The sequence below is a fragment of the Vitis vinifera genome, chromosome 6, assembly GCF_030704535.1.
Source record: "Vitis vinifera cultivar Pinot Noir 40024 chromosome 6, ASM3070453v1".
Lineage (NCBI taxonomy): Eukaryota > Viridiplantae > Streptophyta > Magnoliopsida > Vitales > Vitaceae > Vitis > Vitis vinifera.
The window spans coordinates 6,060,535-6,128,705 of NC_081810.1; the positions used below are offsets into that span (position 1 = coordinate 6,060,535).

The 68,171-nt window shown below is 37.2% G+C and overlaps 8 protein-coding genes across 11 annotated transcripts in view; 4 read left to right on the forward strand and 4 right to left on the reverse strand.

Annotated features, from left to right (window-relative positions):
* LOC100243338 (pumilio homolog 2) overlaps positions 1-13,511 on the forward strand; it is a 16,755-nt gene extending 3,244 nt beyond the window's left edge. Inside the window, exons 2-9 of one of the 2 annotated variants that reach the window (XM_002283155.4) lie at positions 1,839-3,430; positions 3,517-3,658; positions 3,789-3,896; positions 8,940-9,152; positions 9,377-9,487; positions 11,490-11,684; positions 12,274-12,448; positions 13,016-13,511. In XM_002283155.4, the coding sequence (XP_002283191.1) occupies positions 1,839-3,430; positions 3,517-3,658; positions 3,789-3,896; positions 8,940-9,152; positions 9,377-9,487; positions 11,490-11,684; positions 12,274-12,448; positions 13,016-13,053 (2,574 nt within the window). In that variant the 3' untranslated portion in view covers positions 13,054-13,511. Of the gene's footprint in view, positions 1-1,835; positions 3,431-3,516; positions 3,659-3,788; positions 3,897-8,939; positions 9,153-9,376; positions 9,488-11,489; positions 11,685-12,273; positions 12,449-13,015 lie in introns of both variants that reach the window. The other variant, XM_010652697.2, reaches the window with a different exon arrangement.
* Positions 13,512-14,624: 1,113 nt separating this feature from the next.
* On the reverse strand, positions 14,625-15,619 carry LOC100248460 (uncharacterized). The gene is made up of 2 exons (XM_002283138.5): positions 15,089-15,619; positions 14,625-14,996 (listed from the first exon to the last, which is right to left on the reverse strand). The coding sequence occupies exons 1-2, from the start codon at positions 15,449-15,451 to the stop codon at positions 14,832-14,834; spliced, it is 528 nt and encodes a 175-aa protein (XP_002283174.1). The 5' UTR covers positions 15,452-15,619; the 3' UTR covers positions 14,625-14,831.
* Positions 15,620-32,763: 17,144 nt separating this feature from the next.
* LOC100253567 (transcription factor PCL1) lies at positions 32,764-36,403 on the forward strand. Of its 2 annotated transcripts, none has more exons than XM_010652695.3 (2): positions 32,764-33,985; positions 36,176-36,403. In XM_010652695.3, exon 1 carries the CDS (start codon positions 33,037-33,039, stop codon positions 33,970-33,972), a length of 936 nt encoding a protein of 311 aa, XP_010650997.1. In that variant the 5' UTR covers positions 32,764-33,036; the 3' UTR covers positions 33,973-33,985; positions 36,176-36,403. The 2 variants fall into 2 exon arrangements, with proteins under 2 accessions (XP_010650997.1, XP_059593452.1); XM_059737469.1 differs by lacking the exon at positions 36,176-36,403 and adding an exon at positions 34,628-34,991 and having other exon boundaries at positions 32,778-33,985.
* Positions 36,404-40,637: 4,234 nt separating this feature from the next.
* On the reverse strand, positions 40,638-42,873 carry LOC100253590 (pentatricopeptide repeat-containing protein At5g59600). Its single transcript, XM_002280647.4, has one exon. It carries the CDS (start codon positions 42,871-42,873, stop codon positions 41,236-41,238), a length of 1,638 nt encoding a protein of 545 aa, XP_002280683.1. The 3' UTR covers positions 40,638-41,235.
* A 148-nt stretch (positions 42,874-43,021) lies between these two features.
* On the reverse strand, positions 43,022-45,391 carry LOC104879544 (pentatricopeptide repeat-containing protein At3g24000, mitochondrial). Its single transcript, XM_010652694.2, has one exon. The coding sequence runs from the start codon at positions 45,389-45,391 to the stop codon at positions 43,022-43,024; it is 2,370 nt and encodes a 789-aa protein (XP_010650996.1).
* Positions 45,392-45,581: 190 nt separating this feature from the next.
* On the forward strand, positions 45,582-49,597 carry LOC100258713 (uncharacterized). 2 transcript variants are annotated; one of them, XM_002282875.4, is made up of 5 exons: positions 46,093-46,560; positions 47,740-47,908; positions 48,514-48,546; positions 48,694-48,788; positions 48,930-49,597. In XM_002282875.4, exons 1-5 carry the CDS (start codon positions 46,243-46,245, stop codon positions 49,161-49,163), a joined length of 849 nt encoding a protein of 282 aa, XP_002282911.1. In that variant the 5' UTR covers positions 46,093-46,242; the 3' UTR covers positions 49,164-49,597. The 2 variants fall into 2 exon arrangements, with proteins under 2 accessions (XP_002282790.1, XP_002282911.1); XM_002282754.4 differs by lacking the exon at positions 48,514-48,546 and having other exon boundaries at positions 45,582-46,560.
* A 412-nt stretch (positions 49,598-50,009) lies between these two features.
* Positions 50,010-55,019, reverse strand: LOC100263897 (protein TOC75-3, chloroplastic). The gene is made up of 7 exons (XM_002280625.3): positions 53,641-55,019; positions 52,921-53,142; positions 52,650-52,757; positions 51,956-52,147; positions 51,587-51,835; positions 50,760-51,014; positions 50,010-50,606 (listed from the first exon to the last, which is right to left on the reverse strand). The coding sequence occupies exons 1-7, from the start codon at positions 54,799-54,801 to the stop codon at positions 50,367-50,369; spliced, it is 2,427 nt and encodes an 808-aa protein (XP_002280661.1). The 5' UTR covers positions 54,802-55,019; the 3' UTR covers positions 50,010-50,366.
* A 470-nt stretch (positions 55,020-55,489) lies between these two features.
* LOC100852670 (pentatricopeptide repeat-containing protein At4g13650) lies at positions 55,490-58,070 on the forward strand. The gene is made up of 2 exons (XM_003632098.4): positions 55,490-57,494; positions 57,540-58,070. The coding sequence occupies exon 1, from the start codon at positions 55,534-55,536 to the stop codon at positions 57,418-57,420; it is 1,887 nt and encodes a 628-aa protein (XP_003632146.1). The 5' UTR covers positions 55,490-55,533; the 3' UTR covers positions 57,421-57,494; positions 57,540-58,070.
* The last annotated feature ends 10,101 nt before the right edge of the window (positions 58,071-68,171 follow it).

A 68,171-nucleotide genomic window follows, 5' to 3' on the forward strand; every position in this document is an offset into this window, starting at 1 on the left:
TTTTTAATTCTACTTTATGGTGTTAATTTTTGCTAATCATTTGAGGCATCTACTTCAACATCTTTACTTGGATCGAACAAATGTGCTATGCTTTATCAGCCCCAATTTGTGATGCGTGAAGAATAACTGGTGTATTAGTGATGAAAAATTTGGATTGTCCTATTCACAATTCAGTTTGTCCTTTTGCAGTCCATTTTACTAGTGACATGAGGTTTTTTCAAACATACCAAACAGAGGCCAATAAGGAAAAAGTGGAAAATACCACTATATACTTTTCCTGTATAGTTTATATGAAAATAAATTTATCATGTCACATTCTATATGTACATCTCCAATTTAACATCCTTGTGAGGAACATTTCCCTTGTGAGGAGCATTTCCCTTGTGAGGGGCATTTCCCTTGTTATCTACATAGAACCATGCCCAAAAAATGGTTGTCTTTAAGGTATTTATCGCCATCAATATCACCTCATCTTGATTCTTGGTTTTCCCATAAAGTTTTAGTAAATATTCAAAACTTATTGACCTTTCAACTTCCAACGCTGTGGTGCAGTAATGTCATTTTGGTTTGTGGCGAGATTGCTAAGTCTACAAACTGCAAAGTTCTACTAATGTGATGTCTGAAAGTTGACCTTTATAATTTGTGATGCTGGGTTAAAGCATATCAAAATGGTATCTTTGGTTGTAGCATTTCTCCTTAAGAGGAGCTATTAAGCAACTGGCAGTGTGGGGGGAAAAGTAGGAGCGATATCAGTTGAGTCTATCCTTTCTATCTTATCTATATAAGAAAAGGGAGAACTTATGACCTCGCAGATAGAGAGGTATTCAAACCCCAGTATTTCTATCAATATCTTGGTTGTCAAAACTGACTCTTTCAATTGCTCAGACATCCCTTCCCTTTGTGCTTTGCCTGCCCTATCTATCCGCTCGCTGGCAGGCAGGGCTTATCTAGGTGATTAGCAATGTTTGCTTAGGCCTATAGGTGGATTCTATTACCTGCTGGTTAGTGAAGCGTTTCAGGTAATATGATGGCTAGATGGAGCTGTTTGTGGTTACTTTGAAATATTTGTTCCTTAAGTCCTTGTTCTCTTGGTCTAAGGAATACTATTGGGATGGTAATTTGCCCTTTTTAACCTCATTGTTAGGGTGATTGGGCTGGGCATTGGACTGGGTCCTTGATTCCTGTCTCCTCTTTCATCTCCCTCTAGGAGGTGGAGTATAGATACGTTTCAGGTGCTATGGTTTTCTCCTTTCTGTATTTTTAATACATTACTTTGCTTATGAAAAGGAATTTCAAAATATTAAATAATGTTTCTAACCAATTTTTATTTATTTATTTTTATTTTTATTTTTTTATCAGAACCAACTGAAAATAATATATAATAAAATAAGAAATGTATGCTGAAAACCTATTAGAGAATTGACAAAAAGAATGTGGTGCACAAATGATATTGAACATAAGAAGCAGCCTAACTAAAATCAATAGCCTAAAAGGGTGGGTATATATGTGACATGCCTGTCCAGAGCATGGCTCCAAAAGAATAAAGATTTAGGCAAACTATTTAATATGTATTTGCTTGTTGTTTGAGACAGTTAATCACAACGTCAAGCTGTTAGTTTTGTTCTGAAGGCATGTTCTTTTTAAATGCTTTGTAGAAATTCAAATGTATTGTTAAAATATGCCAACTTTGATGAGTTGTTAGCTTGTTCCTTGTTGTATCATCATTCCTTTGAATCAAGTTTGATTGATAAAACATTATGATGAGGCACCATTCATATTTCTGCTAAATTATTGTCATATGATTGTTTTGGTAAACAATTAGTTTGGTATTGAAGCAGGATGATTTAGGGCGCACCACTCCTGTCTCTGGACACCCTTCTCGTCCAGCAAGCCGCAATGCTTTTGATGAAAATGCTGAACCCTTGGGCTCTGTTGAAGCGGAGTTGGGTCATTTACGCCGTGAATTGAAATCTGCTGATGTTTTACGATCCGGTGCAAGTGTTCAGGGCTCATCAACGGTCCAAAATATTGGTGCACCTACTTCATATACTTATGCCTCTGTGTTGGGTGGTTCCTTATCAAGAAGCACTACTCCTGATCCCCAACTCATTGCTAGGGCTCCTAGCCCCTGTCTTACACCCATTGGAGGAGGGAGAACTGCCATTTCTGAAAAGAGAGGAATTAATGGTTCTAGCTCTTTTAATAGTGTCCCTCCTAGCATGAATGAATCTGCAGATCTGGTGGCTGCTTTGTCTGGTATGGATCTGTCAACAAATGGCGTGATTGATGAAGAAAATCATTTGCCATCACAGATTGAACAGGATGTTGAGAATCATCAAAGCTATCTCTTCAATCTACAAGGTGGTCAGAGCAATATTAAGCAACATTCATACCTGAAGAAATCTGAATCTGGGCATTTACAAATTCCTTCTGCTCCTCAGTCAGGAAAGGCATCATATTCTGATTCAGTTAAGAGCAATGGTGTTGGTTCAGAGCTGAACAACTCCTTGATGGCTGATAGGCAAGCTGAATTACACAAATCTTCTGTTCCCTCCGGTAATTCGTACTTGAAAGGATCATCTATGTCTAGTCATAACGGTGGAGGTGGCTTGCCTTCTCATTATCAGCAGTTTGTAGATAGCACAAATTCATCAATTCCTAACTATGGTTTGGGTGCATATTCCATGAATCCAGCTTTGGCTTCCATGATGGCAAGCCAGCTTGGTGCGGCTAATTTGCCACCATTATTTGAAAATGTCGCTGCAGCATCAGCTATGGGAGTCCCTGGGATTGATTCAAGAGTTTTGGGAGCAGGCTTGGCTTCTGGGCCAAATATAGGGGCTGCTACATCAGAGTCACAGAATCTCAATAGAATTGGGAATCACATGGCAGGGAATGCTCTTCAAGCACCTTTTGTGGATCCAATGTATCTTCAATATTTGAGGACGGCTGAATATGCTGCAGCACAAGTTGCTGCTCTTAATGATCCCTCTGTAGATAGGAACTACTTAGGTAATTCGTATGTTGATTTACTTGGACTCCAGAAAGCTTATCTGGGAGCTCTGCTTTCTCCTCAGAAATCACAGTATGGTGTTCCCTTGGGCAGTAAATCTAGTGGTTCTAATCATCATGGTTACTATGGTAACCCGGCATTTGGTGTTGGCATGTCATACCCTGGAAGTCCCCTAGCAAGTCCTGTTATTCCAAATTCTCCCATTGGACCAGGAAGTCCTATCAGACACAATGATCTCAATATGCGATATCCATCTGGGATGAGAAACTTAGCTGGGGGAGTCATGGCACCCTGGCACTTGGATGCTGGTTGCAACATGGATGAAGGCTTTGCCTCCTCACTACTTGAAGAGTTCAAGAGTAACAAAACCAAATGTTTTGAGCTTTCAGAAATTGCTGGTCATGTTGTTGAGTTTAGGTATATGTTGCTCATAGAGATTTTTGTGCTACGTTATTCTAATAGTATCCTGCAATTGATATGTGATTAACATCTTCTATGAGCAGTGCGGACCAGTATGGAAGCCGATTCATTCAACAAAAACTTGAAACGGCCACAACAGAAGAGAAAAACATGGTTTACCAGGAAATCATTCCCCAAGCTCTCTCTTTGATGACAGATGTGTTTGGTAACTATGTTATACAAAAGGTATGAAATTCTCTTTTCGTTGCATGATTCTTGCATGCGCGCTATATGTGTGTGTATCTGCACACATTATTATTATTATTATTATATAATTTTAAATGGTTTTACATTTGCAACTGTTTCTAATTTTCAGTTTTTTGAGCATGGACTAGTATCCCAGAGAAGAGAACTGGCTGGCAAGCTTTATGGTCATGTACTGACACTTAGCCTTCAAATGTATGGTTGTCGAGTGATCCAAAAGGTACCATTAGTTTTGCCACTAAACCTCAACTTGACTTTTGCTGTGTGATATTGTGTGTTGTTCACATAAAGGTCTCTCTATCTTTCATTATCTGCAGTTGTAGCACCAGTCATTCGCCTTGATTGTCATTTGATTTACAGATGGCTCATTAATGCTGTTAGTATGGTAGGAATGATAATGCTATCATATTAAGCTTCTCTACAATAGAGTGAACTTTCTGGATATCTTAAGAACATTATTCTCCAAAAACATAGAATAGTTCTTAGATTGCTCAATCAAAATCAGGAATTTTGAATTTTGCATCTAGGAAAAGATGTACAGCAAGTACACTTCCCTCGGCCCACCCGGACCTGGCCCGTCCCTTTGGGCCTGGGTTAGGGAAGGCCCATTCCTCAGCCTCTCTGGGAAACACTTATATACCCCTTGGCCCAGCTTCTCCCAGTGACTTAGGGCTTGGAACCCCTACCTGCTCCCTGCGCCGGAGGAGAGGATCCCCCCCTGAGAGCCCCCAGTTGGAAGCGCCGTCCCATTTGGAAGTAACGTCGGCAAATGACCTCCCTCCCACTGTCGAAGGCCGCAATCCTCAAGGTATGCTCTTGCCCCCTCCACCCCCCTTGAGTGGGATGCTTTCTTCTCCTTCTTCTACTCCATTCTTGGTTACGGGATCCGAGAGGGAAAGGGGATGCTCTGGACAGACGGACCCGACGTCAAGAGAGACTGAAGAGACGCCGATTCCTCTGTCCTTGATGCTTAGAGATGGGTCGATAATGGTCCTGAGGCCCGACCCCCCAAACTTTGCGGCGAAGCAGAAGGACCACACAGCTATCTCCCCGCGCGAAGAAGTATGGTCAGAGGAGGAGATTTCCAATCTCTTCCATTTTAGCAAAGTCTTGGGAATGCCTGTCGAAGGACACGAGGTTGAAATTCTGAATTTACTTGAGAAATTGAAGCTGAGGACGGGAAATAGTACCCTTTGCAAGCGACGAAAGAAGAAAAAATCTTGCACCACCCGTTTCGAAAGAGAGTTAAAAAGGTTGGAATGCTCTGTTAGTTACGGGGAGACTTCAGGGATAGCTAAAAAGTCCGGCCACAATTCCTGGGATTTGGTTCCAGTTGACTAATGAGAATTAAAATTCTCTGTTGGAATGTTCGCGCGGGCTTAATGACTCAGAGAAAAGAAAGTTGATCAAGGGCGTGGTAAGGAACCAAAAACCAGATTTGGTTTGCCTCTTGGAGACGAAGGTGAAAGAGATGTCTCAGCAAATGGTCAACAGTGTGGGTATTGGAAGATTTCTTAATTGGGCTTCTGTGGATGCTAGGGGTGCGGCAGGATGTCTATCCGTTTCAGAAACTGTGTCGATGGTTTCACTTGGATTTTTTGTGGGGTATATGGGCCGGTGATTAGCAGTGAAAAGGAGGATTTTTGGGAGGAACTTAGTGCCATCCGTGGTCTCTGGGAGGACCCCTGGTGCTTGAGGGGACTTCAATGCTGTTAGATTCCCAGAGGAAAGAAGGAACTCCCTTAGGCTCACAACTGAAATGAGAAGATTCTCAGAGGTTATAAGGGAACTGGGGCTAAAGGACCTCCCTCTGGCTGGAGGCCCTTTCACTTGGATAGGGGGTTTGAACTTTCAAGCTGCCTCTAGATTGGACCGTTTTCTGTTTTCGGACCAGTGGGAAGACCATTTCTCCGCCATCACCCAAGCTGCTCTCCCTCGTTTGATTTCTGACCATAGTCCTATAGTCCTTCAAGCTGGAGGATTCTCCTCAGGCAAAAGCCCTTTCCGTTTTGAAAATATGTGGCTAAAAATTGATGGTTTCCAAGACCTAGTCCGAAGCTGGTGGAATGGGTATTCTGTTGAAGGTTATAGTAGCCACTGCATTGCCGAGAAGCTCAAAGCGCTCAAGAAGGACTTGAAGAACTGGAACAAGGAGGTGATAGGCAATGTCTCTCTCAATAGAGCAGAAGCCTTCTCTCGCCTGCAGCGATGGAAGACCAGGGAGAATGACAGCCCCCTCACTGCTAGTGAAGTAGAGGCTAAAAATCTGGCTCTTGAGGACTATAAGAAATGGGCTCTGTTGGAAGAAACTTCTTGGAGACAGAAGTCAAGAGAAATTTGGCTAAAAGAAGGCGACAAGAACACCAAATACTTCCACAAAATGGCCAATGCTAGGGCAAGGAAGAACTTCCTGTCTAAAATTAGAATAAATGAGGTCACTCTCTCTTCTAGTGATGACTTAAAAGAAGGCGTTTGTAGGGCTTATAAATCCCTTCTCTCAGAACCAGGGGATTGGAGGCCTAATATCAACGACCTTAACTTCAAGGAGCTGGGAGAAGGCTTGGCCAGCAGCCTGGAAGTTGTGTTTTCTGAGGAGGAAATCTATGCAGCCCTAAGCAGCTGCTGTGGCGACAAAGCTTCAGGCCCGGATGGCTTTACAATGGCCTTTTGGTTGTTTTGCTGGGATGTTGTTAAATCAGAAATTTTGGAGCTCTTCAGAGAGTTTCACCTCCATGGGACCTTCCAGAGAAGTCTGAACTCCACGTTTCTTTTGCTCATTCCCAAAAAGGAAGGGGCTGAAGACCTAAGAGATTTTAGACCAATCAGCCTGGTAGGGAGTGTATACAAATTACTAGCCAAAGTCCTTGCTAATAGGCTGAAATCAGTGATGGGAGAGGTGATTTCTGATTCGCAGCAAGCTTTCGTCCATGGGAGACAGATTCTAGACGCTGTTCTTATTGCCAACGAAGCCCTTGATTCTTGATTAAAAGACAACGCGCCGGGCCTCCTCCTTAAATTGGACATTGAGAAGGCTTTTGACCATGTCAATTGGAACTTCCTCATAGATGTGATGTCTAGAATGGGATTTGGGCACAAATGGATTAATTGGATGAAATGGTGTTGGTCCACGGCCACATTCTCGATCCTCATCAATGGGTGCCCCACGGGCTTCTTCCGTAGTTCTAGGGGATTGAGGCAAGGCGACCCTCTCTCCCCCTACCTCTTTCTTTTTGCCATGGAAGCTCTTAGCCAACTGCTATCACGTGCAAGAAATGAGGGCTTTATTTATGGCTTCAAAGTGGGAGGAAGAGGTAGAGAGGGGCTGATCGTTTCCCATCTCCTGTTCGTCGATGATACCTTAATCTTCTGCGACGCCGATGCAGTCCAGTTGCAATACCTTAGCTGGACCTTCATGTGGTTTGAGGCGATTTCAGGGTCTGAGCAAGTCTGAGGCCATCCCAGTGGGGGAATGTCCCCCCATGGAGCCCCTCGTCTCAATTTTGGGATGTAAGATTGGATGTTTACCTACTTCCTACCTGGGTCTTCCCCTTGGAGCCCCCTACAAATCCACTAGTGCGTGGGATGCAGTGGAAGAAAGATTCAGGAAAAGATTGTCTCTCTAGAAAAGGCAACACCTTTCCAAAGGTGGTCGTCTAACCTTATTAAAGAGCACCCTCTCTAGCCTCCCAACCTACTTCCTCTCTCTCTTTGTGATCCCCAAGAGAGTTTGTGCAAGACTTGAAAAAATCCAAAGGGATTTCTTATGGGTTGGGGGCGCTTTAGAAAACAAACCTCACTTGGTGTGTTGGAAGGTTATTTGTGCCGCTAAAAAGGATGGAGGCTTGGGCATCCACAACCTAGCTATTTTTAATAAGGCCCTTCTTGGTAAGTGGTTGTGGAGATTTGCCAATGAGAACGAGTCCCTTTGGAAGCAAATTATCTCTAGTAAATATGACCTTCAGGATGGGGGATGGTGCTCCAAAGGTGTTAGAGATCGTTATGGGGTGGGTGTTTGGAAGGCCATCAGAAACGGTTGGGAAAACTTTCGATCTCACTCCCGCTTCCTTGTAGGGGATGGCACCAGAGTGAAGTTTTGGAAGGACTTGTGGTGTGAAAATCAATCTCTGGAAGAAGCTTTTCCCATCTTATTTAATCTCTCAGTCAACAAAAAAGGCTTGGTTGTTGAGGCCTGGGAGGAAGATGGAGTTGGGGGTAGCTGGGGACCTCGTTTCAACAGACACCTCAATGATTGGGAGTTGGGGGAAGTGGAAAACTTATTAAGCAAACTTCATCCTTTGGCTATTAGAAGAGGTGTGGATGACTCGCTTAGGTGGAAAGCAAATAAGAATGGGACCTTTTCTGTTAAGTGTTTTTATAGCTCACTCTCAATGGGCATCAACCACCCCTTCCCAGCTAGTATTATCTGGACGTCTTGGGCTCCAACCAGGGCTAGTTTCTTTGGTTGGGAGGCGGCTTGGAACAGACTACTCACCATTGATCGCCTAAAGAGATTTGGTTGGAACATCCCCAACAGGTGCTTCTTGTGTAAAAATGAGGAGGAGTCTATTGATCACCTTCTCCTGTTTTGTGAGAAGGCCAGAATGTTATGGTATCTAACCTTCTCCCTTTTTGGGGTGCAATGGCTGATGCACTCCTCTATGAAAAGGAATCTCCTAGGATGGTATGGATCTTTTGTGGGCAAGAAAAGGGAGAAAGCATGGAAAACTGCCTCCCTTTGCCTAATGTGGACTATTTGGAAAGAAAGGAATAGAAGAGCCTTCGATGATGTGGAAAGAAACGACCAAGATATCAAATCCATTTTTTTGTACACTTTTGTGAATTGGGCTAGGGTATATATTAAGGATCATACTTTATCGTTGTTTGATTTTGTAAACTGGTTAGCCACCAAGTAAGGGTCAGAACCTTTTGTTTCTTGATCCTTTGTATCTTGGTATACTCTCTTTAGCCTTTTGGCTTTTAATGAATTTCCTTTATCTATCAAAATAAAAAAAAAAAAAAAAAAAAGGAATGGGTCTTAAGTCATCCCTATGGCTTCTGTAGTCTTGACTCAAAGGTGGATCTCTTTGCCTTTATATTTATCAGCTGAATTTACTGTGTACTACATGAAAGTCAAAGAGAGGCTAATCTTGATAATTGCTACGTGCCCATGCTTGCAAGTTCATCAAAGTTCTAATCCTAATTGAACTGTGACTGATTTGAGTTCATTGGGGATGGCAATAATAAAATGTTTCTAATCATGCAGGCAATAGAAGTTGTTGATCCAGACCAAAAGATTAAAATGGTTGAGGAGCTTGATGGTCATATCATGCGATGTGTGCGTGATCAGAATGGAAACCATGTCATCCAAAAGTGTATTGAATGTGTTCCTGAAGATGCTATTCAGTTTATCATCTCAACATTCTTTGATCAGGTTGTGACCCTCTCAACCCATCCATATGGGTGTCGTGTGATACAGGTTAGAAACTTTTTATTGCTTATCTTTTACATCTTGAGGGTTCAATTTGAAGACATAAGGAAGAAGTGCTTCCAATATTTTTCATAGGCAAAGATCAAATCTATTAAAAGCATCAGACAAAAGAGTGCACAAAAGTATAGATGGTGTATACAAAGATGCCAATAGGCCATACAAAGCAGAGAAAAAAGAAGTGTGTCTAATATGATGTGTCTTTCATGTGACAGAGAGTTCTGGAGCACTGCAGGGATCCAAAAACCCAGAGTAAAGTGATGGATGAGATTTTAGGATCTGTTAGCATGCTGGCACAAGATCAGTATGGCAATTATGTTGTTCAGGTTTTTAATCTTTTCCAGAACACTACTGGTATTGGCTTACATTTTCTTCTATAACTAGCTGGCAGTGACATAAAGTATCGTTGTCATGTTAAGTGTTGTTTGTGTGATACAGGCCTTCTGAGATGACTAGATGTGGTGATTATGGTTTTCAACTTTTTTCTATTGTTTCTGTATGAACATTGTACTGACAACTTTAAGCTCTTCAAGCCTGGTATTTCCCATTTTACAGCCATTTTGCATTTTTCTGTTCTAGTACTCTTACCACTTATAAAACTTTAGCAGCATAGATTCTTTGCACTTGTCTGTCAACTGCATTGTTTAGTCTTTCTCTGTCTTCTCATTCCAGATGGGTTTTATTTTTTATTTTTTATTAGTAAGTAATGACTTGGTTTTAAATGCCATATTTGCTCTGTTCTGAACCTCATCATATACATAGGGACTGTTTCACACTTATTTTGTGATGTATCGTTGTAATCCAATATCTCTGTGGTAAATAAATTAGATAACAGATCAAGAAATTGCGAAGTAATTGAAGTCACAGCTCAATAGAAGAGCTTCTAGGGTTATAGGTCCTAACAACAAGTTCCCAATTTGACTCTGTTATTAGGTGACAAGAACTGCTAGAAATTCATTAACAAAGATTATATATGATAGACTACGATAGCCTATCAAAAAAATGTGATAAGACTGCAACAACTATTCTTGGTCTTCAATTAGTCACACATTACTACTTCAAGGATTTCTAAATAAAGCACAAGGAGACAACTGAGACAGAAAGACTCAGTAAAAGATGATACTCTGGTGCTCTAGGTTACATTCATGCATTTTGGGCCTTGATAAACCTTTTATGTGCATATGCATCTTGTATGAGTTTGAAGATTCAGAGAATTCCTAGACTTCTTTTAAATGTTTGTTTGATCATTCTATGCATATGCAATGAGTCTTTTTTTCTTAGATGTTTATTGAGTATATCAACCAAGTCATCATTGATTTATCCAGCATTAATGTCTGTATACTTCCTTGGTGTAAGGCTGCTTTTACATTTTCTTTTCATTACATCAAGAGTTCAATGTTTGTTTGCCCATTGTAAGTTACCCAACAGAGAATCACAACTATGGTTGATGGTTTGACTGACAAGATCTCTGTGGCTAGTATTCAAATTTTGATTTAAAGTTACTACTAAAATTTTAACCCAAAAGTCCTTCATGTCTTACTCAAGTGGCAAGGGGTGGGTTTATGAGAGGTTTGAGGTCCAAATCCCAATTGGGATAATAAAAAATAAAAAATAAAAAATAAAACAGTGGCAAGGGGTTGTGGAGAGGATATGGGAAGTTCTAGGTTTGAGTCCCACTAGGGATAAAGAAACTGAAAATATGTTTCTTATCCAGAAAGTAAAAGAACCAAAAGAAAAGAATAGATGAAACATAACTCATATGTGCACACAGTTGTACATGTTTAATACCTCAATCTATTTTACTTAGTCATTTTTGTTGGAATGGCGCAACCAGTGCCAAGACAGGCTTAATCTTTGCACTGACCAACAAGAACTTCCTATAAAGTGTTTAGCTTGAGATGTACACATACCAGTGACACTTGGGGGTGCATAAATTGTACATGTTTAATACCTCAATCTATTTTACTTAGTCATTTTTGTTGGAATGGCGCAACCAGTGCCAAGACAGGCTTAATCTTTGCACTGACCAACAAGAACTTCCTATAAAGTGTTTAGCTTGAGATGTACACATACCAGTGACACTTGGGGGTGCATAAATTGTTGATATTATAAATTACTGTCACTTTCATGCGATCACTAAGTGTGCTGCTTTGATATCTTTCTTGAACTGGCCAAATCTTGCTGGGTGATGCTAGTTTGACTTTTGAGCCCCCTGCTGTTGGTCTAAATTGATATTCAAATGTATGTTCTCCTGGATTACCTGTCATGGCGTTTCTGTGTGTGTACTTCGTTGTTTCTTAGTCAATCTTTTGCTTTTATTTTTAACAGCATGTTCTGGAGCATGGACAACCACACGAGCGCTCTGCTATAATTAAGGAATTAGCTGGAAAGATAGTTCAGATGAGTCAGCAGAAGTTTGCCTCCAATGTTGTGGAGAAGTGTTTAACTTTTGGCGGTCCTGCTGAGCGCCAGATCCTGGTGAATGAGATGCTTGGCACTACTGATGAGAATGAGCCTCTTCAGGTTTGGCCAATCACTATTTACTTTTCTGCCACTAGATGGAATGACCAAGTCAAATGGGGGAGTGTTTCTATATAAGGCCTTTGATTGGTAGTGGAGCCAGATCAGAAACATTTTTCTGGAACCTGTTATTTAATGTCTCTGTCCTGCCATGGTAATGCTGTACTTGGCACCTCTGAATTCTCTTAACCATGAATTTTGCATGGTAAGCCTAAAGTGGAACTGCATCTATTGATGTAGCGGCTTATGGGAAATGAGCTTTCCCCAAGCTTAACCTCTAGCCGGTTTCACAAGATTTATGAACTTGAACTTAATGTTTTATGTCATATTCTAGGTAAATAACATTTTTTTTTTTCCGTATTTTTAACCAGAGTTAAATGTGGTTTGAAATTAGTTCTGCTTGTAGTGTTTTTAGCAATGGTTCTAGTGTTCCTTTCATTTTCCCAGTACAGCTGTCTGTCGAAAAAGAAATTGAGAAAGGAAAAATCCTATGATTCTGATGCTATTAAAATTTTGCTTATTGCTTGATTTCATGGTTACGTCAACATATAGTTATTTCCCACTTTGTTGTTCTTGTTGCTTGTGCATCTAGGCTATGATGAAAGATCAGTTTGCAAACTATGTTGTACAAAAGGTGCTGGAGACTTGTGATGACCAGCAGCGTGAGCTGATCTTGTCCCGAATTAAGGTTCATCTTAATGCACTGAAGAAATACACTTATGGAAAGCATATTGTTGCACGTGTAGAGAAACTCGTTGCTGCTGGGGGTACCTATCCTTTCCCTCATATTTTACTTTAGCATGCATATTAAATAGTCGCTCAGGCTGCATTTTTTAAGAAAGAAAACATGTCTTTGCAGTTGCCTTTTTCTGTGTTTATTCTTCATTCCTTTTAGGATGTGGACGTGCTGCTTTTTTGCTAGATAAACACGACTAACTGACAAATTGGGATTGGTGGATAACACATGGGTTAAACTGCCATAGACATACTTGTTTATATTGGCAGGAGTTTTTTAGTAGTTCACTGATAATGGAATTTGTAAATTTTGGTTGGAGATCTTTTGGTTCAGCCTTGCTATGAAATATGGACTTCTGATGACATTTTACTGATTAGATGGCATGATCACTGCACTCATAGACAAAATGCTAAGGATTGCATACGTTCTTCCAAATGCCTAATGGGAACATTGGATAACCCTTGTGTATGGAAATGATCAATGCCTAGTTCCTCATTCTGATTTTGTTCTTATGTGTTATGAATACCATCTTAACATATGCATGATTCTTCCATGTTCAGATAGCTCTCTAACCCTTTGTACATCAAATTGTTTGCAGAAAGGAGAATTGCTATTCAGTCTCCACACCCTGCTTAGGTGGGCATAGGAAAGAAAGAAGTTGTACAGCTAACTGAGGCTAGTGTGAGCTTCCTTTCTTCTTCTCTTTCTCTGGAATCTAGAGCTATGGTTCTACTATCTCTTTAAGATAGATATGAGCTGATTGGCAATAAAGCTGTTCTTGTACTGGAAAACTGTACATTGTGTAGTTTAAGGTTTATACATATAATCAAGCAAGCTGAGAGGTTCGGGTGTTCAATACACTTGAAGTCCATGCAGAGGAGATAAATGACTATACAAGTTTTTAAGGGTGTAAAAAATGATTAAAATGGTGAGGTAGTTTATATGTTAACGCGACTGTACAAATTTCGCCATGTGGAGAGCTGTTGATGTTTAGGTGAGGCCAGGATATTTTTGTTTAATGTATGCTTATTGACTACTTTCTTTCTTTTAAAGTACAATTTTCTCCTGTGCTCAAAGTATCTTGTTTTGGTCTACTTTTTCTTTGTATTTGTTCTTGGTGGTGTTAATATATGGTTCATTTTATGCAATCTATTCCTCCAATTATACGTAGTTTCTCTGAATGAAGAGATGTCGACCTTTCGGGTAGTTTCATTCTTCCCAATTTCAGCCTGGGATTGCACCCATTGGTTGCACCATACTCATGGCATTGCCTCAACTCTGAATTAGCAGGGACCATTTGAAAACCAAGTATGTCCAATTGTGATTGCTTTTAGGGAGGGTAAGATAATAATGCGAGGATGGTAGAGAGTAGAGTGATTGTAGCTGGATTTGAAAGTGGAATAGAGCACACTATTGAATCAAAAACCTTAACTGTTAAACATGTTTTGGGAATGAATATCTGTGGTTAAATCCAAAGCCCATTTTCCTCCAAAGGGGGGTTAGAAAAAAAAAATGAGAATGCTATTTTGGGGGCAAAATTATTTCTTTGAAATTTCTGGATTTGGGGTTTGTCAAACCTGTTAGAGGTGTCAACTTAGCTTAGGAGTGTGGCTTTGATGGCTCAAAATCTGAATCAACAATTGAAGTCTGTTCTGCAAATTGGAAGAGCCAAGTATTACAGGTATCTTATAGATGCTACATCTTCTTGCTTTCCCTACATCTTTCCATAATAATGTTGAGTCAAATAATGACTGTTGCTAAACACAAGTTTGTAGGGAGGTTAAACCAGTTAGCCAATTTTGATGCATGTCTCGTTTAAATTAACTTGAAAATTCAGGTCTTGCATTCCAGTACTCAAGGTCTCTCAGATGCCACAAACAAATATTGATTTTCAGGATGGTTGGAAAAAGCCATGAATCACAAGTTGATATGAATTTTGTGGGAATGATAGTTTTTCAGATATTTTGTAAATAAAAGTTTGTTTAGGAATTAAAATGTTTTTAATATATATTTTTTTATATTTTTAAAAATAATTTTTACATGTGGTGCTTAATTTTTATTTATTTTTCATATTTATATAATTATTTTTAAAAACAATCATTAAAAAAATGAAGTGAAAACAACTGAATGACTTTATTTGAAAACAGTTACAGCAGGTAGCCTCCCAATCAAATTTGTCTTGCTGCAAAAGTACTAATTCAGATATCTGTGTTCTCAAAGAGGAAGGCCTCAACAGTTCATAACAATTTCATAAAATTCTAATTAATCTCCAAAAATGACCCAAGAATTTGTTTTTTCTTTTGTCGTATGAACTTCACAGAATACATTGCACAATTCTCTACCATTTCTTAAGGATGGCAAAACTAGTGGTACAGAGACATCAAGAAGCTTACACAGAATCTCTCTTTTGAATTCTAATCATCACCACTCTCTTCATCAATCTTCTGCCCAAAACCCCTTGGCCCAGCTCTAGCTCTCACCTTCCTCTTCTTCCCATTCTTCTTCTTGGCTGACTCTTCTTTCTCAAACTTCTCCTTCTCCCTCTTCTGCAAGAAATCTGACACAGCTATGTATATAACCTGAAAAACCCCAATCATAATTTCAGCCAAAAACTACAAGAACCCATCAATTCCGACCAAAAACATGAGCAAATTTCAGAAATTTACTTTACCCCTATAGTGAGAATAGTGAGAGCAACAAAAGCAACGAAGAGAAGAGCCGATATAACGGTGGAGACACCCTCATCACTAGTGGACACTATCTGCTGGGAATTCTCAAGTGGGGTCACCTCTGAAGGCAAAGCATCTTCAGATACAGCGGATATTCTCCAAAGTTGGGTGCTTTTCTGAGGAATTGCATGAGGCGGGTGGTGAAAATTGATGGTTTTCTTTCGAGGGGTAGTGGTTCGTAAGGCAAGAAGTGGGATGAATGGCAGAGATGAATTGTGGATGTGAAGCGAATTGGGAGGTTTTGAGTTGAAAATGGAGGGGAAAGGCAGTGGAGATAGAGATCCACATACAGATGCAGAAGCCATGGTTCACCTACTTCCACTTTCTCTCTCTCTCTCTCTATCCCTGCTCAACTTGCAGAAGTGCTGACTCTATAGAAGGGGAATCTTAGGGTACTTTTTGAATGTACAGTAATTTCTGTATAAGCTTGTGATTATTGATTGCCATAACCATCAGAACCTCATGATGACCCCATAATAAAATAAAATAAATTAAAATAAAAAAACCTCTTTATTTAATCCTTTAACTCTAGGGGGTTGCAGGTTTAGTGATTGTGCTCCACAAGAATGTGACCAAGCCTAGATGAGGCCCATGACAGTTTTCAAATGAGAACAACAGCCCAAGTCCTGGTAACATGGCACCTTGCAACATTAGATTGGGCCTTTAAAGGCCCAAAAATGAACAAAATGTGTTCGGCTCCCTTCTCGGTAAGCGTTGAAAACGCACCATCAATTAAGTGACGTCACATATGCACTTTCAATGTCTTGGTTTTGGTACCGTATCTCATTTCCTTAATCTCATTGATACTAAATGGTCGGATATTTTACTACCTTAAATAATTTAGTGTATATCTCGTAGCAGTGTATGCCAGTTGGCTTTCATGCCACTTGGTCCCTCCTCACATGGCGCCTCTTCATCATTGGACCCTACTTACTAAAAATTATGCCCTTTATTCTCCATCGTCCCATATGCCATGCCAACTACAAACACCCTAAATCAAACAAAATATCAACATAACCCCCACCCAAGCTTACATGCTCATGCCTAACTAATGTATATTACTAACGAAAAATGTCTTTTAATAAAAATTTGAATGTTTAATAAAATTAAAAAATATATTTATTTTTAAAATTTTATTAAAATGACATAGAATAGACATATAGAAATTTTTGAAGACAGATCGTTATACCCGGATATCTTCATTAAAATCTAGATTGTTATAAATGAATAAAAATAATGAAAAATCATGTAATCATACATCAACTAACAAAAATATGATATTTTAGAATTTTGTTTTTTGTATTTTAATTTTAGTGTAAAATGGAAAAAAATATTGTCTATTTATGCACTCCAATAATGCTTTCAAATTCGTTCTATAATTACCCTCAAAAGTAAAAGACAAAGTACACATCAATTTAATATCATATTGACAAGTACATGTATAATTTATTTTTATTATTTCTCTTATATCAATATATCTCACTTACCACTTACCTCCTTCTCCATTTTTTTTCCTCTCTTCCCATCATAATATGTTGTCACCTATTATAGTTTTTATTATTAGTTTTCTCTTTTTCCTTTATATTCTTTTTAATATGCTCATATATTTTCTCATAAAACTTCTTTAATTTTTTTATTTTTTTACTCTCTAATTTCTCCATATTTATTGATTTTAATTATTTTTTGACATATTAAAATTAAAATGATAATATATAATAAATAGTTAATATAACAAATTAAATAAAAAACAAAAATATATAATGAACAAAAATGAAAATATTATTCCACAAATAACATACTTGATGATTTTAAATATTAATTATAATAATACATTTGATAAATTAGGGTTTAAATTTAAATATTTTATTTTATTATTTAGAGGTTTATGATATAAGTTTTTTTATATTAATACTAAACAAAAAATTTATTTATTTGTAAATTCTTTCACATGTAAAAGTAAAAATATATTTGTAATACTATTTTATTATTTACATAATTTTTCTTTTAATTTTCATTTTAAATTTATCATATCAAAATCACAATAAGTGATGGTGTTTTTATCATTTTTCCTATGATTTTAATTTGATTATGAATCTAACATTTTGTTTGGTTAAAATCTTTAATTTTTAACTATAAAATATAAAAGAAAATATAATTTTCATAAAAAAATTGAATATAACCTTTTATATTAATTTCATAAAAAATAGGTACATCCTTAAAAAAAAAAAAAAAAAAGAAGGTAAATTCATGCTTAGAGGAATCAGAACCATTATCATACTTATCATGGTGTATATTTTCCTTTGGAATCCTCAACAAGTAATTGGAAGTCCTCACCCAACCCAAAACGAACTTTGGAATCCTAGGTATAGCCATTCTTAGAAGAACCAAGACCCTTATCTCCATTCTCATGACTCATATATATCTTTAGGAACCTTCGAGAAGGAATTGGAGGTTGTTTCCCACCCTATAATAGACATTGGAACCCAAGATACATATAAAGATAATTTGGTACATTATTTACAAAATTTGGTACATCTTTTACAAAATTTAACACATTCTTAAAACAATTTGGTACATCCAATCCATGAGCTACTAGGACCTCTATATTTATTATCCATGGCTCATTTATTTCTTTAAAGATCTTTAGAGGTTGTTCTTTACTTTGAAATGAACTTTTGAACTCAAGGTACATCCTTAAGGAAAGTTGGTACATCGTTAAGAAATTTTGGTACATCTAATCCTTGGGCTATCGAGATCTCTATCTATCTTCCCATGGTCCAATTATCCTTTAAGGACCCTCAAGTAGCAATTGAAGGTCATTCCCCACCTCGGAACAAACTTTGGCACTCTTGTTACATTTTTTACAAAATTTGATATATCATTTACAAAATTTGGTACATCATTCACAAAATTTGATGCATCCTTAAAAATATTTGGCACATCCAATCCTTGAACTATCGAAACCTCTATTTAATTACTCATGATTCGTTTATTCCCTTAGGGATCTTTGGAAAGTGATTGGAGGTTATTTGCTACTTCGAAACGAACTTTGGAACCTTAGGTACATCCTTGAGAAAATTTGATACATCCAATCCTTGAGCTAATGAGACACCTATCTCATTTTCCATGGTCCATTTCTTCATTTGGAGACCCTCAAGAAGTGATTGGAGGTAGTTCCTCACCTCGGAAAGCACTTTGGCAACTTTGGTACATCCTCCACAAAATTTGGTACATCCTTAAAAAAATTTGATACATCCAATCCTTGAGCTACCGAGACCTCTATCTTATTACCCATGGTCTGTTTATTCCTTTAAGGATCTTTGGAAAGTGATTGGAAGTCATTCCCTACTTTGAAACAAACTTTGCAGCCCTAGGTACATCCTTAAGAAAATTTGATACATCTAGTCCTTAAACTATCGAGACACCTATTTTCCATCACAAGGCCCATTTATTTATCTGGACAACCTTAGGAAGTGATTGGAGGTAGTTCCCTACTTCAGAACAGACTTTGACCCTCTTGGTACATCCTTTATAAAATTTGGTACATCTTTCACAAAATTTGTTATATCCTTAAAAATATTTGGTACATCCAATTCTTGAGTTAATGACACCCCTATCTTATTACCCATAGTCTGTTTATTCTTTTAGCGATTTTTGGAAAGTGATTGGAGGTTGTTCCCTATTTCGAAACGGACTTTGGAACCCCAAGTACATCCTTGAGAAAATTTGATACAACCAATCCTTAAGCTAACGAGACACCTATCTCCCTTTCCATGGTCTATTTCTTCATTTGGAGACCCTTGGGAAGTGATTGGTGGTCATTCCCCACCTCAAAATGGACTTTGGCACCCTTCATACATCACTTTCAAAATTTGGTACATTCAATCTTAAACTACTGGAACCCTTATCTTATTACCCATGGTTCGTTCATTCCTTTAGGGATATTTGAAAAGTGATTGGAGGTCGTCCCCTACTCCAAAATATACTTTGGAACCCTATGTACATCCTTAAGAAAATTTGATACATCCAATCTTTGAGCTAACAGGACACCTGTCTTCCTTCCTACGGTTCATTTATCCATTTGGATAGCCTTAGGAAGTGATTGGAGGTTGTTCCCCACTTTAGAACGGACTTTGGCCCCCTTGATACATTCTTTACAAAATTTGGTACACCCTTTATAGAATTTGAAACATCTTTCATAAAATTTGGTATATTCTTAAAAAAATTTGATACATCTAATCTTTGAGCTACTGGAACCCCTATCTTATTACCCATGCTACGTTTATTCCTTAGGGATCTTTGGAAAGTGATTGGAGGTCTTTCCCTACTCCGAAACATACTTTGGAACCCTAGGTACATCCTTGAGAAAATTTGATACATTCAATCCTTGAGCCCACAAGACACCTATCTCCATTTCCATGGTCTATTTCTTCATTTGAAGACCCTCAGGAAGTGATTGGAGGCCATTCACCACCTCGGAACGGACTTTGGAACCCTTCATATATATTTTTCAAAATTTGGTATATCCTTCACAAAATTTGATACATCCTTAAAAAAATTTGGTACATACAATCCTTGAGCTATCGAGACCCTTATCTTATTACCCATGATCCGTTCATTCCTTTAGGGATCTTTGGAAAATGATTGGAGGTCGTCCTCTACTCCAAAATACTCCAAAATAGACTTTGGAACCCGAGATACATCCTTAAGAAAATTTGATACATCCAATCTTTGAGCTAATGAGATACCTATCTTCCTTCCTTCTCATGGTCCATTTATCCATTTGGATAGACTAAGAAAATGATTGGAGGTCATTCCCCATTTCAAAACGGACTTTGGCCTTTTTGGTACATCATTTATAAAATTTGGTACATCCTTAAAAAAATTTGATACAACCGATCTTTGAGCTATCGAGACCCCTATCTTATTTCTCATGCTCCGTTTATTCCTTTAGGGATCTTTGAAAAGTGATTGAAGGTTGTTTCCTACTCCGAAATGGACTTTGGAACCCTATGTACATCCTTAAGAAATTTAATACATCCAATCCTTGAGTTAACGAGACACCTATCTCCCTTTTCATGGTCCATTTCTTCATTTGAAGACCCTCAAGAAGTGTGATTAGAGGTCATTCCCTACTTCAGAATGGACTTTGGCACTTTTGATACATCCTTTACAAAATTTGGTACATTCATAAAAAAATTTAGTACATCTAATCCTTGAGCTACTAAGACTCTTATCTTATTACCCATGGATCATTTATTTCTTTAGGGATCTTTGGAAAGTAATTGGATATCGTTCCTTACTCTGAAACAAATTTTAGAACCCTACGTACATTTTTAAAAAAATTTGGTACATCCAATCATTGAGCTAACGAGACACATATTTTTTCCCATCGTGCATTTATTCATTTGGACAACCTTAGGAAGTGATTGGAGGTCGCTTCCCACTTTAAAACGAACTTTGACCCCCTTGGCACATCCTGTACAAAATTTGGTACATTCTTTATAAAATTTGGTACATCCTTTTGTAGACTCTCAATTTTGTCCATTGACACTTGCATGTATCTTGGGGGTGTCGCCCGCACCCGACCTTTGTATGTCACGACCATGGGGCCCTTGTTGGGCTTAATCGGTTTTCAGACCTCACTTGAGTTCACCTATTGTTCAATTTAGTGCAAGCGATTGGTTCATTATGAAATGATATCATGGTCAATTCTTTGGTTTGTATCATACTACAGGTTAAAGGTTAAGGTCTCCACACAAACTTCAGTTCAATTGGAGCTTGTTGAAGCCTGTCCAAATCTTGAGCACTCTGGCTTGTTTTAGTCATTTCTCCCTCATCCGAGCTTGGAATTGCGCACCATTTTTTTTTTGTTGGATTCCCTATTCTTCGACAAACATTTATCAAAATTTGAGAATTTTTCTCAACTGGAATGACCGGTTTGTTTTGGCATTCTTGGCACCTTAGGCCCATTTAGATACACCTGACCCGGTAGGTACACTCCTAGGACACTTATACACATGTCCTTAATTTAATTCCCACCTAATTCACCTTGGCACTTGCCACTTAGGTCACCTAGGTAATTTAGATGTTTTTTTGGGCTTAATTCCCTAAAACTAATTTTTTAATTGATTTATTTTTTAGATTAGGAGAGTATTTAACGAGATTTTTTTTGTTTGGATTGCTTGAGATGAATTTTCAATATTAATTGTGTCAATTTGATATTTTGCTTTTTTTATTTTTTTTATTTGTGTATTAGTTTAATATTTAGATTATTGTTACGTGCATGTGATATTTATTTCTTTTTCCTGCTTTATTTATTTATTCATTTACGTATTTATTTTCAGAAAAATGTAGGTGATTAGGAATCTTGCATTATTATTAGTTATTATTATTATTATTATTATTATTACTATGTACTTACTGTATGTTTGGTTTTTATTATTACACTTTTCTTATTTTATTTTTCATTTTTTTATATAGGTTTGTTTACCTTTATTTTATTTTTATTCTTTTAGTTTATTAAAAAAAAGAAAAAAAAATGGGGAACCAGTGGACAGCATGGGAGGAGGGAGAGAGAGAGAGGTTGGATTTTTTGCTGAAAATTAAAAGGCTTTGATGGGAAAAAAAAAGGGTAGATTACAAGAAATGGAAAAAGGGGAGCTGGGTGAGAATCTTATTAGAGAATAAAAGGGAAATCAAAAGGAAAAATTTGAGAGGGAGGTTACCAATGAGCTGCATGGAGAAGAGACATGGGCCATTTTCAAGAGGGAATGAAGAGGTTTTCAAGAGAGTGAAATAAAAATGAGGCTTAGGAGATAAGAAAAGGGAGTTTGAGAAGAGAAGTTAGGAAGGTTTTGAAGAGGAACAGATTCGGGGAGGTGAAGAAAAGAGAAAGAGAACAAAGAACAAAGAGAGAAAAGAACGTTTCAGAGAGTAAGAGAGGAGATTGGAAATAAAAAGAAAAAAAATAGAGAAGATGGGAGAATTTTAGTTAGTTCTTGGGACTTGGAGAAAGAGAACTTACCGGTCTTTGAAGAATGAAATAGGTGTTCTCAGGTATGATCACTGTAACTCTTACATTCATTTCCGTTTATGAATTCTATTGATTATAGACTGATGTTGGATTTGGAATTGTTTTATTTTATATCATGCTCTTGGGATTTCAGTTGAGAATTGATGTCCACTTTTATATTGAAAATGGTTCGTTTATCTGTTTTCTCTTGCGATCATGCTCTATTTTAGGATTTTTTTTTTTTTTTTTCGTTTCTATTGAATATACGATCCTTTTGTGGTTTTGTTGGGATCCTTGCCCAGGTTGAGTCACTACCCGACGTCTGTCAGTTCAATAGCTTTTCCAAGTATTTAACCTACTGTTGGATCAAGCTGGGTGTATGGGTTAACACTGAGGGTCTCCAAAAAGCCCGCGGCCTGCTTTAGGCCTGGCCTGGCCCAAGCCCGCTCTGCCCGAGCCCGTTTCTGGGCGGGCCGACCCGGCCCGTAGGCCCGCCTCTTTAAAAAAAAACTACAAAAATAAAAAGTATTAAAAAAAATATTCATTTCAAAATTTTATTCATTGAATGTATAATTACATTTGAAAATGTGGGAAAAGTTTACATCACTACAAAATAAATACATTCCAACTAGGTTGGCACCTATTTATTTGTCAATCATCTGTATTTTTCAACCACAAAAAATAAAAATAAAAATATAATATACATTTAGTCATTATTTTCTGGCGGTGATGGCGAACTATCATGCATCCATGAAGATCTTGATAATTTTAAAGATTCCAAATCGGCAAGCATCTCTGTTTCTCGAATGGAATCGTACATCCTTTTATTTGCTATTTCCCAATCTTTCACACATATCCCTACTTCAATAACATCTAGCGCTAAGTTGCATCGTTTTTTACTAACTACTCTTCCACATGCACTAAAAGCAGCTTCTGATGCAACTGTACTCACAGGAACTGTTAGTACATCACGAGCAATTATAGAAAGCACAGGATATTTGTATTGATGTGATTTCCACCATATTAAAATATCAAAATCTTCTTGATTTTCAAATGAAATTATATCAGTATTAAGATATTTATCTAAATCAGATGTATTATTTGGAGAACTATTTGTTGTCTTTTTTTGACTTTTCAACATTTCTAGAGCTCCTTTATAAAAAGATGAGGAGTTTGTAGATGTAAGTGGTAATTTAATAGTTTTAATATCATTACCATATTTTTCTTTATAATAGTTATATAAATTATATAATAATGAATTTATTTTATTTTTAATTTCTTCAATTTTTATTTGGTCATTAAAATAAATAATTGTTAACCATTCATCTAAAGCTTCAAATTTCAATCTAGGGTCCACAATTAAAGCAATATAAAAAATTAAAGGTATTTCTCCCCAATATTTTCTAAATTTTTCTATCATTGCAAATATTGTATCATTAAATATTTCAAAACTTAAATATTTTTTAAGTACAATAAAAATATTAGTAATTTGCATAATAACTCGATTTGAAGTTGGATAATATACACCACAAAAAATGTTTGTTGAAGTATCAAAAATTTCAAAAAGATCTCTTAAAAGATCCACAATATGCCAATCATAATCATTTAATGCATAAATATCTGCTTCACAATCATTGTTAATTAATTGTATTTCATATAATTCGACTCCTTTTCTATATTTTGTAATATTTTGTAAAAGTTTATATGTGGAATTCCATCTAATGGCCATATCCAAATTTATATTTTTTCTTTTCATATTTAACATTTTGCAACAATAAAAAAATAAATCATGTTTTGCTTGAGAACTATTAATACTATATGCAATGCCTCTAATTTTTTCTAATGTACTATCAACATTTTTTAATCCATCCTTTACAATTAAATTTAAAATATGTGCACAACAACGCACATGAAATATTTTAGCATGATCTTCTTTTACTTGCCAATATTGTTTTAGTCTATGTATTGCTGCATCATTATTAGCAACATTATCTAATGTTATTATCAATATTTTATCACGAATGCCTAAATCTATAATTTCATCATTTATTAAAGATGCTATATTTTTACCACTATGTAGAGCATTTATTAATTTAAATGAAATTATTCTTTTATTTAATTTCCATTCATTATCAATGTAGTGAGCAGTTATACATAAAAAACCAGTGTGAATTAAAGATGTCCAAATATCAGATGTTAAACAAATATTTCCTTCAAAATTTGCAAAAAAAATTTTTAAAATTTCTTTTTGTGTATAAATTTTTTTTTCATAATATCTATTTTAACTGTATTTCCAGACCAACCTTTAAATTGAGGATTAATACCTCGTTGAATTGTTCCTGCAAAATCATGAGTTTCCATCATGTTGAAAGGTTGTTCTGCTCTTATTATATAATCAATCATTTCTTCACGACAGTTAGATTCATCATAAGAAAATGTTTTTAAATTTCCACTTTCATTTTTACCTTATTGCATATAATTTTAATATCTACATTATTTTTAGTTTTACAATTTTCATGATGTCTTTTTAAATGACTTGTGCCTGCATTTGAGCCACCAGTAAGAAATTTATTACAAATTTTACATTTTGCTTTTATTTCTTTTTTATTATTTTATAAAATTATTTCTATTCTATCAAAAAAATTCCATATATTTGAAGTAATTTTTTTGTTTGATGATATTTTATCACATGGACTAGATGAAGAAGCACTTGTCATATTATAATTATTGATAAAATATTATGCCAAAAATAATAAAGTAATAAATATAAAAAAAATGTAACAAAAAAATAAGTAGTAGGGGTAAAGTATGTTACTCAATTAGAGAACCGATGCAGAAATTCCTAGCAAATTTGAACTTTTGGAGCCACCGATGCTTGTTTTGCACCACCAATAATATTATATAATTTGAGGGAAAAATAAAAAAATTTGAAATATTGTAGAATGTGAGAGAAATAGAGAGAATTTGATGAAAAAAATGAAAAGGAAGAAAATGTATTTATAGGAAGGTTAAAAAAAAATTCAAAATTCAAAATAATTGGTCATGTGACTGTTGGAGGCTTAGCTCCAACGGTCACATGGGCTGGAGCTAGGCTCCAACGATCACATGACCGTTGGAGCCTTTAATTTTTTTTTAAAAAAATAATATACTTTATTTTTATATATATATATATATAACTAACTCAATTAATAAACATAAAAAGAATGTAGTTTAGTTGGTTAGAAGCTTAAAGTTTAAACATGAGGAGAGGGGTTCGAATCCCTCACTCTCCCTTCCCTTGGCTTTTTTGAAAGCTATTTTGGCTTAATTCAAAAAGCCCGTCGGCCAGTCCGCCAGCCCACGGGCTCATAGGTCGGGCCCGCGGCCTAGCATTTTAGCATGACCCAGCCAGAGCTGGGCCGCGGGCCTCCTATTTACGGCCCAACCTGGCCCGACCCGCCCGTTGGAGACCCCTGGTTAACACCATTATATCTCTCAGCACCTACCTATACCGCCAATTGTGTCCTTAGTGTGATGGGTCTTTCTTCTTGTCTAAGTGCACCCCAGTGCACTCACTATGCACAACGTGGAATGTGCAAGTTTGGGCTCACATGCAAATTTGATCACTTAGAAACACAGAGTTATTGTCCATTCGTACCATCTCTAGCTGATATGCCAGTTGCTCTCTGTCCTGTGGAATCTTCTATGGGTACACTTACACCCTCATCTTCATCTTCAGATTTGAGGCTAGAATTTATCTCAGGATCTAGCAAGGAATTTCCTTCAACCAGAATGTCCTCTCTTACGAGCAAACCTAGCGGTTCAGTTGGATCATTTCTTAAAAAAATAATGGGCCTGATCATTCTAGTATCCAACAGCCTGGTTTAGTTGCGTTCTGGCTATTATAGTTTGTTCCTTTGTCACCACCCGAGACCGTCACTCCACCGGTGGCTGCGGTGGCTCCCATTGTTGCCATGGCATAGGTGGCATTCCTTCGCCTCAACCAGAGCTCTCTTCTACCACACACCCAGTTCACCTGCATTCCGGAGCTATTGCGGCTTGTTCCTTTGACCTGGGTTGCAGCCTCGCCGATAGCTGTGGTAGCTTTCTTTACCGCCATGGCATGGACGATGCCCCCCTTTGGTCCTCCTTACCGGAACAATCCTAGGTTTGGGGTAGATTTTTTCCTAGGACGAAAGTCTCGCCGATGGTGGCAATATGACCATCTTCCATGCGTCACATGCAGGAGCATGTTTAGTCCATTTGTTTGGCCCCTCTGTCAAAGTTAAAAAAAAAAAAAAAAAAAACTTATAAACTCATTTACTTTATTCATTCTTCTTCATTTTTTATTCTCAAATAACATTTTTACAATCCTTTTTTTTTTTTTTAATTTTTTTATTCAATCTTTAAATTTCAATCTTCAAATAGATTTTTTTTTTTTTTTTAAACTGAATTTTTAATATGCAACCTTTAAATTTCATATTTAAATTCCAAAAGTCAAAATTCCAAAATTTCATTTTTTTAATACCATTATCAAAGTTTATTTTCCAAAATTCTCAAAATTCTAAAATTCCAAAGTTTCATTTTAAATATTATCTTCGAAGTTTTATTTTCAAAATTCCCAAGTTTCCAAAATTCAGAATTTATTCTTTAACTTTCCATTTCCAAAATTCCTGAATTTCCAAATTTAATTCTTTAAGTTTTGGCTACCAAATTTTCCAAAACTCCACAACTCTTAAAATTCCAAGGTTTCCAAAATGCTCAAAATTCCGGATTTAATTTTTTAAAGTTTCCGTTCCCAAAATTTCCAAAATTCTCAAAATTCTGGATTTTATTTTTTTTAAGCTTCCATTTCCAAAATTCTCAAAATTCCGGATTTAATTTTTTTAAGTTTCCATTTCCAAAGTTCCCAAAATTTCAAAATTCCGGATTTAATTTTTTACGTTTCCATTCCCAAAGTTTCCAAAATTCCCAAAATTCTGGATTTAACTTTTTTAGTTTCCGTTCCCAAAGTTTCCAAAATTTCGAAAACTCCGGATTTAATTCTTTAAGTTTCCATGTATGCGACTTTCATGAATTTGGTGGCCTTTAATTGATCAAATTCATTTGATTTTTTTTTAATGGAAAATTATGGAATTTGTGGCTATTAGTGGATGAAAATTCAAGCGAAAAGGGTGTTAAATTGCCAGCTGGAAATTAATAGAATTGGAGTAGCTAAATGTTAGCCACGTAATAAAGTTTCACAACTGCACTTTGGTGGCCACCGGGTAGGGACTAGAGGTTACATATATAGGGTTGGCCATGGCTGAAAATTTTAGTAGATTTGGGGATTGCAAATGTTGTGTGCTTGTGCTTATTGATTTACCATTTTCCGCAACATATGGCTAGGGACCTCAAGTACATATCATTATTCTGATTGTTGATTTCCTATGAATGCCGAATACCAGCTAGAATTATATGAGTCTTGTCATCTATGTAGCTCGGGGGGAATTGACTGATCTTTGACCCATATGCTCCAATGTATCCAATTCACTAGTAGAGACCGGATCTTGGGCCTAGAAAGGTGCTACCTCGCATGAGGTACCTTCCTAATAGGTAACCTGATCTCCGGACCCAGAAATCTAGTTTTGTGGATTGTTTTTTCCTAACTGGAGTCATTGAGGGGTTTTTGTTCTTACTTAATTTTCCCCATTTTAAAAATAAAAATAAAAAGTAAGTGGTGACTCCAAACAAAAACCGTTCCTCATCCGGGATGAATTTCCCAAAACTCGAAAACCGTTTTTTTCACACATTTATTATTTTCAATGGCGAGTTGCACTGGTCGATGGACCGAGGGAGGGTCCACACCTTCGTAAATTTTGGTACATCCTTAAAAAAAATTGGCACATCCAATCCATGAGCTACCGGGACCTCTATATTATTTTCCATGGTTCATTTATTTCTTTAGGGATCTTTGGTAAGTCATTAGAGGTCATTCTCTACTCCGAAAAGAACTTTGAAACCCTAAGTACATCCTTGAGAAAATTTGATACATCCAATCCTTGAGCTAACGGAACCCCTATCTTCCTTCCCATAGTCTATTTATTCATTTGAACACTCTCAAGAAGTGATTGGAGGTCGGTCCCCATTTCAGAACGGACTTTGGCTCCCTTGGTATACCATTTATAAAATTTGGTAAATCATTTACAAAATTTGGTACATCCTTAAAAAAAAAAATTGGTACATCCAATCCTTAAGCTATCATGACCCTTATCTTATTACCCATGGTCCGTTTATTCTTGTAGGGATCTTTGGGAAGTAATTAGATGTACCAAATTTTCTTAAGAATGTACCTAGGGTTCCAAAGCTCATTTCAGAATAGAGAATGACCTCCAATCACATCCCAAATATCACTAAAGAAATAAACGAACCACGGGTAATAAGATAAGGGTCTTAGTAGATCAAGGATTGGATGTACCAAATTTTTTTAAGGATTTACAAAATTTATTAAATTATGTACCAAATTTTGTAAAAGATGTACCAAGGAGGCCAAAGTCCGTTATGAAGTAAGGAATGACCTCTAATCACTTCCTAAGGTTGTCCAAAGGAATAAATGGACGATAGGAAGGAAGATAGATGTCCCGTTAGCTCAAGGATTGGATATATCAAATTTTCTTAAGGATATACCTAAAGTTCCAAAGTCTATTTCGGAGTAGAGAACGACCTCCAATCAATTTTCAAAGATCCCTAAAGGAATGAACTAACCATGGGTAATAAGCTAGGGGCCTTGGTGCCTTAAGGATTGGATATACCAATTTTTTTTAAGGATATACCAAATTTTGTGAAGGATGTACTAAATTTTGTAAAGAATGTACCAAATTTTGTAAAGTATATACCAAGGTTGCCAAAGTCCTTTCTAAGGTGGGGAACGACCTCCGATCACTTCCCAAGGATCTCCAAAAGAAGAAATGGATTATAGGAATGGACACAGGTGTCCAATTAGCGCAATGATTGGATGTATCAAAATTTTTAAAGGATGTACCTAGGGTTTTAAAGTCCATTTCGAAGTAGGAAACAACCTTCAATCAATTTTCAAAGATCCCTAAAAAAATAAATGAACTATGGGTAAGAAGATAAAGGTTTTGGTAGCTTAATAATTGGATGTACCAAATTTTGTAAAGGGTGTACCAAAGGTGCCAAAGTTCGTTCCGAGGTGGGGAACAACCTCCAATCATTTTCCGAGGGTCTCCAAATGCAGAAATGGACCATGAGAAGGGAGATAGGTGTCATGTTAGCTCAAGGATTGGATGTATCAAATTTCTCAAGGATATACCTAGGGTTCCAAAGTCTATTTTGGAGTAGGGAATCACCTCCAATCAGTTCCCAAAGATCCCCAAAGGAATAAATGAACCATGGGTAATAAGATAGGGGCCCTAGTAGCTCAACAATTGGATGTACCAAATTTAAAAATGTATCAAATTTTTTCAAAGATGTACCAAAATTTGTAAATGATGTACCAAGGGTGCTAAGCTCCATTTTGAGGTGGAGAACAACCTCCATTCACTTCTCGATGGTCTCCAAAGGAAGAAATGAACCATAAGAAGGGAGATAGGTGTCCAATTAGCTTAATGATTGAATGTATCAAATTTTCTCAATGATGTACTTAAGGTTCCAAGGTCCGTTTTAGAGTAGGGAATGACCTCAAATCACTTTCCAAATATCCATAAAGGAATAAACGAACAATAGGTAATAAGATAAGGGTTCTAGTAGTTCAAGGATTGGATGTACCAAATTTTTTTAAGGATGTACCAAATTTTGTGAAGAATGTACCGAATTTTGTAAATGATGTACCAAGGGTGCCAAAGTCCATTCCGAGGTGGGGAATAACCTCCAATCACTTCCCGAGGGTCTCCAAAGGAAGAAATGGAGCATGGAAAGAGAGATATATGTCCCGTTAGCTCAATGATTGGATGTATCAAATTTTGTTATGGATGTGCCTAGGGTTCCAAAGTCCGTTTCAGAGTAGGGAACAACCTTCAATTATTTTCCAAAGATCCCTAAAGGAATAAACAAACCATGGGTAATAAGATAGGGGTCCCGGTTAGGAATGGCAATTTCGCGGGTTTTCCAGGTCACCCGCCCCTATTGGGATGGGTATAGGAACATGGCAATTGGGGATGGGTCGGGTTCATGTTTTTTTTTAAAAACCCGAATTGGGTTCGAGGCGGGGTCGGGTGTAGTTATAATTTGACCCGCCCCGCCTCGCCCCGAATATGAAATTACAACTTTGCCCCCCACTTATAAATATTAGCTTCCTCTCCTCATTTCAGATCTTCTTCTCTCAGTTCTCGTTCCTGTCGACGCTAGGGTTTTTCCTCCCACTTAATGCAAAAATCCATCAGATAATCCATTCGAAAATCCATCAGATATTTGCCTCTTCGTATTCACCATATTTGTGGCCTACCATCCTGGGGTTTTGTGGAGCCATTTGGACAATTTCTTTATTGGGTTTCATCTCAAGGACTACACTATTTTGGAGGCATCGAGGGATTATAAGAGGTTGGTGTATGAGTTTTCAAAGATGGGTTGTTTGAGAAAAAGGGGCATGGGGTGTTCGTCATGCTCTGTGCGATGGCGATGATGTTCTCCGCCTATATTTATGGGGTTCTAGGGTGTGACAGCACATGGGTTCATATCGCTAGTGGCGTGTTGATGGGCCTTTTCTGGATTCAGAGTGGGTGGATTGGGCACGATTCTGGGCACTACCAGTGATGATGAATAGGCGTTTGAAGTTTGAACCGCTTTGTGCAGGTGCTGAGTCGGAATTGTTTTGCGGAATTGGAAGATGCTGCTGATGGTCCCGGCGGCATGGGCCAGCACCCGACCCCACCTCGAGAGGTACGGGGATGGGATCCCATTAACCCACCCCGCCTCGGGTATGGGACGGGGATGGGAAATAGATTTATATAATTGGGACGGGAATGAGGTAGGGGTGGCCCTGCCCAAACCCGCCCCGTTGCCAATCCTAGTCCCGGTAGCTCAAGGATTGAGTGTAACAATTTTTTTTTCTTTTTTTTTAAGGATATACCAAATTTTATAAAAAAAAAATGTACCAAATTTTGTAAATGATGTACCAAGGAGGTCAAAGTTCGTTTCGAAGTAGGGAATGACCTCTAATCACTTTCCATGGTTGTCCAAATGAATAAATGGACCATGGGAAGGAAGATATTTGTTATATTAACTATTTGTTATATATTATCATTTTAAGTTTAATATGTCCAAAAAAAAAATTAAAATCAATAAATATGGAGAAATTAGAGAGTAAAAAAAAAATTAAAATTAAAGAAGTTTTATGAGAAATTACATGAGCATATTAAAAAAATATATAAAGGAAAAAGAGAAAAATAGTAATAAAAACTATAATATGTGACTATGGATTACAGTGGACAAAGAGGCAAAAAAAAAAACATTGTGATTATAATAAATGATAAGTAAGAGATATTGATGTGAGAGAAATAATAAAAACAAATGATGTATATACTTGATATTAAATTGGTATATATTTTGTATTTTTTAATCTTTGAGGATAATTGTGAAATGAATTTGAAATCACTATTGAAACGCATGGTAATATTTTTTATTTATTTTACATTAAAATTAAAAAGCAAAAAGTAAAATTCAATGATCTCATAGTTTTTTAGTTAATATACGGTTGCATGATTTAGGATTATGCTACGTGGATATAAATATAATCCATGTCATCAATGCCGCCGGACCGGCTTCAATGGTACTATCGAAAAGTGCGGTTCAGTACAGTAGTGGGACCCATGGACCCTGAAAATAACACATATATTATGCGATGTGATACAATTTTATGGGTTTGAGAGGAAGGTGAAAAAATGCCACGTGGGCAAAACATTGCTACTTGGAATGAGAATAGCGAGCCGGGCCACGTGAGATTTGGCGGTGTTGTCAGGACCAGACCTGATGAGATTATTTCGGGATGTCCACCGTGGGATGTGTTGTTGTGGGGAATTGTGTAAGGATCCAACGGCAGAGGCATTAGGCAGAGGTACTGCTTTGTTGTGCAGCCATAGATCGACACGTTTCACTGAACCAGCTGTTCACCAACACTCTCACTTCCTATTGGCTGGACGGGATGCCTTTAGACCCTTTCACAAGGGCAAAGGGCGGTGCACCAATACTGGCTCTCCCAAAATTACCTTAATACCCTCTAGTGGGGCCCACTCATCCACTCACACCTACTCCCCGGTACCCAATTTCAAAGCAACTTCTGGTGGCACGACCCTCTAATTATTTACTTATTTTAATGTTTAATTAAAAAAAATTAATTAATTTAAATTTAAAAATGACTGGTGAAAAGAATTTTTAAAAATAAAGTAACCTTAAATTAATTATTTTAAATTTTATAAATAAATATAAATTATTAAAATGGGGGTTTTAGTTTATTTTTTGGGGTGGGAGATTAAAAGTTGTAAAAATGCATGGAGTAGGGGTGTTAGGATGGCAACAGGTGGAGAGACAAGGAGGCGAGTAACTAGTGTAGTGTAGACGAGGGATTCGACCAATGATGATAGCAAGATAGATATTTAGAGGATCAAAAATATCTGGCTAAGTCGTCCACGTTGGCACCTGGACAGGACCGATCTGGAATCAGATATTGCACTTTTTCTCTTCTTTTCCTCTCTAAAGGGAAATTGAAAATTATTTTCCTTTTCTTTTTCTCCTTTTCCAAACAGCCTTCGAATCTTACGAAATATCTAAAACAAAAGCCTCCTCCACATTCAACCCTCCTAACAATCTCCGTGATGCAAAACCTAATTCCCTAATTCGGATCATAATATATCTGTGTTCATGATTGACCTGGGAAAGCCCTAGCTCAGTTCAACCAATTCGATGGGCGAAGAAGTGAGGATGAGTGATATTAACGGAGGTGATGGCGGCGATGACGAGCGAGTGCTCGAGTGGGAGGCGGGGCTGCCCGCTGCCGATGATCTGACTCCCCTATCTCAGCCGTTGATCCCTCCGGAGCTGGCGTCGGCGTTCAGCATAACGCCGGAGCCGTGCCGTACGCTGCTGGAGGTGAATCGTGCGTCGCAGAGTACGTTTTCGACCATTCGAGGGCAGTCTCATTCGTTCTCGTCGAACAATTTCAAGTCTTTCAACGAGGAGCGAAACCGCGAGCCAGCGGTGGTGGAGCCGGAGGAGACCGGGGATAGGGACGGGTCCGGGTCTGAGTCAAGGAAGGTGAGGAAAGTCGATTGCGCCGAGGAGGCCGATTCAGCGATGAGGACGGAGAATTCGAACGATGATCCCTCTGCTCGGACGCTGAAACGACCCCGTTTGGTTTGGACTCCGCAGCTCCACAAGCGATTCGTGGATGTGGTGGGGCATCTGGGCATCAAGAACGCGGTTCCGAAGACGATTATGCAATTGATGAACGTAGAGGGCTTGACTCGGGAGAACGTCGCCAGTCATCTACAGAAGTATCGACTTTACCTGAAACGGATGCAGGGGCTGTCTAACGAGGGTCCATCTTCGTCCGACCATCTTTTCGCGTCCACGCCGGTGCCGCAGAGCTTGCACGAGTCTGGCGGAAGTGTGCATGGGAACGGTCATGGAAATGGTCACATGTCTGTTCCAATTCCCATGCCTTATGGGCAGACGATGATGCACATGCCCGTTCTTGGAGTGTCACATGGCCATGGCCAAATGGGAATGTCAGGTCCAGGTGGATATCATGGCTACGAGTCTCATCATCCTTATAATATGTTGCAGCAGAGAGATTGGTCAGTTGTGTCGTACCCAAATGTCGGTCCTAATGATCAATAAGATGATACCCGAGGTGGCTTTCTTGATCTTATTAAATTCTGTATGCTCTGTTGTTATTCTTTCTGATGTTGAGTTATTTGACGGTAATAAAGAAATGATATTGGTATACACGGATTGGAATTGTGTCTGGGCGTGTCAAACTAGGACTTGCTTATTCCAGACTGCTAATTTGTGGCTAGGTTCGAATGGTGTCCTCTATGTTGCATAATCGTGTTAAATTTTCCTGTTGTTAATCTAGATTATGGAAGGTGCCATTGCTTGGTGTGGTGGCAACTTCTTGGGGTTTCAAGTCTGTGAATGCTGGATGGTTTTGTATTTTGGTCTAACACCAATGTCATCACCATCCTCCCCCACAACCTGGAGATGGTACGCCATTAAAATTTGATAATGAAACTGACTTTGCAGAAAAGGAAAATTTTGTTGAGCTAGGAGTTGAGTATTCTTAACTGTTGCTTTGGTTTGAAGTACAAGATTTTCCAGGTAGACAGTGGAGGTAGTAAGCAAATGCTCTTTATATGAGCTGATTATTTCTTTTGTGATAGGTGCCTTTGTTTTCTTTCTAAATATACTTAACTTTCTTATGGTTTTATAATTCTGGATGATTCTGAGTTTGTTTCTATGGAGTTTTGACCGGTAATGGATTATGATGGCACAGAAATGTTAATGGAAACAATGCACTGGGTTGAGAGGTGGGTGGCTTAGAGGTTATTGATGGAGGCACGCATTTCATGTTGCTCGATTTCATGTTCCTCTTCCTACAGCAAGTTATCTAGCTTTATGGGTTTTGTTGCTTTATAAGAAAGTGTGTTATAAAAGAGGACAGAGATCAAGGATTGGATCAAGTAGATGATTGAGATTTCTGTAGCTTCTTGGATTTGTTTCTACTTTTAACTTATTAAATATCATTTGCAAGTTGTATGTGTCAATCTAGGATATGGTTTGATATTTACTGTTATATTATGCACAATAAGCACCTCCATCAACTTTCTATTTTGCCTTATATAGACTTTCATTGATAAGTTTTTACTGTGCTCTTAGTTCTTCTCTTTCTGAACGCTCTTAGTTCTTCTCTTTCTGAACTAATCCATGCTCACTCCACTCCTGCTGTTGACCCAAACACAAGGATACTATTCAATTATCTATCATTTCTGTTGCAGATAGAGTGGCTTTTTAATGCTTAGTTTTGCAGGTAATTTCTTCTGCAAATATTTTCTTCCAATCCAGTTTTGTTGATTCAATAAATACATTCTGAATCTCTGATTCAAGAAAAACTGCACACCTGTGTGTAGAATTAGTCATATATTTATATGGATTATTTCATGTTACTTCATTAATTATCCTCTTCAGTTTGGTTTACAAGTCTGTTCTTTTTTCTACTTACTGAAGACTAAGGTTTTATACTGCAGCCATATTTCATGATGACAGATTGATGCAATTATTACCTTCTTTGGAGTGTTGTTTCACTAACTTCTCTCTCTCTCTTGCTTTGTCCCCCTCTTTTTGAGTTATGGAAACTCTATATTTGCCTTGCCTATTCTTGGTCAATCATGCTTTAACTAATAGGTGTTAGTATGTTACATGCCATTTGAGGACGTGGCATCGTATCTCGTGTAAGTTTCTCATCCACTTTGTTCATCATTGCCATTGTTGTGAAAATAATGACTTATAATTTCTAATTATAGTATAAGAGAGCCTCTGCATGTTTAAAACTGAATGCATAATAAGGCTCATATAGTGCAAACTTAAGCAAGAATGAGTTAATAACGGAAAATTTTGAAGTTTCTAGTGATTGAAAATCCTATCAATTACTGAAATGATTTGTACAAACTGATGTCTTTGACCCTTACACATAGTCAATTGTATCCTTCTGTGGTTTCTACTTAAATGGCTGGATAAGCATTTCAGGTTATATGTTATATCTTTTGTCATTCAACTTTCATGGTTGCTTGATTTGTATTCTTGGACATGATAGATGCAGATAGGTTATATTTGGATTATGTATGAATCAGGCCAAATATCAATCTTTCTCTTGGGTGTGTGTGTGTGGGTGTCTGTTCTTAGTTGCATGATAGCAGGAGGCTCCTGGTGTATTATCTCCAGCCTAGATGATGGCAATCCATAAATACATTCTTAACCTGTTTATTAACTGATAAATGTTATTCTCTCTCATGTATTAATGGGTGTGTTGAACCTTCCTTTTCAGCAATAAAGCAAAAGTAAGTTAGCAGGCTTTGCCTGCTGGATATTCAATGCCTTCATCACCTATCTTTATAAAGATTCTTATTCTGTTTCAGAAGCTTTGAAGTCAATTGATCGTCTGATTTTTGTAACCTACTTTTCTTAACCCCTTCCAAGTTTCTGAGATAATTCCTTGTAAAGATTTTGGTGTTTTATCTTGATAAAGCTCCTTGATTTGTGGAAGTTAGACATATCTACTCTTTTATGTTCTCTGTTCTTTTTCAGGGATCTCCAAGGATAAAAAATATTAGCTCTCCTTTAACAATTACTGCAGGAGCCACATCCGAGCTGTTGATGTTAGCTCTGTGTGTGTTCGGCAATTTTATCTTTGAAGACTGATTGCTCACTTATTGTAACTGTAGCGATGATTTTGAGGTGGTTTTTATGTGTTGTCTCTGTAATATTCTTATTTCTTTCAATGCTCTTCTAAAGAGCTAAAATGGAAAATGGGTTGGGTTATCTTTGTTTTCTAGTTTGAAAAGTCATCTAGGTGATTAGGGTTTGGGGTAAGTGAAATGAGTAATGGATTATGCAAAACCTTTTCTTCTTCCTAATATTTTAGGGTCTGTTTGGAAAGTGTTCTTGGAAATAGTTTTTTGTTCTTTAAATATAAAACAGTTTTCCAACTTCAAAAATACGTTTGACAAACTGTAGATTGTTTTTTGAGAATTTGTTATGAAAATAAAGTAGAACAAATCTGAAGTGTTCTTAGGTTTTTTTTTTTTTTTTTTGTAGATTGTTCTAAAGAGACAATTGGAAATACAAAGAATAGGTTGGGAATTTTTGCATTATATATAAGTACAAAATGCCTTCATGGAAAATGGCTCGAGAAAATTATTTTTCATATTTGAGTTTCTAAACAATTTATTCCTCAAAACAATTAAGGATTGCTTTGAAGAATTGTTCTCAAAAATTGATTTTTGAATGTTGTTTTAGAAATGTTGCCCTCTTTTCCTATTTTCTGTTTCGCTCTTTCCAATATTCTGTTCCCATGGTCTCCACTCCTCACAGCTCCTGCATATCCCACTGCATGATGCTGCCAGATTTTGAGGAAAGTGACGGTTCATAAATTTTATGTTGGTTGACTTGGCCAAAGCTGTGGAGTTCTGGTACAAAATTCTACTTGTCGTCTTTTGATGTAACAAAGGAAATGACCTTCAGATTACGTAGATGTGGCTATGCTTCCTTTAGTTTGAATAGTGGGGTAAAATGTCTCTGCCTTTATAATCTAGTCCTATACCATGCGAATAGTGGTGTCATTTATTGCAGTTGATAGGGGAATTCTGAATGGAACTGGATAGGCATGTTCTCATGAGTGCTTTGTTTTGCCCATTGGATTTTGAAGTCGTGTTTGTTTTAATGCCTAGGTGCTTCAAGTAAATCTACAATGGATGGCACATGATTATTGATCCAGTTAGTTGCACGGAAGGAGAGATTTTTTCCCTTTACTTCTAACTTTGAGAAGCCCTAGGTTTTACTCTTACTCTTAGAAATTCTACAAAATTTTCATTTGTGATAGGCGTCCTTTTTCTAGTTGGAAAGTAGGAGGGAAAAATATTTGGTCTATTTTGGCTTCCCTCCAACAATGGATTTAAGAGTGTTGTGGGAAGGACTAAGAGAAAGAGGCCTGGATGTTGGGTGAACTAAAAAAGCTCTTAGCCAAGATGAAGAAAGGAAGCATTTTGCACCCAAGAATAGTTTTGTAAGTGTTAGTGGGTCTGAAAATGACAGGGAAATATGACTATTTGCTAGGCAGATTAGATTGTTCGATATAATAAAAAACAAGGAAAGCTGCAGATTATGGGAGAAGGACTTTATAAATCAGTGGTTATTTATCCCCACTTTGGGGTAGGTAGCCACAATCCTAATGGGGTTACACACTGAGTGTTGCTGGTGAATAATACTTCAAATGTGCCAACAGTATTCCACTATTTTATTTTGTAGCATCCATGAGCAATGGATAGGGATGACCGTACCCTGCAAGTGGCTACTTTTTTAATTTCTTTTGGGTGGACAAGTTGATCCTTATTACATCCAACAAGGTCTTGGCAACAGGTAAAGTGATGTTTTGTCCATTAATTAAATAGTGAACTTTTGTTGCTTGTCTAGTAGAGTGAATTTTAGCACCCTATTTTGTCAGTTTGTATGGGGCGTGTTCTATGCTTTGGGATATCTAAAGCAGTATTTTACAAATGGTTGCATCACCTAGCAGAGCTACAAGAAGGTGTACATGATGTTCTTAGCTCCTCCTAGGTTTGCCTCTTAACCGACTGAGAATCACATCATCACAGCTAAATGTAAATTCTTTAGCATGTGTCTCCCATCCTATCAGGAATGTATTAAAATAGATTTAGGATTTGCCAAGATTGAAAGATAAGCTTTTAGGACCTGAATTGTATATTGCTGAAGAAGAAGAAGAAATTTTGTTCCTGAAACTAGATGGGACACAGTAAGATGAGACAGTGTAAAGTTTTTACTATCCAGAGTAAGAAACTTGGAAGAGCTAGCATGGATTTTACTGGCTATCTTAAGGACTAGGAACAGCCAACCTTTTTTAATTTACTAGAGAATAGCCAGAAAGACTAAAACTTGGAAGAGCTTCTAGTAGAATCTTTAGATTTTGAGGCATGAAAATTTCAGATTCTGGTACACATCTCTGTGCGTTTATTAGACCCAACCCTCACTCTTTGGGTGAATGCTGGATGCAGAACTGCAATTGCCATCTTGAAATGCAAATTAATATTCACATTCTGCCTGTTTTAGTTATGGTTGTGGAAACTTCTAGATCCTTGGTTATGACTCTTATGAGAGATTTAATATAAAGCTTAATCAAAGTTCAATGGCTGAGGCAAGGGGAACCTCTTCTCTCTATTTATTTGTTTTGCTGATGGAAACTCTCAGTTGTCTTCTAAAAAGAGCTAGGGAAGGGGTTTCATCCCGGGTGTCATTGTTTGCCAATGATACTTGTATCTTTTGAGGGACATGCAAAGATGAAATGTTCTATCTCAATTGGACTTTAATGTGGTTTGAAGCAATTTTTAGCTGAAAATTAAGTTAGAAAGAGTGAGTTAATTTCAATTGGGGCTGTTACTAATGTGGAGGAGCTGGTGGTTGTCTTGGGGTGTAGAGTAGCTAGTGGAGCTTCCTTCCAAGAATGTGGGTCTGCCTTTAGGAGCTCCCTACAAATTGTTGGTCATTTAGAATGTGGTGGAAGATTTAGAGAAGGTTTGCAATGTGGAGCAACAAGGGCGGGGGGGTGGGTGGGGGGTTTATTCTGGGTTGGCTCTTGGTGAAATTCTTGACCGATTGTTTGTGTAAAAGAGAGGAGGGTTGGGTATTCATAATCTAACTGTTCCCAAAAGACGGAATTGGAGGTTTGTGTCAGAAAGGAACCTCTATGGAAGTAGGGTATTATTGATAAATTTGGAGAAGAAGGGGATGGTGTTCTTTAGAGGTGAGGGGATGGATTTGGGGTAGAGTAATGGAATGCAATTATAGGAGGGTGGGGAGTTTTTGAGAGTAAAATCAGTTTTAGTGCGGACAATGGAAGGGAATGAAATTTTGAAAGGGTATATGTTGTGGTGATCATCTTTTTTAACCTTCTTTATATGCTCTAGCTACTTCAAAGGATACTTGGGCAGTAGATGTGTGAGAACATGCTAATGACGGGGCATTGGGCTCTCGGGTTTCTTAAGACAGCTCCATGATTTGAAGTTGGATAGTGTTCCAAGTGTTCCTATTGAGGTTGGAAGGAAGATCAGTATATAGGGGTAAAGGAGATAGGGTGGTGTAGGTGATATTGGAACCTTTTCTTGTGGATGATATTTTTGGGATCCATGGGTTCCAATGAAAGTGGGTGTTTTTCTTTCCTAGGAAGCAGGTTGGAAAAAATTCTTGACTTTGGATCGGTTAAAAGGAAGAGAATGGACTTTGGTGAATGGATGTTTTATGTATGAAGATAAGAAACAATCTGTGGAGCACATCCTCTTCATCGTGTTAAGCAAGAATTTTATTGTAGTTAGTATTCTCCTTGTTTATAGTATTGAGTGTTGAATTCTTTATATTGAACCTTCTAATTTGGGCGTTGATCCCTCGTCGGAAAGAAATGGAAGATGGCATGGGAAAGTAACTCCTCTATGCTTGTTTTGAACTACTTGGAAGGAAAGAAATTACAAATCAGGTGACGACATGGAACATGTTGATCAAGAACTTAAAAACATCTTTCATATATAATTTTTTGGAATGGGTATGATAGACTATGGGGATTAGTCAGATTGAAAAGGGGGGGAAAGTGGTTTTTTCTTTCTCCTTTTATATTCTTCTCTTTTTTGGCTCTTGCATTCGTGAGCCATTTTGACAGATGGTTTAAATATATTTGGTTACGCCTAAAACCGGAAACAAGGGCCAAAAATACATCGTGATTGCAGTTGAGGGAGGAATGAAGCAGTTATTATTTGAATCTCCCAAAGTACAGAGAAGATGGAAGATGACTGTCGTAACCAAAACAAAACGCCTCGATATTAGGCTACTAACAAATAGTCACCTTACTAAGTGTGCTTAAAACAAAATATCTTTGATATGTTTTCATGTTAAATACTATGTTAGCAGCATCAGTACTGCAATATCTAAGCTGAATGTCAGTCTCCCATTTATGAGATTGATAAAAGCATCCACAAAATTTGAAGTTCCCCAACTTTTCCCCTTACCTCAACTTTTACAAAGTTTTTCCGATTTAAGGATCTTCCACGAGTGCTGCACATTGTATTCATTCAGATTCAACCTGATCTTCTAAACCCATCTTGCCACTCAATTGCTCTCAAATCCAAATGTTCCCAGCAGAAACAACCTACTACATCAAAGAAGCTGTCGGATAGAAAATAAGTTGGAGTTCAGCACTGGAAGCTTCAATGTGGTGAGGAGATATGAATGCATCCAGCATGAGGCATGAGGATGGTCCGCTAGGCGCTTCATACTTATTTCTGATCTGCGCCAAGAATTCTGGGAAACCCTCAAGCTATGTTTGTCTCAGACAGCCTCTATCCAACTGCACCCGGGAAATTTACCGAACTTTCTTTGCTTCATCATCTTCTTCATCTTTGCTGCATTCCCCCAACGACCAGCATCAGCATATAAATTTGATAACAACAAACTGCTTCCAGGACTCTCAGGTTCAAGCTCAAACAGATGCTCAGCGGCTACTTCTGCAAGTTCTATGTTCCCATGATTCCTGCAAGCCCCTAATAATGCTCCCCACACAAACTTATCAGGCTCAACAGGCATTGCCTTGATCAAATCATAAGCCTCAGAAAGCTTTCCCGCTCGGCCAAGAAGATCCACCATGCATGCATAATGCTCTAGTCTCGGCTCAATCCGGTATTTTTCTTGCATCTTCCGGAACAGACTTTCTCCAAGTTCGACCATTCCAGCATGACTACAAGCATTGAGGACTGCTGTGAAGGTCAGGTGATCAAGTTTTGTATCACTCTCCTCCATCTGATTAAAAAGCTCAATTGCTTCATTGCAGTATCCATGATTTGCATATCCAAAAATCAAGGAATTCCAAGTGACTGTGTTCCTCTCCGGCATCATATAAAATAAGATCTTTGCTTCTGATATATAACCGCATTTTGCATACATGTCTACAAGAGCACTCCTAACATACACATCTTTCTCAACTCCGATCACCATGGCATACCCATGAATTTCCTTCCCATGCCTCAGGTTTGCAACATTTGTACAAGCAGGCAGCAGACTACTGATGGTTACCGAACTGGGGCAGAACCCTTGATCCAGCATCTCTTTAAATGCATCAAAACCCTCATGGTTGTGGAAGTTCTGCACAAACCCAGATATTACTGAAGTCCAAGATACCACATCAGGCTCAACCCCATTGGCAGTCATCAAACGAAAAACTTCAGAGACCATTGATTTGTCCCCCACCTGCGAAAATCCTGCGATTAAGGTATTCCATGATACTACATTGGGCTTAACCCCTGCTTGTTGCATTTTCTGCACCAAGTTCAGTGCTTCGTGCACAAATCCATGTTGGGCATAGCCTGAAACCATGGCATTCATCACCACCAAATCTTTGTCAACTATCCAATCAAATACCCGGCACGCCTTTTCAACATGCCCACATTTTGAGTACATATAAATCAATGCACTGATGATATAAGCGTCAGATTCAAATGAATTCTTCAGGATTACAGTATGCATATTCTCTCCAGTTCGTCGATCAGAGAGATGTCCACAGGCTTTGAGAATGCTGGGAAGAACAAACTGGTTCGGTCTCAGGCCTTCTTTCTGCATTTCTGAGAAAGCGCTCAAAGCCTCCTCATAAAAGCCGCGACGAGCGCAGGCCCCAGTCAGGACAATCCAACGACGAATATTCGTGTTGGGAATTTTATCGAACAGTTTCCGGGCGTTAGATAATTGCCCGCACTCAGTGTAGAAAGACATGAGCTTGGCGGCAAAATAGGTCAACCGAGCCAACCCAATGATGACCAGATGAGCATGCAGTGCTCGGCCACGGTACAACGCTCGATCACGAGCGTACATGTCGATGGCCTTTGCATAGGTATCAGAAGATGATTGAAATGTGCGGTGGGTGCTGATATTCCGATAGACCCTATAGACATTTGCTCTGTTGATGAGACTCTGCATTGCAGCAGCAGCAGCCAATGGCGTCGGCTCGATTCAATTTCAGCTAAGATATGAAATATATAATGTACCCTCCTCAAATGATGGGTTCCACTCAGGGAGATGTCTACAACCAATCTGATAAGGGAATAGCACAAATGGGAAGAGCATATCACCAGTAATCCCCACAAGAACAGCAGCCCTGCTTGAAGTGGTGAAACCTATAATTGTCCTTCAATACTATATAGCGGTCTGTAATTCTTGAGATATACTTCATAGTTGAATAGCAATCCAAGCAGACACGAAGGTTCTTCAAAACACGAATTGGTTTTCCAGGAGGCAAGCTTAAAAGGCCAAAACAAACTGCAAGCTTTTCGCTGTGATATAAGATCAGTTGCTCCTTTGGCTGTCTTGATTCCGGGTGAAGGACTGTTGTTGTAGGAGGGGAATACCCAATGTCTTGTATCTGTCTCACTAGCTGCTTCAGCTTCTCATATACTTTTGGCATTTCAGGGTGTGCTTTATCATGGGAAAAGAATTTGTACATCTTGTTGTTTACTTCAATCCAGCTACATCCCGGTTCTTTTGAAATTTCCTTCTGTTCCATTAACCTTCTCTGATTCTCAGCATCAGCCCATCTCCCTACTTCAGCATACATGTTTGAAAGGGTGACATAAACGGTTGCATCATTTGGTTCTAAGTCTAGTATCTTCTCAGCCACATATTCTGCCATTTGAAGGTTACTGTTGTATCGGCAAGCTGCAAGCAAGGGTCTCCATATTGAAGCAGTAGGCTTCATTGTCAATTTCTTGATGAAGTCTAGTGCATTTTCTAGTTGCCCAGCTCTACCCAGTATGTCAACCATGCAGCTGCAGTGCGTCTCCTCTGGTTGGATGCTGTAATCTTGCACCATGGATTTAAAGAACTCTTGGCCCTCTTGAACTAAGCCAGAGTGGCTACAGGCAGAAAGAACTGTGAGGAAAGTTGCACTGGTAGGCTTGTTTCCTTCTTCAATCATCTTCCTGAGCAAGAATATAGCTTTCCATGGATCCCCATTTTGTGAGTAGGCTTTAATAATTGAATTCCAGGATACCACATCTGCATCTGAGATCTGAGTGAAAACCTGCACTGCATTTTCTAAACTGCCACACTGTGTATATGCTTCTATTAATGAGCTTGCCACATGCAAGTTCGACTCAACGTTGGATTTTATTAGCCGAGAATGGATCTGCACAGTAGTTGCAAGTGATGGAAAAGAAGAACAAGCCTTAAAGATATTTGAATAGGTGAATTCATTACATGCAACATCTTCTTTAACCATTCTGCAAAATGCTTCCATTGCCTTCTCGATCTTTTCATTGAGGACGTACCCTGCTATTAGAGCATTCCATGACACATTAGATGCTGCCCTCCCCATCTGTTTGAACTGGTTCTCTGCTTCATCCATTTCCCCAAGTCCTGAATACATGTCTATAATGGCAGTCCCCACAAAGACACCAGATGCCATGCCCTTTTTAATGACTTGGGTATGAAACATACGGCCATCAATGAAATCCTTCACACAACCACAAGATGCTAGAACAATTGAAAAAGTGAACTCATTTGGCTCAATCCCACTTTCTCTCATCATGCTGAACTGCTTCAGTGCCTTCTTGAAGTCACCATGCTGGTAAAACCCATTTATGCTTGCAGTCCAAGAGATAATATTCCTTTGCCCAAGATTCTCAAACACAATCTCAGCCTCTTCCATCATCCCACACTTGCTATACAGTGTCAAAAGTGCATTGCCCACTGCTGTTTCAGATAAATACTGCATCTTCACAACATGGGCATGAAGCTGTTTTCCTTCTTGGATCGCTGAAATAGTCCCACAAACTGCTAGCATGGTTGAATACGTGTAATGGTTTGGCCGAGTACCCATATTCCCAATTTGCATGAAGACTTGAAAAGCTTGAACAAAGAAACCATTCCTTGCATAAGCAGAAATCAAGCAATTACATGTAGCAGCATCCAAACTAGTCATCTTATCATATACTCTCACCGCACTGTCCACTTCTCCGCATTTGGCATACATGTCAATAAGACTAGTACACACAAACTCATCACTACCAAGTCCAATTTTCACCACAAAACAATGCCATCTTCTGCCAAGTTCAACACACCCTTCACGGCCACAAAAGCTTAAAGCACTAAACACATATTGCCTATGTGGAAAACCACCACCAAACTCAACATGGGGAGTCTCATTTCTTGTGAAAAAACCAGCTTCTTTCACACCCTCTTCAGGATCATCCGTACACCCACTGCGATGGGACTCAGTAATTGAAACACCTATCCGTTTGGGAGTTTTTTCAAACAGTATACAAGCATTGTTTAAATCCACCCATCCTCCGACAACATTCCCCTTCGACATACACCCTTTATAAGGACCTGACGCAGAGATTATTGGGTTGATGTTCTTTTGAAGATCAACAGCGATACAGCCAGGAAGTAAAGAACAGGTAGGCCAGCTGCTGCTATAACACTTCAGTGGTGAAGCCATGCCACCCACCTGATCAAACCAGTAGTCTTTTGCGAGAAAAATGGAACTCTCTTAATAGGTTGCAAATTTTGCTTGGAAAAATTTACCAAATTTTCTTCTTCCACTGCCCTTTAGAATTTTTGGGCCGTTGCCGTTTGGCCATGTATCACTTTATGTGGCGAAAAATTGTATAAAAATATAATTATATTCAAAAAAAAAATTATGCCAAATGAAGTTTGATTTAATTTTCTAATATTTTTAAATATTATAATTTTTATACTAAGAAGTTTTGAGTTTTGATTTTTTTTAAAATAATAATAAATTTTATTTATTCATTTGAAATTTATTTGCTTAATAAAAAAAAATTTAAAATAAACATGTATAATTTTTTTTAAAAAAATCAGATTTAAAATTTTATATTTTATAATTATAAATTTTTTTCTTTTGTTTTTCAAAATTATTGAAAACAACTGAAAATAAAAAAAAAAATCGTATGTTGTTATGAATTTTTTAAAATAATTTTTTATTTTTAAAAACAAAAATTTGTTTTTAAATTATAAAACAGATTGTACCTTTTTGTTTTTTGGTTTTAAAAATGATAAATAAAACTAGGCCTTTTTCCTTTTTCTTTTTTTTTTCTTTTTTTCTAAAAAGCTATTTTATTTTATGGCATTTTCAAATAATTATTTAATTATTTTGTACTTAATTTTAATTTATAAAACACTGCTAACTGTAAAAGACCGTGGAGTTGGGAACCGCAATATGCTATGTAAAAGCACAGCCACTCGTGGGAAGAAGATGGAGAAGACGGAGAAGAAGAAACCAGAAACGTAATCCAAACGCCATGAAATGAGATTATAAAACACCACCTCATGAACATGCATGGAATCACTCTTCCCTTAGCCCTGCAGCTCCATTTTTCTCCTCCTCTTTTCTACCTACAAAATCTACCCAAATCTTCATTACCCATTTCCAGAATTGCCTCTGCACCCCATTTCAATCCTCTCTTTTTCACTCCAAATCGCAGAAACAATGGTAAGAATAAGAGGAGGAATAGTACTCTTTTGAAGGCGAGTCGCAGAGAGTCTCCGTATGAGGTGTTGGGGGTTTCTCCTTCTGCTAGTCCTGATCAGATCAAGAGGGCTTATCGGAAACTCGCTTTGAAGTATCATCCCGATGTCAATAAAGAGGTATTCTTTTGATACAAATTAGAGAAATTTGATATGGGTGTTTCTTGTTTTTAACTTACGGTTCGTTTTCTTGAATTATAATGAAACCAATTTGGATCTTCCAGCTTTTCATGTCTGCAGAAGTGAGTTACATTTTTGGATCGTGTGAAATCCAGTGACGTTTTTTTAACTCTGATTGATTCCATCAACCCTCAATAGCAGTGAAAAACTTGAGGAAAATTAAAGGAAATCATCTATAATTAGGATGAACTCCAATTTTGTGTTTGTGGTATGTGGAGAGGGTTAGAGCTGTGGGTACCCAAAAATGGGTAATCTACTATTTCATTGGGGACCGGATAATATTGAAAATACATGCCTTTCCATGACCCAGTATAACCAACTGAAATTCTCTCAAACAAATTAAAAGAAACTCAAATTCGTTGATTTGCTGCAATCATTGCCTAGATCACATTTTCTTTTATAGCTTCCTTATTTCTCTGGAACATTCTTCTTTGTTTTCTAGCTTGCCAGGAATTTGTAGCATAATTGATGGGCATGTACCTCATTCACAAGGGTTGTTCTTTATGTGGCTAATCTTCAATCTTTATGTTCTTTAGGCAGCCACCTGGGGAAAGCAATCTTGCTTTCCATAGTGATTACTTATATCCTACTCAAAGTTCCTTCTTTCTTTTTGTTGTGATTGTGTAAAGCTCAAAGGTTCTACATGCCTCGGTTCATGTGGTGTTCCTGACCTAACAGCATGTTAGTATGTAGTATACTAGTATGTCAAGCAAAGCACCTGTAATGAAGTTGCATCCCTAATGGAGTTCTTAGCACCCATGCATGTAAGAACCATGAGCCCATCTTTGCAAGAAGGGAAAACATATTGATTTTTCTTTACAGTGAACATACATGAGAAATTTAATGGATGAAACAAAAGTTCCAAGTGCAGTTTTATCAATTTTCTTATCATGTGTTTGATGCAAAGGCTCGATGCACTTCACTTTGTATGCTATACTTGCTATATCTGGGATCTGTTTATTCCTTTCCAAGGCCTTCTTCATAGCTTGTGTGAACAAATGGTAGAATGAAATCAATATTGCATAACCTGAATCTGTTTCTTCCCTGTTTTCCTTTCTGAATCTCAGGGCTTTAGTTTTCTGTAAATGTTTTGAGTATCTCAAAGTTTTTGGTTTACAGGCAAATGCACAGGAGAAATTTATGAGGATAAAGCATGCATACAATGCATTGATGAACTCTGAATCTCGGAGGAAATATGACTCTGGAAGTCGTGCATCCAACTATACCTATTCTAATGCCGAAAGAAACCAAAGCAGGGATACCCAAGAAGAAGAGTTCTATGGATTTGGTAAAAACTTTTGCCCCTGAAATCCATTTGTTCTTATATTCTTATTGTATTTATGCCTTTACATGTGATGGGTGTCCATCTACTTCAATGCTTACTCCTTTAAATAGTATATTGATGATTTTAAGGTAGCTGCCTTTAGACGAGAATTGCTTCCTGCCAAATCGACAGAGAGCATGGGACTGACATGCTTTTAGTTGTGTAGTTAAATAAAAACATCTATGGCTCAGTGACCAAGTAGATTCTGCTAACTATGCTACAAATCATTTCCATTTGGAATACTGATAACAGTGCCTGGAAGAACCTGAAATGTTTGGATGACCAAATCAGACCAATTTATCACAAAGGAAAATTCCCAGATCAAATCAATTGACTGGGTAGTTGCGTCCTTCTATGTTAAATGCACATTCAAATGGTTCATTGTTAGGCTCTGGTGTCTATGGCATTGGTAGCTTTAGTTTTCCCATTGCTCATTCATATTCCAACTGTGTATTTATCCCCAAATATGCTGATGGAGAGATTCTTTCCTCATTCTTCAGTGCATCTTACCCTTGCTTATGAGTGAGGTATTTTTGTATGTTCTTATACTTAACCCCTTTATGCTGCAGGTAATTTTGTGAGGGATGTTCAAATGACAGTAGGTAGATATGTCCTCCCATGATACAATGCAAGAGCAATTAAGTTGCATCATTTCAAATCTTTACAGGCGCTGTTTTGTTTTTCTTTTTTTCATACGGAGATCACTACCTGCTCTGTTCTAGTGCTTAAGCATGGCTTTGATGTTACAGAGGACTTCTTTAGGGATCTTCAAGAAGAATTCCGGAACTGGGAAGCCAGTGCTGCTTCACAAGGGAAGCCAAAGAGCCTGTGGGAGGAATTAGCGGTGAGATGTTAATGTCTTTTATCGTTTCACTTTATATGAAACCAAATAATTATGTGCAAGTGTTTTGGTTTGTTTTGAAACTCACAAGGGAAAGGATTTGAGGATAAAACCACCTCACTTGTAAAATCTGCATTTTAACAGGAAATTGGTGAAGAGTTTGTGGAATTTTTAGAGAAAGAGCTCAACATCACTGACTCGGAAGTTGAAGCAGAGGAATATGGAGGGTCTCAGAAGGCAAATCCATTTACAAGTTCTGAAACAGGGACGACAGGAGGTGGTGGTCAAAGTAAAGGCGGTCAAGGGAGCAGCATTGAAGAAAATATTGATGAGATCGAAGCTACTCTTGCTAAGTTGAAAAAGGAATTGGGCCTATAGGAGGAAATGCAGCTGCATTAAATCCTTAGAAGATATAAATCCGAAAGACAAGTTCTTTGTCGTGTTGGAATGAGTAGAAAAATGGCTGATTAGTGGAAATCCAGCTTACATAACTATAGTCCAATTCTTTGAAGGCCTCATTCATCACAGAGAAGAGTTATGAATGAAGGTTCTCTCAGCTGTAAGTCATTGAAGCACAAAAGCATGAAGTAATCATCACTTAAGATATGGGCTTATACATCTGTTTTCCTCTGTAAACAAAGCTCTCCATCACCTACGATTGAATCCTTGACGATTTCCATTGGGGTCTCTGTCCTTTCAAGCATCAGTCTTTCTGCGAACAATGTCGACGAATTCTCTGTGCAGCACTCTGATGATCTGTATTGAATTATTCATCCTTTCCTACCAATAAATGGCTTGAGCTTGGTTCCAAACTTTTCGGTTTACCTGGTATTTTCATTCCTTTTTGTTGTCACTTGCAATGAGGCCCGGATTCATGCAGGAGCAAGAATTTCCAGTAACACTCCTCTGCATTTTCTCCTCTACTTCTGCTACACACTGAGAGCTATCAAAATAATTGGTTCTGGCCCTTCCCGAGGAATATGGATCTCCATTTTTACTTGAGCTATCTGCCTGCCGAGAGCTGGGTTTGCCTCCCGTTAGGGGTCCTAGGCATCAGGAAAATGTATGCGTATTTTTATGGATTTAATCTATCTCTTCGTTTTGCCTTTCAAGAAAAAGCTTTATGAGAAAAATAAGAATCTAGGGGGGGAAAGAAATGGATAATGCTCACAGGCAGTGTGACTTTTTCATACCAAATGAGGTGCAAATAATAACAAAGTAAAATGAAGAAGTTATAATTTCCTGACTAACAGAAAGGTTACAGAAATTTCTAATTTCCATCACACAGAATTTGAGTTTCACTAATGAAAATAAAGGCTTTCTTACACAAAATATAACAGGTTGGATCATCCCGAATCACAATCCCCCATAAAATCTAGTCCTTACAGAGCCAGAAAATAATGTAACACAACATATAGAAAATATTATTTCCCTAGAATTAGAACAAATAACTAGTTCTAATTTCTAAGTAACTCAAAAAAACACAAGATCCAGGAAAACCCCAAGAGTTATTCCGATGCCTAATGGCGTTAATACACTAAGCATTAACGTACTAGGCAAAGCATTGAACCTACAAATCTTTCAAAATCTCTCTCCAAACCGGAAAAATACTGCACCAGTACCAGAGTTATGATCAACAGCATACTCAGCTCGTACAAGACCTAGCTTGGCACCAACACCATAAGAGGAACCATAACCCATTCTCCGGTAGACTTCAGTTGGGTTCCCCTTTACATCCTTTGAACTTCCTAGATCATTTCCGTGTTCTGCAAACGCATACACGTGTGTATTTCTTACAGGTATTCGTAGCTCAGCTGCCACCTGCATATGGCATTGGAAACAGGGTGTCAAATGTTTATTCTACAGCAACAAAATCATAAGCATGACCATCTTGATGAAATGTTAGCATATTTGCAACAACCCTAGCTTTTGCAATGTTCATTGAATGTGATGCTCATCTCCAGTAAGTCCTACCTCAAGGATATTTCTAGCAGCACCCAATTCACCCATATTGTAACCTCTCACAGAATAAGGCCCTCCAAGTGCAAAAGCATCATAGCTTGGAAGGTCACCAACACAACCACCATAGTGGCCATGAAGCACTAGCACTGGTGGTGGTGGTTTACCAGCACCTTCCTCTACTTGCTTCAACTGGATAAATCGGGTCAATGTAAGCTGGTGGCGATTGAAAAATGGGAAGTTGCTCCCTACACCGAGGCCTTGGTCCACCTGCAATTTATTTTTATGTAAATAAGCACATTACTGGGGAGAAATCATGTTTTGCTGCATGTGAAGGTCACATTAAATGAAAGACACCATAAGTTCTCTTATATGATGGAGAAAGGAGCTGTTTTTCAAATTGTCAGTTTAAACATTGCCACCTCCATAAAGCTGGGGATTTCAACATACAAATTATAAAACTGTATTTTATCCATTAAACACAGGAAGATAGCTCATGCGCATCAGAAAACTTAATAACTATTTTACTCTATCTAGTCCCTATAAGGGGTCAAAAATGCTCAATATGTGAAAGAGATCTATAATAAAAGCACTGTGCAGTGGAAAATGTGAAGGAAAACAGCAACACTAGGACTTTTTGTGTACACAAAAGCATGGTGACATTTGAAATGCTTTTCCACAAGCTTGTAGTCCTGGATTGATAACAAATACAGCAGCTATTTACACTGCAGTTATTCAGTTCCTAATTCTAGAACTTCTAGCAAATACAGCACATCCAAGCTGTACAATCACCAAAGAAATGACATGAAAGGAGAAAAAATAAATGAGCAAATGGAACTCACCTGAAATACATTCCTCTCACCAACTATAGCTCCATTTACAAACTTGGTGTTATCCCGAGTGATATTTGCCTGTGCAAATGCCATTCGGTCAATGCCAGTGCCACTGAGGGTTGTTGGAGGTCCATCTGCACTGATACCTCCACTGGGCAATACCCTTTGTCCATTGGGAGAAATGTGACTACTTTCATCACGTGTTGTTATCTCTTCCATAACGAGTCCATAAGTGAATTTGCTCTGGCGAGTGAAGTTCTGCGAGGCAAGCAATCAATCAGGATAGAGAAGTATAAACCATTATATTAGAAACCATATATTAAAAACTTCTATATTACAAACCACAAAGCATCATATATGATAACCAATGTAGTCTACCTCTGTAATATTGGCTTTGATGCCAGCACGGTCAACCCATATAGGAGGAACTTCATCCACTCCAGGCCCACCGGTGAAGACTGGACTTAGTTTTCGGCTGTTGAAGCAGCTTGCACGGAGGGTACGATTGCGAGCATTATATACACCATCCAGATATGGATGCACATACTCGAGCTTAAAAGCAAGGTCATCCTGAGGAAAACATTTGCTTGAATGTTACTATGATGCAAAATTTCAAAATACCAGATATAAAAGGGAAAAGTGTGTTTCCATACACTCATTTGAAAAAAACCACAAAATAGGAACTCAAGTTTATAAAATACAAATTTCAAGCACCTATCTAAAAATAATTAGCATTTCATGCACTTTTTTTATCAAAGGCACTACCTTTGACCATTCAGGTACCACCTTTGACCATTTAGATACTACCTTTTAATAATATATGTACTACCTTTGACTATGCATGAAACTTGAATTATTTTTAGAGGGTCCTTATTTTGTAATTAATTTTACACAAGTGTGTGGAAACTCACTTTTTTCTTTTTAAAAATATTTAAATAAGATAAGAATAAACCCCATTTGACTGCTGAGAAAGTTGAGAAAACAGAAAAGAAAAAAAAATGTTGCATTTTATGTTTTATGTTCTTTGGCTCTCAGCAACCAAACCAAGCAGAGCATCACATGGCAAATTTACCTGGGGATTGAGGAAGTTGCTAGTAGTTACTGAACCGAGAATAGATCTGTTGAGCCCTTTAATATTACGATGCTCAAAACTAACAGTTCCACCGGGCTGGATTGATGCCTGAAAAGACATTTTACATTACATTAACTAGCTTTGAATTTCCTTTTAAGCAAATATAAAACTTCTTTATTTTGTAGGAATTAACTAGACATTACCATCAAAACCCCAAAATGCATAATGTTTGACAAATAAATTAGACATAGATGATCGGGCATATACATACCAATGTGGGACGTCCTCCACGTCCAGGAACAATACTCCACTCTGAACTCACTTCAGCTGTCTTCTGTTCTAGTTCTTTAAGCTTTATTTCCACAATGATCCCACCCTCATTCTTCTCATCAGGCCGTGGGTTAACTTCAATGTTAGAGAATAAAGCAAGAGAGTTTATATTCCTCAAAGCTTGTTTCCCAGCTTCTATGTTAAAAACATGGCCTTGTCGAAGCTGTATACCAAAATTTCAAAGGCACATCAGATAGATAAAGAAGTCAACAATCACTCTTGTATGAAATAGAATTACTTTTTTCAAGAAAAATAGAATTATAATTTATATAATATAGTCATATAATAGTTTGATATGATATATTGATATAATGAAAGAGTTTCTTATCAGATGTTCTAAAAGAAACATATACTTAACAAAGCAAAACCCATCAGCATTTTGGGAAATTCACTCTTTCATCTTATAAGTAAACAGTAGACAATAAACAGTCAACCTCCCATTGATTTTGATGAATAATCACCCATTGGAAGTAAAGAATATAAGATATAAATTAACAAAGCAAAACCCTCTACCGGCTTGAGCAATTCATTCATTCAGCCCATATATAAACAGCAAAGGAATCATCCAATTCAAAGCTTTTGATCTTTTCTTTCCTTTTGATGCCACCTATTGAAAATTTGAAACTAACAATATATAACCCAACAGAGTGAAATCATTTACCTGTTTGGGCAATTCTCGCCTTACAACTGGAAATTGGGTGTTCCCCTCAACCACATTTCCAAGCTTATCTTGAAATTGTATGACCAATTGTGTAATGTCCCCTTCAACCACCTCACAAACAACCTCTCTCGTATTCAAATTCCCGAAATTTACAACCTGGGCACAGGCGTACCCCTCATCATGATACCATTTCTGGACGCGGTCCCTTATCTTCTGCAGCAACCTCGCACTCACCTTTCCCTGATCCCTTAGCATCTGCAGAATCTCCCGGTAAACCGGCATTGGCAACAAGCAGGGCCTAGATTTGTCAATTCTCCTCTTGTAATCTTTTTCTTGATTCCGGAAATACTCCATCTTCTCTTTGTCTGTCATGTCAGCGTCCATTTCAATAGGCTTCGTCTGCGGCATCAACCCCACATTGATGCACCTGAATTTATCTGCAGATTGCCATGTACTTTCAAGAAACGATATCGTCACCCCTACTGTCCCATCTGGATTGGTCTTCCCTTCGAGATCAACCTTCTCAAACATTCCACAAGTTGCTAGATTTTCAAGCTCTTTCTGAAGCTGGGCTTTGTTGTAGATACCTCCCGGCCGGATGGTGACCATCTCGAAGAAGGAATCTTCGGTGCCGACGACGCTCCCGCGACGACGATCATAGAAAAGAATTTCCGAGATCTTGTACTTCTTAAATCCACTAAGTTTGTTAAGCTGAACGACAATGTTGGCCGGTAGGCCATGAGAGTCCCATTCCTGAGATTCCTCGTCCTTCGCAACAGCAGCTGGAGAGAAAATTCTAGACCAAAACCCACCATCCCCACCCCCACCACCACCATCCCCAGTGCCTCCTACACCTCCGCCGCCGGAGAAATCGCCACTATCGACAAGGGGAGTGACGGGAGAAAAGCGGAGGAGAATACCGGCGGCTCCAGCGGAGAAGGCTAGGGCCTGGGCGAGGGAGAAAAAGGGTTTTTTCGGTGTCAAGGATTCAGGGTTTTGCGAGGAGGAGGAGGAGGAGGAGAGATCGCATTTGATGGTGCTGGCAGGCGTGGAAGAGCCTGCTTTCAAGATGGGGGTGGAGGAAGCCAATCTACGGCGGGGGCGAAGAGATGGGGTAAGAGGGGGAGAGAAAAGCTGACCCTGGGCGCCGAAGGACGCCATTGCTGGGCAAAAGAGGAGGGATAAGGCGAAGAGGATGATGAAGACTAAGAAGGGTTTGGTGAGAGGTTTATGAGTGAGAAGTGATGGCTGATAACCAAGGCTAGGGTTTTTGGGCTTGGAACTTGTGAGCCCTGGTTCCACCCTCAGAATTTGGGCGACATCTGCAATGTGGGATTAGACCTATTGCATTCGATATATATTTATCAATTGGGCTCCCAAATTCCCTATCAAATACAATTATAAAAAATAAAAATAAAAATTGAATTATCAACTATTACATTAATTGATTGGTACTTTTCTTGTTACCCAAGCAATGGAGCCAAAAAGGAAAATAACTTTGCAAAATCAACAGCAGGAATCCAATTTTATTACCAAAAAAAAAGTATTATTGTTTTTGGGAGTATATATTTCAAATGTAAAAATTAACGGTAAAAAATAATATTTTAAAATATTTAGGTATTTAAGATATTGAATAAATAAATAAAGAGACCAATACTTTGTCCATGAAAATATTTTTTAAATATTAAAATTATTTTTGTTTTGAATCAAAGCAATTTTAAAATGGATTAGCATGTAAGTAATTATTTATGTAGAAACTGGGCCAGGTCCAGTTTCTAACAGTGGTTGTAGCCCTTTACTTTAAAAGCCCAAGCCCAAAACGACGCGTTTTACTTCCCGGGAGGTAGCTACAAAACCAATTGCAGCGAAAAACATTTGTGGAAATGGCGAAAAATGAGCTTTCGCCTTCCTAGTTATCTCCTGCGACGCACCCTACCTGAAGTGTGTAAAACAACCTACCAGTTACGTTCCCGCGCTGTAACGACTCAAACCAACCGCCTTGCTCTTTTCCCGGGGAACGATTTCTTCTCTTGTAACAGCCACATCGCTTGTGACACCGACGAAAAACAGAGTTCAGTCGATTTGAAGCTCTTGGCTCAGTTGCAGCAACATGGGTCTGCACCTACCGCTCACATTCTCAACAGAATGGTCTCCTCGTGCGCGAAATCTGGGTCTGTCTTTGTGGGAATTCAGCTTCATTCCACCATAATCAAGGTGGGTTTTGATTCAAATGTCTATATTTGCAGTGCTCTTGTGGATATGTATGGTAAATGTGGTGCGGTTTCAAGTGCTCAGCGGCTATTCGATGAAATGCCCCATCGGAACGTGGTCACTTGGAATTCATTAATATCTGGTTATTTGCATGTGGGTTGCCCAGAAATTGCAATCGAATTGTTTTTGGAGATGGTCAAAGTGGGTATAGACCCGACTCCTTTCAGTGTTTCGGCTGTTTTAGTGGGTTGTTGGCGAATGGAAGACACAAAACTTGGGATTCAGGTGCATGGTTTGTCTATGAAGTGTGGGTTTTGCTATAATATTGTTGTTGGAACGTGCTTAATAGATTTGTACTCAAAGGGTTGGAATATTGATGCTTCGAGACTAATGTTTGATCTCATGCCAGAAAGAAATATTATTACTTGGACTTCAATGGTTGCTGGCTATGCTCATTGTCAGCAACCTGTTGCTGCGATGGTTTTAGTTAGAGACATGCAGCGGTTGGGTATCAGGTTGAATTATGTGACTTATAATTGTCTATTGAGCTCTTTTTCTAGTTCAAATGATTTGGATCATTGTAAGCAAGTTCACTGTAGGATAATTCGTGAGGGTTTGGAGTCTAATTCATATTTGGAAGTTACCCTTGTGACAGTATATTCAGAATGTAGCAGCAGTAGTTTGGAGGACTTTAATAAGGTCTGCTCAGGTGTTACAAGATGGGATCAAATCTCCTGGAATGCAGTCATTGGTGGTTTATCAAATTTAGGAAATGGTGAAGCAGCCCTCAAATGCTTCTCTAAAATGAGGCAGGCAGGCATTGATATGGACCTCTTTACATTTACAAGTGTCTTAAGAGCAATAGGAATGATTTCAACCCTTGATGAGGGAAAGCAAATTCATGCTCTGGTTTTGAAAGCGGGCTATGGCTCAAATCTTAATGTTCAAAATGGCCTTGTTTCCATGTATGCAAGATGTGGCTCAATTAATGATGCAAAGAGGGTTTTCTCATTGATGGACAGACATGATGTGATCTCATGGAATTCATTGCTATCCGGGTGTGCTTATCATGGGTATGGTAGAGAAGCTGTTGAATTGTTTGAACAGATGAGAAGAAGTGGGGTCAAACCAGATAATACCACCTTTCTTGTTGTGCTCTCTGCTTGTAGGCATGTTGGGTTGCTGGACAAGGGTCTTGAGTATTTTGATTTGATGAGAAATGATTATTCACTAGAATCTCCCACAACAGAGCATTATTCTAGTATGGTTGATCTTTTTAGTCGAGCTGGATATTTATCAGAAGCGGAAGACTTTATCAATACCATGCCAATAGAGCCAGGACCCTCCGTCTACAAAGCTCTGTTAAGTGCTTGTCAAGTTCATGGAAATGTGGAAATTGCAGTACGATGCGCAAAAAAACTTCTCCAGATGTGCCCCAATGATCCTGTGATTTATGTGCTGTTGTCAAATGTACAGGCAACAGTTGGTTATTGGGATAATGTAGCAAGCATAAGAAAGGTCATGTGTGATAGAGGAGTGAGGAAGGAACCTGGTTACAGTTGGATTTAAGTTAACAAAGAGGAGTGAAACAAGGACAGGAAAGCTTGTCAATGGAAAATGAGAGCACCATATTTATATGGAAGGTAAGCTTGTCAATGGAAAATGAGAGCACCATATTTATATGGAAGGTGTGCCAGGATTTGAAGATCATGCGGTGCTCACCAGAATGGGAATTTTGTTTTAGTCAATGATGGAGATTGGAGTGGCTCAAATGTTCAGATCTACTCTGTTGATGTCATTACAATTGAATTAAAACAAATAATCTTCAAAACTGATGTTTCGATGCTTCTTTGATGACAGTTACACTGTCACTGTGGCTGATTGGAATTAGTTACCATCAACTATTGTTGATATCAGTGGTCAATGGTATTCAGCATCAAGTGTTTATAGGGCCATAGACAGGTTAACCAAGAAACCCATGATCTAGTGTGGTGGGTCTGTATTTATCGGATCTCTCATAGTTGGAGGGTATGTATGAGTTTGCACATAAAAATCTCAGATCTTTTCTGCTTCATATCAGTAAAATCTTTTCTTTGTCCGACAAAAATTAGATTGTCTTAGGGTTGAGAGAGTATGAAGTGTTGTATTCTGTGCCAGTCTTATGTACCATGAAACAGGTTCAAATGAAGACAACTTTATGCCAAATGCATTCTTTTGTAGAGCTGGATTAATACATCCCTTGAAATGCATGGGAATGATTAATGTCTCGAGGTTACAAACAATACTTGAGATACTTTTATGGTGTGAACAAGAGTCCAAGATGATTCATTAATATTATGCAAACAATGGATGGAGAGGCGATGCATAATACAGGTTCCTGCAGCAGTTCTTTCATGAAATACAGGTTTAGTCATATTCATACCTAGCTTAAAGGTGTGATTCTTATGGTTAAGATGAACTGCAAGGCAGAGGACAACTAGTTGGATCCAATATTATATACTCGCCAAGTTAAGCAAGTAAAGATGATCAGGTCGGGCACCCAATCTTAAGTCTCGTGAGTTCCCTCTACTATTTTTAGTATGTTAGACTAAACTACACAAGGTCTTTTTTCATGTGAGCTAGGTCAATCGGGATCTCACGAAAAGCCTAACTATCGCGACCCCATCAGCACCTGGCACTGGAGGGCATGGGAAGAGCGGTGACCAAATATTGGATAAAGGGGTTCAGTAGAAGAGTATTTGATGTAGGACAACCCTAGGATGGTTGCCTACACTCAAGGGTAGGTAGGTTAGGGTTTTATTTTTTAGGGTGCAAGGAGAGGAACAAAGAATAAATTTTATGGTAGAGAAAATTATAAGATAAGAAATAGAGAGAAAGAAGAAACAATGAAGAAAATATAGAAAACCTTAGAGTCTCACTAAGGACTTCTAGGAGTCTCAATTAGAAGAAAATCAATGGAGTCTCACCATTGAGAGTTGCAACCTTGCAATGAAAGAAAATATAATATTATTCATATCAATTCATCTCTTTGATTTACATTGATTAGTTTATTTATAAGCTTCTCTAAGAAAACCAAAGTCTACTAGGACTCTAATAACCTATCATCTCAAATTCTAATTATATTATAACTCAACTAGCTAATCCTAATTAGACTCCAATAAATACCAATCTCAATTCAATTCTAATTAATATTAATCATACTTAAAGTTTACTTAGGTCTTCTCTTTCTTCCTTGAATAAACTTTAAAAGGATTTCCCCCATCAATTATCCTCAGCTTGCAAAAACTCGGTTTCGACGAGTTAGATGCTTGATACAATTCATAGAGATCGGGGTTAAGCTTTTGAAAATCCGTTGTTGTAATCCATGTATTTTCAGAGTATGGTTTGCCTTGCCATTTCACCAAAAAAATTTGGTATCCACTTTGTCGAGTGGACACAAGTTGATCATCAAGAACATATTTGATCTCAGGACATGGGCTAAGAGTAGGTGGTAATTGAAGATCCAACTCTTCACTTACATCATTGTGATGGTCATGGTAGATATACAAATCTTCCACATTAAATATTGGACTAAAATGCAAGTCTCAAGGGAGTTCTAACAAATAAGCATTCTCATCCAACCACTTTAGTACTCGAAATGGACCTATCTTCTTAGCTTGAAGCTTTTGATATGTGCTCGAATGAAATCTTTCTGGTCGTAGACGAACCATCACTAGATCACCTTCTTGAAATTGAATATATCTTCGATGTGCATTTGCTGCCTCTTTATAGTTCTCATTACTGATTTTGATTTTTTGTCGTACATTTTCATGTATATCTAGTTTATGACATGCAAATGCATCACCATCTTGGCTGGCGCGGACAGAAGTAGGCAATGGTATAAGATCAACAGGTTGCTTAGGTTTCAACCCATATGTCACTTCAAAAGGTGAGTACCCAGTAGTACGATTAGTAGAGCTGTTGAAAGCAAATTTAGCTTGTGGTAAGACATTGTCCCAATTTCTTAATTGATCTCTCACAATGCATCTCAAAATATTACCAAGGCTGCGATTGACAACTTTTGTTTGTCCATTAGTTTGAAGATGAAAAGAACTTGAAAATTTTAATTCAGTACCTAGCTTGGCCCACAAAGTTTTCCAAAAATAGCTCATAAACTTGACATCGCGATCAGAAACAATTGATTGTGGTAATCCATGCAATCGAACTACTTCTTTAAAGAACAAGGCAACAACATAAGAAACATCTGAAGCCTTCTTACATGGAATAAAATGTGTCATTTTGGAAAATCTGTCAACCACAACAAATATAGAATCAAAGTCCCGTTGTGTCCTTGGTAATCCAAGTACAAAATCCATGCTTAAGTTTTCCCAAGGTTTGGATGGAATTGGTAATGGGTGTATATAACCCTGTATTTTGCTTTGAACATTTTCCTACTTGATATGCTCGACATTGTTTGATAACCTTCCAAACATCCTTCTTTAAACTAGGCCAAAAGAAGCGATCTTCCACCAAAGCAATGGTCTTATCTCGTTCAAAATGTCCACCCATTCTGCCTCCATGAAGTTCTCATATGACATGATCACGTAGGGAAGTCCTTGGTAAGTAGAAACGATTTTTATAAAACAAATACTCTTCTAAAATCTAGAAATCAATATATGTTGTTTTTTAACCACTCAAAAGAGAGGAATAAACATCTCCAAAATCAACATCATTGTCATAGCAATGCTTTAATTCTTCAAATCCAATTGTAGTGGCTGACATGTTTACTAAGAGAAAGGCATTCCTACTAAGGGCATCAGCTACTTTATTTTCAATTCCTGCACAATGTTTTAAATTAAAGGTAAACAACTGAAGAAAACTACTCTATTTTGCATGTCGAGAGTTAAGCTTCTTTTGAGAATTAAGATATCACAAGACTTCATGATCCGAATACAAAACAAATTCCTTGTAACTGAGATAATATTGACAATGCCTAATTGCTTGCACCACCGCATAGAATTCAAGATCATATGTGGAGTATTTTTTTTTTTGCCCCATTGAGCTTCTCACTAAAGAAAGCTACAAGATGTCCCTCTTAGCTAAGAACTGCTCCAATTCCCATATGGGAAGCATCACAGGCCACCTCAAATACTTTCTCAAAGTCTGGTAGACATAGGATAGGAGGGTTCACCATCTTGGATTTGATTTCTTCAAATGCCTTGTTGGTCGCCTTGGTCCAAATAAATAAACCAAGTTTCATGCATTCAATAATTGAGGTCATAATAGAGCTGAAATTTCAAATAAATCATCGATAGAATGTAGTCATTCCATGGAAGCTTCGCACCTCATGGATATTTTTTGGTATTGGTCAATCAACAATAGCTTTAATATTCTCCGGATCTGTTTCAACACCCTTAGAATACACAACAAAGTCAAGAAATACAACACTAGGGCTCATGAAAGTACATTTTTTCAAATTAATGTAAAAATTTTCAGTCCTAAGAGTGCGTTTTACTTGTTTCAAATGTTCTTCATGATCTTCACAAGATCGACTATAGATAAGAATATCATCAACCAACCGTCCAATAAAAGGTTTCAATACCTGCATCATAACCCGCATGAAGGTACTTGGAACATTGGTTAGTCCAAACGACATGACTAACCACTCATACAATCCATCCTTGGTTTTGAAAGATGTCTTCCATTCATCCTCTGGTCTAATACATATTTGATGATATCCACTTTTTAGATCAATCTTTGAGAAGATTAATGATCCAACCATCATATCTAGCATGTCATCAAGTCTTGGAATTGGAAATCGATACTTGATTGTGATTTTGTTGATTGCACGACTATCCACACACATCCGCCATGATCCATCCTTATTTGGTGTTAGTAGGGCAAGAACTCCACAAGGACTTAGGCTTTCACGAATAAAACCTTTAGTAAGTAATTCATCAACTTGTCTTTTCAATTCAACATGCTCTATTGGATTCATTCGGTAAGCTGGTAAATTTGGTAATGATGCACCGGGAATCAAATCAATGGCATGTTGTACGTCACGCAGAGGAGAGAGTTGATTAGGTAACTCTGCAAGCCACAAGTCAGAAAAGTCATCAAGGATTTTACGTACGTTTGTTGGATATTTCTTATCTTGTTCTTTAAATTCTTCCACTTTCCAAGCCATTAAAGTACAAATAACTTTAGTTTCTTTGCTCTCATTTTCAAATACATAGTAAGTACCTTTTTTGGTTGTGCCTCATCCTCTGACTTCTTAATTGGAGAGACTTCTTTCATTGGACGAAGGATCTTTTTATGTCTATTGTGTATGAGAGCATATGTATTTTCATAGTCGTCATGTTGAACTCTTCTATCAAAGAGCCAAGGTCTTCCAAGTAAAATATGATTTACTTTAATGGGTAAGACCTCACACCATACAGACTCTTTAAAGTCCTTACCGCAAAGGAATGTTACTAAGCAGCGAAAACTTATCGGGATAGAGGTGTCATTAACCCATGCTACTCAAAATGGATTTGGATGTCTATCTGTTTTAAGGTTTAGCTTCTTAACAAGTTCTTGCGAAGATATGTTCAAATTGCTACCTCCATCAATGATTATGGTGCATAATCTCCCTTGGAAAGAAATACGTGTCTGGAAAATGCTAGTACGTCGCCAATCTTCTTCTCCTTTTACCTCGAGAGAACTAATAAAGGTCATACTACAAGACTATGTCATTCCGTCATACCATCATAGTAGTCACATTTTTCACTAACTTCATCTTCATTGTAGGTCTCTTCTTCCTTTGGGTAACTTTCCAATTCAGATTCTGGTTCTTCAACACAAAAGTGTAAACCTTTGGTTGGGCACACAACAACATAATGACCATGTCCACCACACTTAAAGCATAAAAGAGTCATGTCTACTTTTCTATCTCCAATACTCATTGAAGTTTTACCTTTATTACCATTCTTATGAACCCCATTCGAAGTTTGTTGAGTGTTGCCTCCACCATTCACATGATTAGAAGTTCTCAAGCTTGATGTGCTTAAAGGTTTGCTTGTTGTCCTATTAGAGAAAGTGATCCTAATTTGTGAACTTGGACACCTAGAAACTCGAAATTTGAGGCATTCTTCTATTTTGACGGCTAGTTGATAAACATCATCAACGGTATAAGTGTGTGCAACTATCATCTCAAGTTGAATCTCCATTTGAAGTCCAGCTTTGTAGCGGGCTGCAAGTTAAGCATCACTTTCCCGCACTTGATTTCGAATGCTCAATTCATGGAATTCTTCTGTATATTCTTCAACGGACTTGGTACCTTGTTTAAGGGAAAACAATTTTGTATACATAAGTTGTTCATAATCAATTGGGAGAAAGTGTTCCTTCATCTTCAACTTCATCTCATCCCATGTGTCAATAGGTGGTTGGCCAGTTCTATGAACTTGATTCTCAATATTATGTCACCATAGACGTGTTGCTCCTTTCAACTTTGCCTTCACAAAACAAACTTTTCTATTTTAGGCATTGCATACCAATCAAAGTAATCTTCCATTGACATAATCCAATCAAGAAAAGCTATTAGATTTAGTTTTCCATAAAATTCAGCAACTTCAAGACGTACATTTTTTGTCACATCATCATCTAGCTCAAAAATTTTAGCTTTTCTTTGACTTCCCATCATAAAATTGTCTTGTTCTTTGCGTGATCGATTTGGCGATTGTTTAAATTGATGACTTACAATCTCCTCTTCAATTGGTCGTTTTTCTTGACTTTTTTCAAATAACTTCATAATGTCATCAAGTTGTTATTTAGTTGTATTATAGCATCTTGATGGGATTGTTGTGTGACTAAAATTTCCTCCAAGCGTATTGTAGCAGCATCTTGATTGCTAGAAGTTTTTTTGGAACTCATGCTTGCATAAGTTGCTCTGCTCTTTAATTGCATATGCCTTCAAGCCAAAAACTTTGGCTCTGATACCAAAATTGATGTAGGACAACCCTAGGATGGTTGCCTACACTCAAGGGTCGGTGGGTTAGGGTTTTATTTTTTAAGCTGCAATGAGAGGAACAAAGAATAAATTTTATGGTAAAGAAAATTATAAGATAAGAAATAGAGAGAAAAAAGAAACAATAAAGAAAAGAAGGAAAATTTTAGAGTCTCTCACTAAGGACTTTTAGGAGTCTTACCTAGAAGAAAATCAATGGAGTCTCACCATTGAATTAAAGTTGCAACCTTGCAATAAAAGAAAATATAATATTATTCATATCAATTCATCTTTTTGACTTACATTGATTAATAGCTTCTCTAAGAAATCCAAAGTCTACTAGAACTCTAATAACTTATTATGATTCTAATTCTAATTATAACATTCAAAGTCTACTAGAACTTTAATAACCTATCATGACTCAAATTATAATTATATTATAACTCAACTAACTAATCATAATTAGACTACAACAAATATCAATCCTATTCAATTCTATTAATATTAATTCCACTTAAAGTTTACTTAGGTCTTCCTTTTCTTCCTTGAATAAACTTTAAAAGGCTTCCCCCGTCAATATCTCATGTACAAGCTTGAGCCTGGGGAGAGGAGAGAGCTCTTTCTCAAGTTATCTACAGGGCAAACAGTTCAAGGAAAACTCCTGGTGAAATGGGTGTGGTAGAGAATGTTGAAGAGGCTGTAACTTTGTTGCTTCGGAATGAAGAGTCCTCCCCATCAACAGCTGCCCCAACTACAAAATAATCATCAAACATTCCCATCTCTACCAAATTGGCATCACAAATTCCCACTACCACCAATTCAGCATCTCAGGTTCCCCCTCTCTACCCAGCCTGCATAAAAAATTTATCTGTACCGATTCAGCATCACACATTCTATCATGTGCCAGGGGATTATTGACATATTAGACTGTAATAACTATTAAACTGCAGTCCTGGTTCTGCTCTAAGTTCTGTATTTATGGCTTAGCTGCCACAGCTGTGACATAATCATTTTGGATTTTATTAAATTCTAACAGTTCCTTCTGCATTGAAGAAAATCATGGAAGGATACTCCAGAGTCCAGACCAACTGAGGGAGAAACAAGAAATGGGTTTTCTGTATTCAGTGTACTAGTTTGATGTATCGCTAAATAGTAAGCCTACCTTTATTTGTAGGCTCCATTCATGAAACAAGCGTGTCACACGTCCAAACCGTGTCACACACCTCTCTCTCGATTCATTTTTTGAAAAAAATCGTCCCTTCATGTGGACATCCCTTTCATGTCCATATTTATTGAACTTGTTTAAAGATATTGTATGTACGAAAACCATAAACATTCACGTGGACATACAGTAGGCAAAAAGTTGTATAGGGCGTGTTTAACCCTTGGAATTTTTTATTGGATGCAAAGGATCGAAGAAAAAGTGGCCAACTTTTTAATTTAGTCTTGGCCTCCAATACTAACATAAATAGAGAATATGGCATTGATTGCGAAATGATATTTTCTGCCAACTTGAGAGAGAGAGATTAAATCAGAGCCTCTGGGCAATGATTTGCCATGTGAAATCAACTTTTCTGATTGAAAATTTGTGGCAATGTAAACTAGATTTAGCCATCTTAATTGATGGCAAGTGGTCCAATAATGTAATCTACTCCTCCCATGTGAAGATTCAAAACAAAGAAAATTCCCAAGAAAAGTAGCCTCCAAAGAAATGGAAAACTGCAGAAACAGATTTAGCCATCTTATTTGATGGCAACTGGTCCAATAATGTAATCTTGAAAACTTGGTCCTACTCCTACCATGTGAAGATTCAAAGCAAAGAAATGGAAAGCTGCAGAAACAGTGGCCCTTCCATTACCCAAAATCCAAACATGATTTTCCGCCAACCACAGTTCTGTTTCAAACGATAGTGGGAACCCACCCATTTCTGATGGTATCATATCATCTATTAGGTGAAGAACCATGAGAAAAACATGGACTATTCTACATCATGCCTTGGAGTTTATCTAAAGCATTAGGTGAATTTTGTACCCATATTCTTTCATTTGAGTTAACAATTCAAACGTTGCATGCCTTGAAATATCAGGCGTTTCAGAGGAAGGACTAATCATAGCGGGATTTGACTTCTTCCTCTGAAAGCAGTAGCAGCCATGACAATTGCTTTGAAACTGAGGCACAATGACAGTTAAGACTGGTGGAATTCTAGAATCAGATTCAAAATTCAAAAAACCATCACTTTCATTTAATTTTGGAAGGAAATTTCCGTAATTGGAACAGTTTTTTGGGAGTAGTGAATTTGATGACTGCTGACCTGATCCTTATCCAAACCTATCGGTTTCTTTCTGAATTTTGGGTCAAAATGGTCCATTTAAAAAAAAAAAAAAAAATGTAACATTTAGTCATTTTTTGAAAGACCCCATTGGTGTCACATAGACGCCGTATCATAAAAAAAAAAAAAAAAAAATTATTATTTTAGTTAAAACCACAGTTGGTAAATACGATTTCATATTTGAACTAAAGTCATAATTGACAAATGCAGTTTCATTTTTGAACTAAAGACTCAGTTGCCAACTGCGGCTTTAGTTAATTTTTTTTTAAAATTAAAAATTATTAAATTACAATTTATGATTGAAATTTAAAAAATATACTTAAATAATAAATTATTTATATTTAAATTTAAAAATCTAGTATTACTTCAATAAATATAAATTGATAAATAAAAGATATTATAAATGAATATTTTATTTGTTAATAAATTAATAATCTTAAAATAATAAACTTATATAACATATACATAATATATAAAATTGTATAATTTATTAATTTAAAATATTTAATTTGTTGTTTTTTAATATATTAATTTATTTATATTATGATAAATTTATCTTTATCAAAATAATAGTATACTTTTAAGTCGTAGTTGGTAACTGAGATTTCAATTATAATTTTTTTTTTACTTTCAAATTTAATTAAAAACTATTAAATTATAATTTATTATTGAAATTAAAAATATATACTTTAATAATAAATTATTTATATTTAAACTTAAGAATTTAGTATTAGTTCAATAAACATAAATTAATAAATAGAAGATATTATAATTGAATGTTTTATTTATTAATAAATTAATAATCTTAAAATAATAAACTTATATAACATATAAATAATATATAAAATTTTATAATTTTTAATTTAAAATATTTAATTTGTTGTTTTTTAAAATATTAATTTATTTGTATTATGACAAATTTATCTTTATCAAAATAATAATATACTCTTAAGCCGTAGTTGTCATATATAGATTTTTTTACAAAATTAGTTAATGTAATTTTTAATAGTTTAATTAAAATCACAAAAAATATTCACTAAACATTAATATAGTGGAAAATAAAAAACATATATAATCTTACATTTTTAAAAAAAAATGGGTCATTTTGACCCAAAACTGCTGGTTTCTAGTATTAACTAATACTTTCCCAAACTATAATGAATGATATGCAAAAGGAGAAACTTTATTTTTATTGAAAGATATGTTCATTTGGAGAGATGATTCGATGACAGAGATGGTTTCATGGAAGCCCATCATTTGGGGAGTTTAAATCCAAAATAATCCATTTATTGAAAAAAAAAAATTGGTAAGAATAATTCTCATCTCAAAATATTTGTCAAACTAACCTTTTTATCTACATAAGCATCCACATAGTTTTTTTTTAAGTGTAAAAAACCATCGTTGGTGACTGGATTTAAAAGTTTCAGAAATATCCTTAAAACCACAGTCATATACTGTGGTTTTACAATTTTTTTTAAAATCATAATTAGTAACTGTGATTTCAAAATTATTTTTAATTCATGTCCGTTTTAATAGTATTGTGATTTTAATATTATTTTTAAAATATTCTTTATCATAATCACAATAAAAAAAAAAAAAAAATTTGTCATGATAATCATAAAACAACAGTTAGTAACTGTGGTTTTAAAAATATCATAAAAACCACAGTCATAGACGGTGGTTTTACAATTTTCTTTAAAACCACAATTAGAGGGAAACTCATGTAACCATAACTAAAAAAAATATGAAATTTTAGAACTTTACTTTTTTATTTTTTATTTTAGTATAAATTATGGATGTACCAAAATTTCTTAACGATGTATCAAATTTCCTTAAAGTTCGTTTCTTACAAATTTCCTTACATAAATATTTTATTTAACATAAATATATAAATTTTTATGGGAATGCATGTAGGCCAAATTATTTTCTCAAATTTTCAAGGAAAATATAAAAAAATAAAGATATATATATATAATTTTAAAACAGTCGTAACGAAAAATTTTATTAAGGATAATTTGTACAAAAAAA

Coding starts and splice junctions, on each gene's coding strand:
- LOC100248460 (XM_002283138.5), bottom strand. CDS start 15,451: ATGGCTTCTGCATCTGTATGTGGATCTCTATCTCCACTGCCTTTCCCC. Junction 14,997..15,088: donor TCACTATTCTCACTATAGGG/GTAAAGTAAATT, acceptor GGGGTTTTTCAG/GTTATATACATAGCTGTGTC.
- LOC100253567 (XM_010652695.3), top strand. CDS start 33,037: ATGGGCGAAGAAGTGAGGATGAGTGATATTAACGGAGGTGATGGCGGC.
- LOC100253590 (XM_002280647.4), bottom strand. CDS start 42,873: ATGCAGAGTCTCATCAACAGAGCAAATGTCTATAGGGTCTATCGGAAT.
- LOC104879544 (XM_010652694.2), bottom strand. CDS start 45,391: ATGGCTTCACCACTGAAGTGTTATAGCAGCAGCTGGCCTACCTGTTCT.
- LOC100258713 (XM_002282875.4), top strand. CDS start 46,243: ATGAACATGCATGGAATCACTCTTCCCTTAGCCCTGCAGCTCCATTTT. Junction 46,561..47,739: donor ATCCCGATGTCAATAAAGAG/GTATTCTTTTGA, acceptor TTTGGTTTACAG/GCAAATGCACAGGAGAAATT. Junction 48,789..48,929: donor GCCTGTGGGAGGAATTAGCG/GTGAGATGTTAA, acceptor GCATTTTAACAG/GAAATTGGTGAAGAGTTTGT.
- LOC100263897 (XM_002280625.3), bottom strand. CDS start 54,801: ATGGCGTCCTTCGGCGCCCAGGGTCAGCTTTTCTCTCCCCCTCTTACC. Junction 52,758..52,920: donor GTGGAGGACGTCCCACATTG/GTATGTATATGC, acceptor ATGTCTTTTCAG/GCATCAATCCAGCCCGGTGG. Junction 52,148..52,649: donor GCAACTTCCTCAATCCCCAG/GTAAATTTGCCA, acceptor TGTTTTCCTCAG/GATGACCTTGCTTTTAAGCT.
- LOC100852670 (XM_003632098.4), top strand. CDS start 55,534: ATGAGCTTTCGCCTTCCTAGTTATCTCCTGCGACGCACCCTACCTGAA.